The sequence below is a fragment of the Glycine max genome, chromosome 5, assembly GCF_000004515.6.
Source record: "Glycine max cultivar Williams 82 chromosome 5, Glycine_max_v4.0, whole genome shotgun sequence".
Classification (NCBI taxonomy): domain Eukaryota; kingdom Viridiplantae; phylum Streptophyta; class Magnoliopsida; order Fabales; family Fabaceae; genus Glycine; species Glycine max.
In genome coordinates, this window is record NC_038241.2 from 12,890,853 (window position 1) to 12,962,941 (window position 72,089).

Genomic DNA, 72,089 nt, shown 5'->3' on the forward strand with positions numbered 1-72,089 from the left:
ATTTAATCCTTAAATATATTTCTAATTCTTATATTGTAAATAATTTAATCTTTAAATATATTTCTAATTCTTCTATATAAGATTATACTTTTAGTTTCTATATGTTTTTTTTTCATTTTATTCTTTAGTGATATATTTTAAGTGTTTATAAAATTATAAAGTTTTTATATAAGTCTTTCTTATATTTTTTTATTTTATAATGATATATAAATCTTTCTTATATTAAAAATGTTTATTTTAGTCCTATTATTTATAAAGTATCATATATATTATTCAATACATATGGTTTAATGTTTATGTACTATAGTGTAATTTTTTTTTATACTATTAATCAATCACAAATCGTCATTTGAATTATTTTAAAATAATTATTTAAAAAATTAATAAACTTTTCATATATAATGAGTTGTAATCACATGATTTTTAGATTGTCAATATGATTTCTTTTTTCGATGCATATTCCTCACATTATCATTAAACATCGAAAAATATGTACTAAAACCAAAATCAAATTTTTAAATAATTAAAATTCACCAAAGAGATGCATGCAGTAAAAAAATGAACAAAAAAAAATATTATAAAAACTAAAAATATAACAAGAACCCATGCTCCTCCTTGTGTGATCGGCATACAAGGCTTCCTGCAGTCCGTTCTCAAAGCAACAATGCTCCCTTACTCATCTCTGATGCAAGCTCCCATCCTAGTTACGTTGAAATGCTCCCGAAAACTAGCATTTGCACTTTAAAGCTCCTTTCATGGGAGGAACCTATCTATTATGGTCGTTGAAGTTATATCCTCACTGCCGTGATTGCCTTGCAATCCTTTAACCCGAGAACGATCTTGATAAAACTCACACTACTAAAAAAAAGGCCTTCTACATCGGTTCTAATGGCCTTTCTACATCGGTTATGACGCGTGGTGGTAACCCAGGGTTGTTGAATCACAACATCGGTTTTATAACCGTCTTTGAATGCCGGATTTTCTACATCGGTTGTCTAGCTACAACCGATGTAGAATGGGTAGCTTTCTACAGCGGTTGTAAGGCCGAAACGATGTTGAATGGGTAGATTTCTACATCGGTTATCAGGCAACCGATGTAAAAAATGAAAGGTTTCTACATCGGTTATAGTTCAACCGATGTAAAATGACTAGATATGGTAACGTTGCTACATCGGTTATCAATCAACCAATGTAGAAAATGAAAGCTTTTTACATCGTTTATCGTAAAACCGATGTAGTATGAGGAGATTTTCTACATCGTTTATCATGAAAACCGATGTAGAATGAGCACGAATGGAAAGGTTTCTACATCGGTCTACAATCAACCGATGTAGAATTTGAAGAGTTTTTACATCGTTTATCGCGTAACCGATGTAGAATGAGGATATTTTCTATATCGTTTATAATTGATTTGATGTAGAATATGCTGATTTTTTTTTTAATTTTTGGAAATTTATAAACTCAGGTTAAATTAGTACAAGAAAAGCTATGAATAGAAATACAGTACAAATAATGAAATTCAACAAAATATTGAAAAGCTATGAATTGATCTATCTTGCTCACTCCTTTTAAGAATGTTTGTACTAATGATGTAAAAAAATAAAAATAAACCAATCAACTTTAAAAACTTTGTTTGTTAATTGCACCATGATCAATCAACGAGTCCACGACTATCATGACATTCTTTCTTAGGCAGCCAGAGACAAACCAATTGCAAGACAAAAGATTATACATTCATGAAAACAATTAATCATTATAACATTATAAATATTTTAAGAATGTTTGTACCAATGATGTAAAAAAAATAAAATAAAAAAGACTGAATTTCTTTTTGACAAGGCTCTAATTTAAATCATGCTCCAAAGTTCAGACAAAAGTTTGATCTGCTCAAACCTATTTCTCATGGAGATCTTTGATTTGTCTTTCCAAATCACCATCAAGAACAAGTTTCTTCCTTCTCCTTAGAGCAATTTGAGATTCATCTTCCATCAATTGCTCCCCACTGTTATGTCCAAGTAAACCAAGTATCAGAAACTATAAAATCTCAAGTAAAATTTGATGTCAAGTTGTAAACGTACTTATGATCATCTTTGTCACTGTTACTGCCAAAGGTAGGTGCAAAGCCTTTAATAACATCAAGCTTGTCTCTACAGAAGAAAGAAACAAAAATAAGAGTAGATTCATTGCAGATAATTCTTTGCAGTGATCAAGAATAATTATGAACCAATCAATCAAGAAGCATAAATTGAAAATTGATCCCACATTCTAAAAATGGTCATCTCAGTGCTTCAAAAAAATTTCCCAAAAGAAATAGAAAGTACAAAATCATACATAAAAGCTTAGAAGCAAAGTTTGAGGGTTTTATCTTACTTTTGATATCCTGTGTCCACACCTTTGCTGGGGATGAACCAATTTCTTCATCTCCCAGAGTGTTATTCCAATTGGCACTTTCTTTCTTCAAATGACCAAGCTCGCTCAACAAATATTCAGCATTGATGTAATGGCATTCCCTCCGAGTTTTCCAGAAAAGGAGTTCCACAAACAAGAGGGGTTGCTTTTTCATTTTCTTTAGCATCTTTATGACCAAACAAGTAGAGAAAAGGATCAAAATGTAGGGACATCAATGCTGAATTTATAGACACCTTGAATTTATAAGATATAAAGTAGAGAAAAGGATCAAAATGTAGTAAAATCTTAGTTGGTATGCTCATATTTACATCTGAATAACTATACATGCATAGTCCTTGCAGGGACATCAATGCCGATTGTTGTGTTAGTTAAGGAGAAGCACCCCTTAGGCAGTAGTGAATTTACCATCCTTGGGCAGAAGTGAATTTACCATCCTTGGGCAGAGGAAGATACAAACCAAGCTGCTTAAGTTTTCGAGAGACTTGGGCAGTAGTGAATTTACCATCCTTATCCAGTGCATTGGCTATCATGTAACTACATCTTCTGTGGTCCTTGAATCTGCAGAAATAACAACCCAGCTATTAACAGCAAAATCAAAAGCTAAATTGAAATGCTATTTGTCATCCTGAGCAAAATAATATAGAAAATTCAGAAAACATTGAATTTTCATATTTAACTATCCATTCAGCAATCATCAAGCAAAGAGCAGAAAGAGATCAAATGCAAGGCAACCAAGTGGTACTCACTGCTCATATAGAACTTTGGTTAGAGCTTCCTAATCTTTATTGAAAGCCTGGACTCTTTTTTTTTTTTTTTGCCTATAAATATGAAATTGAACACAAACTTAGAGAAGATTTAAACACATTCGATGCATCAAAATGTATATAAAAAAATTGTCAAATTAAGATGAACAATAATGACAACATTTCATTTCGTAGAGGAAACATAAATTTAATAGAAGAAAAAATACCAGTAATAATTAATAAGCATAAGAGTTCAGTATAAACTTACAGGTGCTGAACCAACAGGCTTCCCTCAAAATTCACGGATTTATGATTGGTAGCTCCTGTTATTTTGTCACCGTCTAACTGATTAGGGCTAGTAGACAAAGGTCCTTCAGCATCAGCATCAAAGTAAATTTGTGAACATCATTATTGATCCTATCGTTGATCAGTAAAGTGGTGATCCTATAAACGGGAAGGTAAAGGAACATTACTTGAGAACAGAGCTGAGCATTTCATCATCAGAATCGCCTTTTGACAATTTATCCTCACTGGTTTGCCCATGTAACTGTCCCCTTGATAATTTGCCACTACTTCTATCTACTTTAAAATATTATCCAAATGAACTATAGGCCACACAGAATTAATTCCAAATAGCAGTAACTTCACCTTCTCATATGTGTGTGCCATTTTCAGTGAGCTTGGCATTTTCATCAAGTAGGACTTTTTCCTGAATTAAATTACAAACACAATAGTCAGAATCTTTTATATGTAATCCTTATAGGGAACTTTTCAACTTTCAGAACTGATAGAAAAGGAATTGAACCTTGAAGCATTTTTTTCATGGCATCACAAACTCAGAATTATACAGAAGTATATATTTAGAATTTTTATATTTTGTCCCTCTTATTTTTAGATATTTGAACTTTACTGTCCATAATTTCTCATTCTGTTGTCAAGAGTCAAATTTTAAACAGGTTTAAGAAGTAAAAGGTTTGTCTTTAAGTAAAAGGTTTTGTAACTAAAGAAACTTTTTTTCAGATGTAACTATATATAGAGACTAAAGGTCTTAAATCTGTTAGTGCCTTAAGCACTAGGAAAAAGTTGTTTTTGAAGAAACCTAAGACCAATGTCAAATTTGAATCATGTTTAACATTCTATGCACATCAAACTTCTCCAACTTGAATATGACTCCACTCATTTCCAGTAACTAAAAAGCATTGCATTTTCATGTAGGGAGATTCGTGAAGTGTCTAAGTTAATGAAACAGATAAAATGGAATGCACTATTGCTGGGGACTGCTTTTTTATCATTTGGCTAGTACCCACAAAGTATGTGTCTGCCGGATATTTTATCACATGGACGCGTTAACTGTATAGTTGCTTTCAATCTTTTTTTATTATTTACTTATGTTATTATATAGTTGTATAGATGCAAAATATTTATTAAGTTTGTTGAAGATTAATTTTTGTAAAAAAAAACTTAATTAATCACTTTTACTAGGATGTGTTTGTCCAGTTACGTTTTTTTATTTATACACAATTCAAAATTGAGATCTGTTAAGAGATACAAAACTCAGTTTTACTCAAACCCCGTAATATTAGTATTGTTGGCTTGTTGCTTTCAATCATTGAGAAAAGAAATCCCAGAGTCTTCAATGACAAATATAGTGATCTCTACCCTCCTCACTGACTCACAATTATGTTATAACCATTTTGATGAAATGTAAACAACTTACCTTTTCTTTTAGTTGCTCGATTTGTTCTTTGAAAACCTGGATCTGAAGAAATGAAAGTTGAGATACAAATATATATTAACTTCAAAATTTTAATAATAAAATGATGGATTTGGCTCCTCTAAAGTGAAGGTACACTTCAAAAGAAAAAAAATACAATAATAACCATTAATTAAAAAATGTGAGATTTGTGATACAATAAAATATACATGTAATAAAATCTAAAATTAATTATAATATTTTGAACTTCGAATTAACATTATTATTGTATTTTATCCTCTGAAGTACACTCCCTTCACTTTGAAGAGTCAAATCCTAAAATGATACATGCATGTTAATTAGTCATTCTAACCTTTCTGGCTCTAACATTACTTAAACTCCTCTCCAACTGTTGTTGTATCCATTGCAGTTCCTCAATGGAGCAAGCCCCCAACCCTTCCCCCAAGAACTTCCTGAGGGACTGAAATTACAAATGCAACCATGTTCTTCCATTATGAGTGAGTGGAATTAAACATTGAATGTACAAAATTAATTAGTCAACATGAATAGAAATTAAAAAAATTTAACCGTTTTGCAGCTTAAAGAAGGCCAATCTTCTTCATCATGTTTGCTGCCTCTTGCTTCAAATGCTGTAACATAATAAACAATTTATTCAAACTTCAGGACTCAAGTGTCTATGATATGCAAATACAGTAAGCAAAAGTAGAAATTAACAAACTCCAATTAGCCAATTCCCCTAACATTAACTTTTAAAATGTGCATATTTACAGGGATTGATAAAGATGAAAACTGCGTGGCCACAATATGACATTTAAAGATCAGCTTAAAGTCTGTTACTACTTGTGTCGCAACCTACCCTTCGGCGGGAGGGCGACGCGTGACTCGCGGGATGCGTGTTCCACGAAAGGAATACGCGCGGAGTCGCCACCAACGTTTATTTGAGGAAAACGTCGGAAAAACCGGAAAAGACGCGATCTACGAACTTTTAAGTGAAAGGTTCGGGAGTTGTATTTACGCACGGGGAAGGTATTAGCACCCCACACGTCCGTCCCAAGGGACGGCAGCCTTTAATCAAATGTGCAAACATGACCTTGATTTTTTATGTTCCCCTTTTATGTCTTTATATCCTTTATACCCTTTTTATATTTTTTCTCTTTTTGTGGTCGACAAGGGTGTTTCCCTTTGCTCCTACGTATTCCTCAATTGCGATGAGGAAATCAGACCTACATAGTTCTTTCTTCATCAAGTGATTCTTTTTTACTTAAAAGGTGGTCATTTTAAGGCGTTGGACCTTGAAAAATGATTCATTTTTACTTAGTGAGAAATTGAAATGATAAACTTCAAAAACCTATTTTTATGGACGAGCTTGACTAGGCGAGTTGATTTTAGCCTTAGTTTCACCTTAGTTATTAGTCAATTCGATTAAGAATGAGAAATCCCAAAGAGAAAAACGTCCGATTGATTTTCCGCTTTATTTTACTAAAAGATATTTTTTTATTATTATATTATTATTTTACCTCTTTTTTTTATTTCCAACGTGGTTACGGCACGACCGAACGGTCGAAATTCATTTTAACCGAAGTTAACGGATAATACAATTCAAACGATCGGTGGAAATTTATTTTATTTTTAGTTCAAGCGAGAAATGACTTAAATAAAATGGCTTAAGCACGTCAAAAGGGGGTATAAAAAGTAAATAAAATGAGAATAAAAATACACGAAACACAATGTGGACTACCATGGGTACATAGAATGAATCGAAAAGCTTGGTTCGAGGTACTTACCCGTTGAAGATCGAAGAACGATGAAGAACGGATGAAGAACGCCGAAGAACGGTCGAAACCTTCGCGAAATTCCTTACGGAAACGTTTCGGAAGCGCCTCGGCTTAGATTTTCTTCACGGAAACAATTTTTCCAAGCAAATTCGAAAGAGAGAGAAGTGCCTAAGGGGCTGAACCCTTTTCCTTCTCACTTCCTCCCCTATTTATGGCAAAATAGGGGAGATGCTTGCCGCCCAGCTCGCCCAGGCGAGCAGGGTTGCTTCCTCCAGAAGCAACAGCCTTCTGGAGGAATCTTCTGGAGGGCCCAAGTGGGCCTGGTTGCTATTTGCACCCCCATTTTTACTAAGTACACCCCTTTCTGCTTTTTTGGTGATTCTTTTTTCGTAAAGTTACGGAAACTTACGAATTTCGTAACGATACTTGTTTTCTTTCCGTAATGTTACGGAACCTTGCGGATTACATAATCATCCCCTTTTTGACCTACGAAATGTTACGGAACCTCACTAATTGTGCAACGATGCTTCTATTTGATTTCCGGTGTGTCACGGAACCTTACGGATTGTGCACCAATATTTTCTTTTGTTTTTCGGCACGTCCCGGAATTTCACAAATTGCCTAATGATGGGTGCCAAGCACCTTACAAGGACCTAAACAAAGGTTGCATGTCATCAAGCAAAGGTCCCCGGACGAAATTAGGGTATGACAGTTGCCCCTCTTTACTTGTCTTTTATTGGAGATAAAAGGAAAGTAAAGATAAGACACTAATTTCGTTCCTCTCGGTTGACGAGAGTCGCGGGTGACCATAAAATTTCCGCGTGCAAATGACTTGTCGTTCCCGGGGGAACAAAAGGTGCAGAAGACGATGTTAGTCTCTGCCTGCTATCAAGCGTTCTGTCTTACAGATAGCAAAAGAATGTTTATACGGATAACCACTCGGGTATTTCCGCCCGTCAGCGTGACTCAAAAGTCAGTATGACAGATCTTGTGAGTGCGGAAGATGATGTAAATCTCCGCGTGTCAACGGGCTTGTCGGCCGCGATTGACGAAGGGTGCAGAATGACCATAATTTGTCTCTGCGTGCCATCGGACACGACTGTGTCTGAATGGAAAAGGGGTGCGGAATGACCAAATTTTGTCTCCGCATGTCATCGGGTCCGCCGCCTCTGGATGACAAAAGGGTGCAGAATGACCATAATTTGTCTCTGTGTGCCATCGGACACGACTGTGTCTGAATGGCAAAGGGGTGCGGAATGACCAAATTTTGTCTCCGCATGTCATCGGGCCCGCCGCCTCTGGATGACAAAAGGGTGCAGAATGACCATAATTTGTCTCTGCGTGCCATCTGACACGACTGTGTCTAAATGGCAAAGGGGTGCGGAATGACCAAATTTTGTCTCCGCATGTCATCGGGTCCGCCGCCTCTGGATGACAAAAGGGTGCAGAATGACCATAATTTGTCTCTGCGTGCCATCGGACACGACTGTGTCTGAATGGCAAAGGGGTGCGGAATGACCAAATTTTGTCTCCGCATGTCATCGGGCCCGCCGCCTCTGGATGACAAAAGGGTGCAGAATGACCATAATTTGTCTCTGCGTGCCATCGGACACGACTGTGTCTGAATGGCAAAGGGGTGCGGAATGACCATAATTTGTCTCCGCATGTCACATGACCTCAGGGTCAGCATGACAGAGCTTGTGGGGCGGCCGACAAAAGCAAGGCTCTTGCTCCTACGTATCCTCCAATGAGGAACTCAGACCTACGTAGTTCTGGATAACTTGTGAGACTTGAAAAAAAGTCTCGGTGTTTTCTCCACTAAAAAATGCAAACATGCTTTAGCAAAGAGACAAATATTCCAATTGATTTAGAGCAGCATATGCTTTTTTGAGTGAAAAACAATGCGTCTACCGGGGAAGGAGAGTATGCTGATGAAATTTTCTCATAACCATAAATGAGATTTTGGATGTTAGCATTTCGTTTCTAAATGACCATTTAGAGGAAACACTGGGTTCGACAAAAATAGAAGAAATCCACTCAAAGTGTATTAATCTCACACAGGTAAGTGTTTCATCCTAATTCCGAACCATAGATATGTCATGACTTGACTTTGCAAATTATTTCCTATCAAATCAAAAATTACATGCGTGATCATGGATCAATAGGGCTTCCCTTGGGAATGGGTTCTTTTGGTGGTTTTTTTTTTCGGCTTTTGTGTGTTTTTGGCCTTTTCCTTTTCTGTTTCTGTTTTGCACGAGGCGAACAAGTCATCGACGCACAGGATTTTGGTTGGTAATCAAAGGGAGAAGACCACTTTCAGGTCGTGGTTTCCTTTCCCCCTTTTTTTTTGTTCATTTGGTGACAATTTTGTATTGTACAGATATTGTTCGGTCCAAAGACCTTTCTGCACATTTCTTCTGATTTCTTTCGATCCTTGATCAGGAGCTTTCTTTCCTTCCTTTTACTTTCTCCCACTCTTTGGTTGGGAATTTTCTTTCTTTTCTTTTTGCTTTCTCCCACTCTTTGATTGGGAATTTCCTTTCCTCTTTTTTTTCTTTGATTGGAAATTTTCCTTCTCTCCCTTTTTTTTTGCTTTCTCTTTGATTGGAAATTTTCCTTCCCTTCTTTTTTCGCTTCCGAGGGTAGGGATTGACATTTTCACCCTGGGTCAAGGTTTATGGTGAGTCAGGATTTTGGCTCAAGACTTGTAGAATGGCTAGACATGATACATGTCAGGGTTTGGTTTGGTTCAAGGAAAAAAAGGGATGCCCCACATTATTTCCATGACACAAATGCAAAAATGATGATTTGGAAATTTTATGCAAAACTGGTCATGCATGCACCTATGTGAACACTCAAGTGTCAAATTTTTATGGTCATGTGATGCTAGGGCTCAGGATTCATTCCCTCTATTTTAGTCAACCCAATGTTTCCAAAATATGTTCTTTTATCCATTTGTGCATTCATCTGAGTCCATTTTGGGCGTCCGGGGAAATTTCACAGCGTTCACCCTTCGGGTGTACACACACATTTTCCAAAAACTAGTTATGATCAGCGAATTTTTTCAAAGAAAAGTTGGAAGTCATCTCTTTTCAAAAGCATGTTGGTTTTTCAGCTAGACAACTTATTTTCCTTTTCCCCATCTTTTTTCTTACTTGCTTTTTTTTCTTATTTGCTCTCTTTTTCTTATTTGCTCTCTTTTTCCTTTTTTTTTATTTTTATTTTTATTTTTATCATGATTTTTGTTTGTTTTATTATATATATTTTTTGGACGATGTTCCTAAACGAAGAACTCTACACGGTTCCAGAATTTCAAACATCATTGACAGTGATGATATAAACACTAACGCAACAATCCAAACAAAAATGTACGCGTTGTACAAATGACAATCGAAACAACAAAAACAAACATTAGTCTCTCAAGTCAAAACAATAACAAAACATAAAAATGATAAACGAAAAATGAAAGAAAACATGAATCTGGGGATCTCCCAGTCATGTAGCTCCACTCCCTCCCAAGAAGTCAAGCAAATCGGCCATCTCCTCATCCTCGTGGGCCTCTTCTCCATCGCCAGGAGCTTCTGGGGGCGCCTCTCCTGCTTGGGCCTCGGGCCAATCTCCGGGCCATGCGACCTCTGCCCTGAACTGGTATGGAGTAGGGCATGAAAAAGAAGCGAAGTCCTGGCTCTGCATGCTGAGGCTCATCTGGTACAGACAATCATGGGTCTGTACATGTGCCCGGTGGTTGGCCGCCTGCTGGCGAACCAAATGCCGTAAATACTGCTCCATGTCAAATGACCCAGCCTAGCCAGCCTGATGAGGTGGTGGGGGCGCGCCTGCGGCCTGTGGAGCATCACCCTGAGCCTGTCTCTGGGTACAGTACTTCTCAATAAAAGCCCGGGTGATGGGCGGCCGAATTACCTTGGTAGGTGCAACGGGGACTCCGAACGACTGGCAGAGTCCTGTGATCAGTGCGGGAAATCCCAGGGCCCTGTTGGACTTATCTGGGTCCAAAGGGTACCTAGTAGGCGCCATACCTGCAAAAATATAGATGGCATCAGCGATTAACTGAGCCACATGGATGCTTATCCACGTCAGGATGGCGTACACCAGCTGACACTTCGGCATGGGAAGGTCGGAATTATGATCGGTGGGCAGGATGTTGCTGAGCAGCAGAGTCATCCATATCTGAGTCAGGGTGGTCATGTTGGTGCGCATGATCCGCACCCGTCTTCCGGCAGCAGTCCGGGAAAAATCCTGCCCTGGTATACATAGCAACTGAGCGATAGCCTCCTCATCGAACCCATCAGACCGGTTCCTCCTCTGGCCATACTCACACTCCTGGCCCTCTTCCAGCACTAACGGATATCCCAGGAGCTGGCCAATAGCATCGGCATCAAACGGGATCCACTGACCCCTTACCCAAGACCTCATGTCACGCACGCCCTCCTCTGTTGGCCAAGCATTGGCATAAAACTCAAGGACTATTTCTGGATTGAACTTGGCCATGGGGGTAACCGGTGATGTCCACCGCCGGCGCCCTATCTCCTCCTGGAAATCAGTATACTCGTCGTCCCTGAGCTGGACGCGTCGCTCCCGGAGAAACGACCATCCCTTGATGGCCTCGAAGCGCTGCTGGTGTACAGCGCTCCTAAAGCGGTGACTATCATACTCAGGAGCGGAACTAGTCCCTTCGGCCGCCTTATCCTTCCTGGACCTCTTTGAGGCAAGCTTCCTCGGGGCCATTTCCTGCGAAGGCAAACATTTGGAAAGTTAGTTTCACCAAGAAATGCTACTCTTAAAACAAAAATGGCATACAACCCCCTCCAATAAACACAAACATCAATGTAAATTTAGAGCAAACTTATGCACATACTTCTTTACGAACGTTCACTTGCACAAGACATTCTTATAACTAAGAAAAATGCACCCATGTACAATCAAGGCACCTTCGTTACCTAGATTATTTATATGTACTTCCAAGGTGTATTTGCTACCTACATCACATGCACTTCCTTGGCTAAATTTACATACATGCATACTCAAAGCATTTGGGGTACCAAAAATTGCACATGTGCACATTCCGGTATTCCTAATACTTATGCATATACAAACTTTGTGATGAATCTTGGCTATCTACATAATAAGGTGCTACATTTCATGCTTTATTCAAGTGTTTTTACTACCTAAAGCCGCATGCAAATTCAAGTATATTTCCTTTTGTTGACTAAAATTGTATTCAAATTAAAAGGTATTTTTTTTGTAATGTATTTTCTTTACATAACATGCAATATGTATATTTTTTTTTGTGAGACATTTTGACTACCAAAAATTACATGTACATACATCCAAGTATTTTGCTACCACACCCAAAGTGTAAATTGCCAAAGGTATTTTGCTACCTATCCTAAACCTATACATTTATGATGAGCAAAATTCCTAAACATCTAGGGGTAGGGAAATTATCGTAGCGTGGCTCATAGCTGATTGCTGGCCAAAAAGGGTAACTTTACCCAATATGCACCCACTCTTGTGTTCTTTTGCATAAAAACTTTGGTTCCTAGGCCTAGGATATATGTGGGGCAATTACTCTAGCCTTTTCGGGAATGAATGCATGTCCCAAAAAATAGAAAATATGTGCAAACCAAAGTGCCCCACGGGTTGTTTCCCTACGAAAACCACGCGCTAATGCCATTGAGGCATTTCACCGAACACTTGGTGGGCGCGCGTTTAGGCATTAATAGCAAGAGAACGGGGACAATGTGGCATGTCCCATTGCTTCAAAATGCATTATAGGCCTAGGGCCATCCCATACAAACCCCTAATTCAATCCAATCAAGCAAGAAAACAAACCAAAATTGCCCCACATATTTGAGCATATTCCCACAATTTAGAGCACCAAAAGGAGATCAAAATACACCAATGAAAAGCTAGAAAGCTTAAGGATGGAACACTTACTTGTTGGTGATGAATAAAAGCGCAAAATGGAATCGAAAAATGCGAAAAGTAGAGACCCTAGGGGTGCAAACTCGTAAATTCTGTGGGTATGGCTTTTGAAAGGGGGGAAAAGAAGTTTTTGAATGCAAAAACGTCCCCCCTTTCATAACTCTTATATTTTGGTGCAGGGGTTGCTCGCCCAGGCGAGCTAACTTGCATTTTTTTTTTTTGAGAGGAACATTAACCATGTCCCCTCCTTCCTTATGGGTTAGCGTTTTGCCTAACTTGAACTTACTTAAGTTAGAATTAGGCATTGATTACTTATTTTTAAAACAAACAAATAGCAAAAGAAAACTGTGAATACAAAGGATACGGGGCTGCCTTGTAGCGACGTTCTCTGTTTGTTTAGCGCAGAGAAGGGGCGACGATCAGTCGGTCGTGACCCCATCCCCAATTGCATCCGTTCCTAAGTACCTGCAAGTAATAAACAACCAGGTATGGCCAATCCTGACCGCGTCGTTGTCTTACCTTGGGTTGGTTTCTGCTGTTCATGTTTTGTCCCCACCCCAGAAGGTAGCTCAAGATGATCCTGCCCCTGTTTTATCACAACAATATGCATGCGTATGCGTATGCATGAATGTTTTCAAATGCAGCAAATTTTAGCAAAAGTTGGTTTAGGTTTAATTTTAATTAAGCGCTTGGGGCATCCCATGAACTGAGCGGAAGGGCTCAGGTGATCACAAATCAACGCAAGGTTTGAAACCAACGTGAGGACTAAAGCCTCGAATCCACGTTCATTTCTTTGAAAGATTGTAACGAGAGATACAACAGACGGGAAATCCCTGGGGGAAATCCAGAAAATGCATAAAGATAAAGAACATGCAGCGACATCCTTAATTGCCCCAGATTCTAAGCATAATATCGCTTGACGACATCAGAATTCACGGGTGAAGGTAACTCTTCCCCATCCATGTTGGTAAGCACCAGGGCTCCTTCGGAAAAAGCCCTCTTCACAACAAAAGGCCCTTCGTAGTTCGGGGCCCATTTCCCTCGATTGTCCTTGACAGCATGGGACATTTTCTTTAGGACAAGGTCTCCCTCATGGAACTTGCGCAAGCGTACTTTCTTGTCGAATGCACTCTTCATTCTTTGCTGGTACAAACGCCCATGACTCATGGCCGTTAAGCGCTTACCCTCAATGAGGTTGAGCTGGTCATAGCACGTTTGAGCCCACTCTGATTCCTTTAATCCGGATTCTGCCAAGATCCTTAATGACGGGACTTCTACCTCAAACGATAACACAGCCTCCATCCCATATACCAATGAGAACGGCGTTGCCCCAGTTGACGTCCGCACTGAAGTTCGGTAACCGTGTAACGCGAATGGGAGCATTTCGTGCCAATCTCTGTATGACACAGTCATCTTTTGGATAATCTTTTTGATATTCTTATTGGCCGCTTCCACGGCTCCATTCATCTTTGGCCGGTAGGGTGTGGAATTGTGATGCTGGATTTTAAACTCCTCGCACATTTCCCCCATCATCTTGTTATTCAGGTTGGTGCTGTTGTCTGTGATAATCTTCCTTGGCAAACCATATCAGCAGATGATCTCTTTCTTAATGAACCTGACCACCACACCCCTCGTGACGTTGGTATAGGAAGCTGCCTCGACCCACTTGGTGAAATAATCTATCGCCACGAGGATGAAGCGATGACCATTCGAGGCCTTGGGCTTAATGGCCCCGATGACATCTATTCCCCACATGGAGAAAGGCCAAGGGGCGGACATGACATTCAGAGGATGTGGTGGGGCATTGACATTATCTGCGAACGCTTGACATTTGTGGCATTTCCTCACATGGACACAACAATCACTTTCCATGGTAAGCCAGTAATAACCTGCTCTTAGGATCTTCCTTGCCATAGCATGCCTGTTGGCATGCGTTCCAAACGAGCCCTCATGGACTTCCTCGATCATGTGATTTGCCTCCCTGGCATCCACACACCGCAGGAGTGTCATGTCGTGATTTCTCTTATACAGTATACTTCCACTCATGAAGAAGCCGGCTGCCAACCTTCTCAATGTCCTCTTATCATTGTCGGCAATCTCTGGCGGGTATTCTTTGCTTACGACATATCGCTTGATGTCGAAATACCAAGGCTTTCCATCCCATTCCTCTTCTACTTGGCAACAATGCGCGGGTTTGCCACGACACCAAAATTCAATGTAGGGTAGATCCCCGTGCGGCGTTAGCTGGAACATAGATGCCAAAGTAGCAAGCGCATCCGCCATTTGATTTTCCTTGCGGGGAATATGATGGAAGGAGATCTCATCAAAGGTTTTAGCCAATTCCTTGATATAGGCTTTGTAGGGTATCAGCTTGGGATCTCTAGTTTCCCATTCCCCTCTCAGCTGATGGATTACCAACGCTGAGTCGCCGTACACCTTGAGTAGTTTGACATTGGAGTCAATTGCTGCCTGGACGGCTAGGGCACATGCTTCATATTCGGCCATGTTGTTGGTGCAGTCGAATCCTAGCCTGGCTGTGAAAGGTACACATTGATTGTCCGGAGAGACCAATACTGCCCCAACGCCATGGCCTAGAATGTTTGACGCTCCGTCAAACCATACGGTCCATTTGTCCCGATCTTCGTCCAATTTTTCCTTAAACAAGGCCATGATGTCCTCATCCGGGAATTCAGGATGCATGGGCTGATAGTCGTTAAGAGGCTGTTGAGCCAAATAATCTGCTAAGGCGCTTCCTTTTATCGCCATTTGGGTGATGTAAACTATATCAAACTCGGATAGCAGGACTTGCCACTGGGCGATTCGTCCTGTGAGAGCTGGCTTTTCAAAGATGTACTTAACTAGGTCCATCTTGGATATCAACCAGGTAGTATGGCTCAGCATGTACTGCCTTAGGCGATGGGATGCCTATACTAAAGCACAACACGTTCTTTCGAGCAAGGAATAGTTCATTTCACAGGTCGTGAACTTCTTACTCAGGTAGTAAATAGCGTGCTCTTTCTTTCCGGATTCGTCATGTTGCCCCAGCATACACCCCATTGACTCATCTAAGATTGTCATGTACAAGATGAGAGGCCTTCCAGGTACTGGTGGCATAAGCACAGGGGGATTCATAAGACACTTCTTGATCCTTCCAAAAGCCTCTTGGCAATCCTCATTCCAACAATCAGTTTGGTTTTTGCGTAAGAGCTTGAACAACGGCTCACAAATGGCGGTGAGCTGCGATATGAATCTGGCAATATAATTTAAGCATCCCAGGAAGCCTCGGACTTGCCTCTCAGTACGTGGTTCCGGCACCTCAAGGATAGCCTTCACCTTTTCGGGGTCTACCTCTATCCCTTTCTGGCTTACAATGAAACCAAGCAATTTCCCTGATTTGACCCCAAAAGTACACTTGGCGGGGTTCAACCTTAATTGATATTTCTTAAGCCTTTCGAACAACTTCCGCAGGTTGACTAGGTGTTCTTCCTCGGATTTAGATTTAGCAATTATGTCGTCCACGTAGACCTCGATCTCTTGATGCATCATATCATGGAACAAAGCTACCATGGCCCGTTGATAAGTTGCCCCGGCATTCTTGAGTCCAAAGGACATCACCATGTAACAGAACGTCCCCCACAGGGTGACGAAGGTAGTCTTTTCCATATCCTCTGGCGCCATCTTTATCTGATTGTAGCCGGAGAAACCGTCCATGAAGGAAAATAAAGCGAAATTGGCCGTGTTATCCACGAGGATATCGATGTGTGGCAAAGGAAAATTGTCCTTGGGACTGGCCCGATTCAGGTCCCAATAATCCACACACATTCGTACTTTCCCATCTTTCTTAGGGACCGGTACGATGTTGGCAACCCATTCTGGATACCGAGCGACGGCCAGAAAACCAGCGTCAAATTGCTTCTTCACTTCTTCTTTTATCTTCAAGGATGTTTCGGGCTTCATCCTTCTCAGTTTCTGCTTTACCGGGGGACACTCGGGATTTAGAGGTAATCGGTGCTGTACAATGTCAGAACTCAAACCGGGCATATCTTGGTATGACCAAGCAAAGATGTCTTGGTAGTCTTTTAGCAGAATTATTAATTCTTCACGGATAGGCGCGGTAATACCTGTGCCTATCTTCACTTCCCTTTTTCCACTGCCAATTCCTAAGTCTACTAGCTCTGTTTCTTCTTGATGAGGCCCCATTTCTTGGTCCTCATGGGCGACCATTCTTTCTATTTCTGGGGGAAGTCCCACATCCTCGTTTCCTTCATCTTCCGTTTGATTCATTTCTTGCTCGAAGTCGATAGGCGGGTCCCAGGTATTAGTACCTTCGGGGGACTCGTCATCGAATCTGCCGTTTCAGAAAAATGGGTAGAGACATAGGAACAGATGAAGAAAGGTCCTTGTATTATAAATTCAAAAACAAAAGACACAAAGCCTTAATGAGGTGCTTGGCATACACTGATTTTCGGGGACTTTTGCTTGATGACAAGCGACCATTCTTTGGTCCTTGTGAGGTGCTTGGCACCCATCATTAGGCAATTTGTGGAATTTTGGGAACAACAAGTCATTTGCATGTGGAGATTTTATGGTCACCTGCGACTCTCGTCAAATCGAGAGGAACGAAATTAGTGTCTTATCTTTACTTTCCTTTTATCTCCAATAAAAGACAAGTAAAGAGGGGCAACTGTCATACCCTAATTTCGTCCGGGGACCTTTGCTCGATGACGTGCGACCATTCTTTGGTCCTCGTGAGGTGCTTGGCACCCATCATTAGGCAATTTGTGAAATTCCAGGACATACCGAAAAACCAAAAAAATATTGATGCACAATCCGTAAGTTTCCGTGACACACCGGAAATCAAATGGAAGCATCGTTGCATAATTGAGTGAGGTTCCGTAACATTCCGTAAGTCAAAAAGGGAATGATTATGTAATCCGCAAGGTTCCGTAACATTACGGAAAGAAAACAAGTATCGTTACGAAATTCGTAAGTTTCCGTAACTTTACGAAAAAAGAATCACCAAAAAACAGCAGAGGGGGGTGTACTTAGTAAAAATGGGGGTGCAAATAGCACCCAGGCCCATTTGGGCCCTCCAGAAGATTCCTCCAGAAGGCGGTTGCTTCTGGAGGAAGCAACCCTGCTCGCCTGGGCGAGCTGGGCGGCAACCACCTCCCCTATTTTGCTATAAATAGGGGAGGAAGGCAAGAAGGAAGGGGTTCAGCCCCTTAGGCACTTCTCTCTCTTTCGAATTTGCTTGGAAAAATTGTTTCCGTGAAGAAAATCTAAGCCGAGGCGCTTCCGAAACGTTTCCGTAACGTTTTCCGTGAGGAATCTCGCAAAGGTTTCAACCGTTCTTCGACGTTCTTCATTCGTTCTTCATCGTTCTTCGATCTTCAACGGGTAAGTACCTCGAACCAAGCTTTTCGATTCATTCTATGTACCCGTAGTGGTCCACATTGTGTTTCGTGCATTTTTATTCTCGTTTTGTTTACTTTTTATACCCCCTGTTGACGTGCTTAAGCCATTTTACTTACGTCATTTCTTGCTTAACTTAAAAATAAAATAAATTTCCACCGAACGTTTGAATTGTATTATCCATTAACTTCGGTTAAAATAAATTCCGACCGTTCGGTCGTGCGTAACCACGTTGGAAATCAAAAAGAGGTAAAAAATAATATAATAATCAAAAAGACATCTTTTAGTAAAATAAAGCGGAAAATCAATCGGACGTTTTCTCTTTGGGATTTCTCATTCTTAATCGAATTGATTAATAACTAAAGTGAAACTAAAGGCTAAAATCAATTCGCCTAGTCAAGCTCGTCCATAAAAATAGGCTTTTGAAGTTTGTCATTTCATTTTCTCACTAAGTAAAATGGATCATTTTTAAGGTCCAACGCCTTAAAATGATCACCTCTTAAAGTAAAAAAGAATCACTTGATAAGAAAGAACTACGTAGGTCTGATTTCCTCATCACAAATTGAGGAATACGTAGGAGCAAAGGGAAACACCCTTGTCGACCACAAAAAGAGAAAAATATAAAAAGGGTATAAGGGACATAGAAATGTAAAAAGGAACATAAAAAATCAAAGTCATGTTTGCACATTCGATTAAAGGCTGCCGTCCCTTGGGACGGACGTGTGGGGTGCTAATACCTTCCCCGTGCGTAAATACAACTCCCGAACCTTTCACTTAAAAGTTCGTAGATCGCGTCTTTTCCGGTTTTTCCGACGTTTTCCTCAAATAAACGTTGGTGGCGACTCCGCGCGTATTCCTTTCGTGGAACACGCATCCCGCGAGTCACGCGTCGCCCTCCCGCCGAAGGGTAGGTTGCGACAGTTGGCGACTCCACTGGGGACTTTTTTTTAGAGAGTTAGGCCATTTAATCTTGTGCAAATGCTTTACCATGACTTACTCCTTTGTTGGTTTCCCTACATTATGTTCTTGTGTATATAAACTCTTTGTTGCTTCTAGTGCGTTTTAAAATGTATGCATGAGGTAAATATTTATTCATTTGATGCACACAAACACCAACACTATTTGCACACACTGTGAGTGAAAAAAGGGCCCTATACCCGGGTTCGTGGGAACATAAGGAGTGGAGGTGAATCTGTGATCATGCTAGGTCTCCGACTTGCTTGATTACAGTGAACCCTCATCTAGAGCTTTTCTCTTTGAAAACCTATTGTTGCTAGTAGTCCCTACTGCTACAATATGTTCTTCAAAGGGGATGATACCTCTAGAAACCATCAAAAGAGATATGACTACCTTGGGGGTTATCACTAAATGCCTAGTTAGTTCTCTCCCTTATAGGTCCCTTAAATAGGGGCACGAGCAGACACGCTGCGTGCCATTTTTCACACTGCCATGCATAAGTATCATATACCCTTTTGCTTATGTTCAGTAAATATCGTCATACTGTGTACATTCCCGCATTGTGTCTTTTGCATAGGCATCGCATATGGGTTCTGTCTTGATCCCTTCTGTAAACAAACCAACGGAGGGTCCGTGTCGCCTTCTTAAAAACGTGCGTTGGGGCATTCTGTTACCCCTAGACGTCGTATCTAAGAAGGGGACAAATTCCCCGAACCCCCGCATTCCTAGATTGCATCTGTGTCATATGCATTCCATCATGCATGCATCCATCCCACCCATGAGATATCGGAGTTTTGATTTGCACCAGCTTTTGTCTCACTTTAGTAAGCATGGGAACAAATCAAACCGGCAAGAGGTTCTACCAAGTCAAGGTCAAAAGCCTAGATACCACCAGCATCAAGGAATTAGGGCGGTTGATGGAACCCCTCCAAATGCAAGCCTTCCGCAAGACTTACGGAAAGATCTTAGAGTTGACCATAGCAGAGGTGTCCATAGAAGTCGTTGCATCACTTACCCAATACTACGACCAGCCTTTGAGGTGCTTCACATTCGGAGACTTCCAATTAGTACCAACCATTGAAGAATTTGAGGAAATTCTAGGATGTCCTCTCGGGGGAAGAAAACCATATCTTTCCTCCGGGTGTCTCCCCTCTTTGAGCAGAATTGCAACTGTGGTCAAGGATTCAGCAAGAGGTTTGGACCGCATAAAACAGACTCGGAACGGCATAGCGGGCCTACCACGGAAGTACCTAGAAGACAAGGCAAGGGGTATGGCCAATCAAGGAGACTGGGTCCCGTTTATGGATGTGTTAGCTTTGCTAATTTTCGGGGTTGTCCTCTTTCCAAATGTGGATGGTTTGGTAGACCTAGCAGCAATCGACGCTTTCCTTGCCTACCACCATAGCAAGGAAAGTCCGGTGGTAGCTGTCTTGGCAGATCTGTTTGACACATTTGACCGAAGGTGCGAAAAGAGTAGCGCACGGATCATCTGTTGCTTACCCGCCCTCTGTGTTTGGTTGGTTTCGCACTTGTTCCGACAAGACACAAGACATCCATGTCCGCACCTGAGCCATCGCTCGTGTACTGAAAAGAGGAGAATAGATTGGGACCGGCTCTTGGCCGGGATAGGAGGTAGAACAATCAGTTGGTTCCCCCGATGGAAGGAAGGAAAAGAAGGAGTCCTTTTCTCATGTGGAAGATACCCAAACATTCCGCTGGTAGGAACGAGGGGTTGTATTAACTACAATCCCGCGCTCGCTATAAGACAACTAGGGTACCCCATGAGGGGAGCACCGACGGAAGAAAGCATGTCTCCTTTCCTTGTGAGGGATTTCGGCGCACAAAATTCCAAGACTATACAAAGAATCCATAAGGCATGGGAAACCCCGTTAAGGAAAGATCAAGAGCTTAGAGGCATTCGTAATGGCATCATTGGTGGGTACCACGAATGGCTGAAAGTTCATATACGAGGTTTAGATTGGCTCGCCAAGTTAAAAGTCGTCGGCGAAGAGAATTTTGAAGCACCGGAAGAAGACAAAGAAGTCCAAGCTCTCAAAAGCGAGTTAGGAAAGGCAAAACTTGCCAAGGAGAAGTTCAAGTTGGCCGCTACACACGTTCGGAAGGAGTGTGCCGGGTTACGGGAAGAGAATGCAATTACCGCAAGAGCCCTTGAACAAGAGACCAAGAGGGCTCGCAAGGAAGAGTATGGCCGGAACAAATTTCGCGGAGCTCTATGGGGTAGCAATAGTGAACTCAAGTTGCGAAGGGAAGAAAGGGACCAGTCGCGAGCACATGGCATGGTTTTGAAAGAGGAGTTAGTTGCCTGTTCAAGGTCCAAAAGAAGCTTGTCTCAGCGTTTATGCGAGACGGAGACCAACATGCTAGCTATCATCGCCAAGTACCAAGAAGAGTTAGGTCTAGCCGCGGCCCACGAGCATAGGATTGCGGACGAATATGCCCAAGTATACGCGGAAAAAGAGGCTAGAGGAAGGGTGATCGACTCTTTACACCAAGAGGCAACCATGTGGATGGATCGGTTTGCTCTTACCTTGAACGGGAGTCAAGAACTTCCCCGATTGTTAGCCAAGGCCAAGGCGATGGCAGACACCTACTCCGCCCCCGAAGAGATTCATGGGCTTCTCGGCTATTGTCAGCATATGATAGACTTAATGGCCCACATAATTAGAAATCGTTAGGAAACTTGTATGGTCTCTCAGACCTTGACTAGATACGACTTCCTTTTTGAAATAAAATGAGTTGGTCCCATGTTTCTACTCCAAAAAGCTTGTGCAAATCAAGTCACTCCCGCATTTTATCTCTAGCATGCATTGTATGTTGGTCTCGTCCTTTGTCACGGGAAGCCGGAAGGTCCATATCACCTTCTTAATTGTACACATGGGGCACTGCGCCCCCAAATGCGCAAGTAAGAAGAGATAATTTTCCGGGCTCTCGTGTCCGTAAAATGCATTCATATCATGCATCGCATAAGCATCTCTTCATAACATCATAATGGACATATCCTGCATTTGTCCGTTATCATATTCCAGCCTCACATTTTGCATGAGTCATGGCATCATCATGCATATGCGTTCAACAAACTTTTTGATCTGCAAAATTGCATACCATTTGTTTTCATGTTTGCTCATCCTTGCGTTTTCCTCTACAAAACAAAAACAAAAAAGGGGAAGCGTGAAAACTTCACACTACATTCTTAGTTGCATGAGCCAACCATGTTGGGATCATAAACCCATTTCTAAAAAAAAATGCACACAACAACAAAACAAAATAATTGAACATGGTACCTAATGCATGGTTAACTAGGAAATGGTGTTTCTTCGGGCATCTCAATTTCATAATTACATTTTCCGTGCATAAGCTTAAAGTATGCCCGAGTCATTCATCCCTATGAGATGTTGTTGAAGTATTGGCGACCAGAATTGCCATTCGTTGGATTATAGGGTTGAACCAAGCTCATGCTTTTACAAAAAAGTTCATCAAGTCAAGTTGAAATATGGAAGTAACCGTCTTGCAAAATTGAGGCAAAAGATGAATCGAGTCACATCACTGCTTCGTCTACTGCCAAACATATTTAGGATTATTGATGTCCTTGTTACTTCCAGTTTCACCTTGACAAAGATGTCATGGACCATGTTGAAAATCTAAATTGATTCAACCCCATATCTTGCGTAAAAATTCGCAATACTTCAACTGTACATCATTCGCATGCATCCATGCTTTTCATTGGTTGCATTGCTTGTTGCATTCTTTCCTTGAAAAATAAAATAAAATGAACTTAATCATTGTTATAAAAAAGAAAGGGACACGCTTTACGACGCCCTTACCGAACTCGTGCTAGAGTTAGAGTAATGAGTGAAGTAGAGGAGATACAAGAGAAGATGAAGGCCGACATGGAGGCCATAAAAGAGCAAATGGCCACAATGATGAAGGCCATGATGAGCATGAAGAAGATAATGGAAGCCAATGCGGTTATAGTTGCCGCTATTAGCGCTGTCGCTAAGGTGAACCCGATGCTCCCATCTGGCCTCAAGCAAATGAATCATCCAACCTCAAATATGGTAGGCAAAGATTTGGGAAGTACGGATGACCCCATGATGTGCAAATTCAAAACGAGCACGCCTTCCCATCATATGGCTTGCCTCCCAACTATACACCACCCAATGTGGCATACACTCTCAATGAAAATCTCAATGACTCCACTCCGATACTCATTGAGAACCAATAACCTCATCAGGCACATATCTCTCAAACCATGGGGGAGACACAAGAAATTCCCCACCACGATCTAGCCAACTTCGAGCCTTGCCTCGGATATGCTGCTGAAGGGCAAGCAGTTGGTGGTATACCCCTGCAAAACACTTTGGAGGGCCCTCAATATCATCCACAACCACAACCCTCACGTTCCACAGCGGTTAAAAACCCTCATGACTATGGCAGGAATGGGAAAGTTGGATCATCTAGAGGAAAGGCTCAGGGCCATTGAAGGAGGTGAAGATTATGCCTTTGCTAACCTAAAAGAGTTGTTCCTAGTACCCAATATCATCACCCCTCCCAAGTTCAAGGTGCTGGACTTTGACAAGTACAAGGGGACTACTTGTCCCAAGAACCATCTAAAGATGTATTGTCAGAAGATGGAGGAATACGCAAAAGATGAGGAATTTCTGATACATTCCTTCCATGAAAGTCTTACTGGGGTAGCTGTTACCTGGTACACTAACTTGGGACCTTCCCGAGTCCATTCGTGGAAGGACCTAATGGTTGGCTTCGTTAGGCGATGTCAGTACAATTCTGATATGGCTTCGGATAGGATGCAACTACAAAAAGTGTGCAAAAAGGGGGCACGAATCTTTCAAAGAATACGCCCAAAGATGGAGAGACTTGGCAACTCAAGTAGCACCCCCAAAAACAGAGAAAGAGATTATCACAATGATAGTAGACACGTGACCGGTGTTCTACTATGGAAAAATGGTGGGTTACACACCTTCAAGTTTTACAGATTTGGTCTTCGCCAGCAAAAAGATCGAAGTGGATCCGAAAAGAGGCAAATTTGATCATCCTACTAGGACGACTGAGAAAACTGGGGCAAATGAAGAGGGTGAGAAAGAGGGAGAAACTCATGCTGTGACTGCCATTCCTATACGGCCAAGTTTCCCACCAACCCAACAATGTCATTACTCAGCCAATAACAAACCTCCTCCTTACCCACCACCCAGTTATCCACAAAGGCCATCCCTAAATCAACCACAAAGCCTGTCTACCGCACTTCCAATGACGAAGACCACCTTTAGCACAAACCAAAAAAAAAAAAAAACACCAACAAAAAGGAATTTTGCAGCAAAAAGCCTGTAGGGTTCACCCCAAATTCCGTTGTCATATGCTAAACTTGATCCCATATCTACTTGATGGTAGCCATAACCCCAACCAAGGTTCATCAACCTTCATTTCTCTGAGAATACGACTCGAACGCAACGTGTGCTTGTCACGGAGAAGCCTCGGGGCATTCCATTGAGCATTGTAGGGCTCTGAAGCGTAAGGTGCAAGGTCTAATTGATACGGGCTGGCTGAAATTTGAGGAGAATCGCTTGTTGAATCCTAACATTGACAAGCAACACCATACATGGGGCAATTCTGGAAGCTGTTGTTATGACTCATCAGGATTTTCAAGTTTATGCCATAAACCACAGTTACAATGTTAAATGATATAGACATCCTCTCACGAACACATCTTTGCTTATTCAACTTCCACCGGAATGTGAGTGTAAGCCATTGGTCTGTTTGCTCAAGCAACCTGCGCTCCTGAGTGTTGACTTCCAAGACCATTCAATCAGAGATTACTCATCTTGCACGTTGGTGGGGGTGCCGTAAAACAACGAGCAAAGTTCAAAACAAATAAGTTTCAAAATAAAGAATAAGTTTCAAAATAAAAAATAAAAAGGCATTTGATTGACTGTGTTTTCAAGTAAAAATATAGACATTCATGTGACCTCATTTTGTCTTTTTAGAGAGAAGTGAGTTATCAAGAATAGGATGTTGGACAAATGGCCTCAGTTACCTTAAGAAAAAGGGGGGTTTAATTAAGATGCAAAGACTATTCCCCAATTGAACTATCAATCTCTCTTTTCGAATTAACAATGCACACAGGGATAACCCTTCCCTTGTGTTCAGGAATCCTCTACAACAAGAGACCCACGGTCTCTTAATCCCTTTTCAGAAATAAGAAGAAGAGAAGAAGAAATCTCTCTTAAAGGGGATAGATTGTACAATGAAGACTAATCAAAATTCCTTATTGAATAAGCAAGTGGTTGACCAAGGAATCTTTTTGAGAGGATAAGACATTTCAGTTCAGAAAAACTCTTGATCTTTCGAGAGGATAAAACTGTTTGGGCAATGAAAACTCTCTTAAAAACATTTGAATGGCCATTCATAAAACATTTGAATAGATATGTCTCTTGGAAATTATTTTCTGAAAATCCCCTCTGGTAATCAATTACAAGACTTATGTAATCGATTACAGGTTTTAAAAATTTGAATTAAAACATTTTCAAACTGCTAGTAATCGATTACCGGAGAGCAAATCTCAATTTGAAATGATAGAATTCTTTGGTCAAACCTTTTGTTTTTTCAATTTGGAAACTTCTTCCAAAAGATTCTAGAAATCAACTTGATCATATATCTTGACTTTCTTGGATTCTTGTCTTGAATAAAACTTAGAAGCACTTGATCCTTTAGCATCATCAAGACATCAAAACATCTTGCTTCTACATAGGAGTCATTTGACTTAATCCATCAACTGAAAAATCCTTCAACTATTTCTCGTCCTTGGAAAATTCTTTTTGCAAGAATCAATTGCGTCTTTCATTCTTCCTCACTACGAGGTTGTGAAGGCAAGACAACAATTAGTACCTCTAAGCCCTACACTGGGGCAATGAAAGGCCCCATGCATAAACCTTGAAATTCTGATACCAGGGGACAGATGTCGTACCGGATGTCACGACATCACGCTTCAGAACATGCAGATTATATGTGTCCGTATGAACAGATTAAACAAGTAAATAACACAAGAGAATTGTTAACCCAGTTCGGTGCAACCTCACCTACATCTGGGGGCTACCAAGCCAGGGAGGAAATCCACTCTCAATAGTGTTAGTTCAAGGTCTAACAGCCCCTGTTTACAACCTTCTCACCTAACCACTACCCGTGCGATCTCTACCTAAGACCCAATCTTAGATATGAGAACCTCCGCTCACTCCCTCTCACTCACACTCCCGTGTTTACAATTAAGTCAAAGACACACCAGAGATCAACTCTGAACAAAAGAGATCAACTCTACACACTAGAGATCAACTCTAGACACAAGAGATCAACTCTACACACATAGGTCCAACACTTGATGCTAGGGTACCATCAAGGTGGCTCACAAAAGACTCAAGTCCCAAAACTCACAAAATAACTCTTCAATCCCGGACTTGGTACAGAACTCGTGCAGCCTCCATGATTATATAGCAATTTGCGTTTCTGGGCTGCAACGGCTTGAGCTGGAGGAGATCTATCTTCTTCTGAAAAATCTGCAGTTAAAGAACTAAAAGATAACTTTTGATCTTTTAGTTTGAATCTTTAATCTTTAATCTTTAATCCCTGAACGAACTCTTCTACTTTGAAATTCGAACTTTAATTATCTTTTAATTCGTTCCTAAAGATAGATCTTCTTATCTCTTGCTAACTGCACAATAATCTGTTAAAGATATAACAGAATTATATGTCCAGTATTATCGGGCCGGATGTCAGGACATCGTGTCCGACATCGTGGATCCTGCAGCTTCACTTCTGCACTTGACTTTTATCTTGCATTGTACAGCAACTCCAGTATTCTCGAGCAGGATGTCAGGACATTGTATCCGACATCGTGGATCCTGCAACTTCAATTCTTCATTTGACATTTTATCTTGCCTTGTGCATTGTGCAGCCCGATCTTATTCCTTGACATAACGTTGGACATCATGTGCAGCAACTCCAGCTTTCCTTCATTGTCTAAGTGCTTATGTTTTAACAAAATCTTAGCCAATCTTTTAAAGCTCAGTAGAGCTAAACACTAACAATCTCCCCCTTTGGCAAATTTTGTCTAAAACATACTTAGACACTTCCTGAGCAGGTACGAGCAGTTATGCAAGTAGGATCAGCAACTTCCATTATCAGAGTAATCAAGCACAGCGGAAATTCTTCAAGTTGCAAATCTACAAGTCTTCTCCAGGATGTCAAGACATCTCTCGTGACATCAGCTTTCTGCTTCTGCTCCCCCTGTCTTCATGCTTACTGCAGCATCTTCTATCAGCTACTAGTCTTCTCCAGGATGTCAAGACATCTCATGTGACATCCGCTTTCTGCTCCCCCTGTCTTCATGCTCTTACTGCAGCATCTTCTATCAGCTTCTAGTAGCTTACATCAGTCATCCTCAGCAGCAGTCTCCCCCTCAAAATCGTGTACATACAACTCCCCCTCAAGGTCATGAATCATGCATACATCGTATCCTACTGCCATACATCTACTATTGCATACATAGTATCCTATTACTCAAAATCATGCATAATAGCAAGCATAATACTATTACTCCCCCTTTTTAGACATAAATTTGGCAAAAGTAGGATGCATGAAATTAAAGTGCAAATATTACAGACCAATAGTAATCAACTGTTCAAAGGGACATGCCCCTTTAGCTAGTAAAAGTAAAAATAAAGGTCTGATGATCATGGGGTGGCTTCAGAATCATCATCTGATTCTGTCTCTTCTGCTGCATCTTCCTCTTCCTCAGCAGCTTCTTCTTCTTCTTCAGCTGCTTCTTTGTCTTCCTCAGCTGCCTCTTCATCATCAATGCCACTCTCTGAGAGCCTTTCGATCAGCCATTCCAGCTCCATTTTCTTCTCTGTGGTGGCTTTGATGGTTGCTTCCAGCACCTTGCATGTGTCCTTGAGTTCAGCAATCAAGGCATCCTTGGACACAGCACCTGAAGCAGCTTTCCCTGATGTCGAGACAATGTCTGGGACATGTGTCCCCTCAAACAATTTGTAATGCAGGGATAGAGGAGATTCTCTCTTTATCACAGAGTCAGTGTAGTTTAACATATTGGGATGCTGACTCAACATAATGCCACACAATACAGTAGGGAAGGCAATGGGTAATTTGACAGCAAATGATTCTGAATGCTTAACAGTTTGATCAAAAATATAGTTTCCAAATTTAAATTTGGACTTGGTTCCAACAGCATACAGAAATTTACCCAAACCTGTGGCAATAGTGGAAGTATGATTTGTGGGTACCCAGTTTGCAGCACCAATCCTGTGTAGAATTGCATACTTCACACTTAGCTTCCCTGCTGAAAGCTTCCCTTTCTTTGGCCAATGCTGGACTCGTTTGGCAGTGATTTCCTTGGCAATTTGATGTTCAGAAACATCAATATCTATCACTCCATCAGTAGGTCTGCCCAGATATTTGTTGATCACAGCAGGGGAGAATCTAACACACTTTCCTCTGACAAACACTCTTTGATAATCATCACTTTTTCTGTTTGATATGTCAGAGGGAATGTTGACAATGAATTCCCTGACTAAGCCTTCATAGCAATCTCCCAACTTGCTGACAGTCTTCAGCAGTCCAGCAGCCTTGATGAGGTCCATGATCTCCTTGCAATCTATGGCAGCTCTTCCCAGTTCTCTTTCCAAGGCAAGTCTACGTTGATACACATATTTCCACTTTTCAACATTGCCAATGGAGTGGAAAGAGATGTTGTCCAATGGTGCATCAGGGACATTACCAGGCACCTTTCTTCCAGATTTCTTGGCCCTCTTAGATGTCGAGACATCTAGTTCGACATCATCATCAGAATCGGATGAGGAAATTTCTTTCCTTTTCTTGGAGGGGATAGCAACCTTGCTTCTTCTGGATGTGGCAGGAGTGATTGGAGTACTCTTCTTCTGTGCCATAGTCTTGATTCGTCCAGACCTCTTAAGAGGGGTTTTTCCCTTTCTGTTTTGAAGTCTTTCCGCAATGCCAGGTGCCAACCTGTTGGCAATGGGTTCTTCATCGGATTCGACTTCTTCTAAGTCAATGAGGTCACCTGGAGCAGGTTCTGGTGCCTGTGGTGTAGGAGTCTCCTCTGCGGCTTGATCATCTTCCTCTGTTGATCTCTCTTTGCTGGGGGAAGAGAGCACTTCAGCATTTGGGCCGGAAGATGTTGGAACATCTTTCTCAACATCAGGCACAGAAACATTCGGGGTGGAAGATGTTGTGACATCTTCATCAGCTTCAGGAACAGAGGCGTCTTTCAAAATGCTACTCACAATACCGCGGATTTTCTTGTCCATCTCCGTGTCTACTTCCCTAGGACTTGTTGCAGGGCTAGGGTTTTCAGCAATCTTCACTCCCTGTTGTCTTCTGGGAATCAGTTTCTCAGGGACTGAAGCTTGACCAGGAATTATTTGTATGGGTTGGATGTTGAATTCTGGTTGTTCCTGGTGCGGAGATGATGGTACAGCTGGTGAACCAGAAGCGGAAGTTTCTTTTGGTGAGGTAGCCATGGAAAAGCAAAGCGTTTGGAATGATTTCGTAAATCTCAGAAAACTATTGGGAAATGCTGGTGAAAACACGAATGCCAAGCAGATATAAATTTGAATGAAGAATGTAGAGGGGCGTGTGAAGCAACGGTCGAATTCGTTTTGGCTTAATAGTGAACGTGCTATTAATGTTAAGTGATTCGTTTGGGCACGTTCAGATTGCTGTAGTTGCTATAATTCTTCTAGCAAACAAATGCCCAGCTTGCCCCTCAGTTTTTCAAACTGATTTGCATCCAAAGCCTTTGTGAAAATATCTGCTATTTGTTCCTCAGTGTCAACATGCTTCAGTGTGATCACTTTATCATCAACAAGATCTCTGATATAGTGATGTCTAATGTCAATGTGCTTGGTTCTGCTGTGTTGAACAGGATTTTTAGAAATATTAATAGCACTCATGTTGTCACAGTACAATGTCATGACATCTTGTTCGACATTGTACTCCTTCAGCATCTGCTTCATCCAAACTAGCTGTGAACAGCTGCTTCCTGCTGCAATATACTCGGCTTCTGCAGTAGATAGGGACACACAGTTCTGCTTCTTGCTGAACCATGAAATAAGGTTGTTGCCCAGATAGAAGCATCCACCAGAAGTGCTTTTTCTGTCATCTGCACTTCCAGCCCAATCAGCATCACAATACCCAACCAGCATTGAATTTGAACAATGACAGTACATAATCCCATAGTCACTGGTGCCATTTACATATTTCAGAATTCTCTTTACTTGAGTCAAGTGACTTATCTTAGGATTGGCTTGATATCTTGCACAAACACCTACTGCATAGGTGATGTCGGGTCTGCTAGCTGTTAAATATAGTAAGCTCCCTATCATGCTTCTGTACAGACTTTGATCAACACTGGTGCCTGCTTCATCCTTTGACAGCTTCAAGTGAGTAGGTGCAGGTGTCTTTTTATGACTGGCATTCTCCATCCCAAACTTCTTGACAATGTTCTTTGCATACTTGCTTTGAGAGAGGAATATGGAGTCTTCCATCTGCTTCACTTGGAGTCCCAGAAAATAAGTCAGCTCTCCAACAAGACTCATCTCAAATTCAGATTGCATCTGTTGGACAAAATGTCGAAGCATCTCATTCGACATCCCTCCAAACACAATGTCATCAACATATATCTGTGCAATCATCAAATTTTCAGCATCTTGTTTGACAAAGAGAGTCTTGTCAATTCCTCCCTTCCTATACCCTTGCTGAGTAAGGAATTCTGTTAGCCTTTCATACCAAGCTCTTGGAGCTTGCTTCAATCCATAGAGAGCCTTCTTGAGCCTGTATACATGATCTGGATGAGTCGGGTCTACAAATCCCTTTGGCTGCTCCACATAGACTTCTTCATTCAGGTATCCATTCAGAAATGCGCTCTTCACATCCATCTGGTACAGCTTGAATTTGAGGATGCAAGCTACACCAAGTAATAATCTGATGGACTCAAGTCTAGCAACTGGGGCAAAAGTCTCATCAAAGTCTACACCTTCAATCTGAGTGTAGCCTTGAGCAACCAGTCTGGCCTTGTTTCTGGTTATGACACCTTCTTCATTGGTTTTGTTCTTGAAGATCCACTTGGTGCCAATCACATTAGTTCCCTCGGGCCTAGGAACTAGCTCCCAGACTTCATTCCTTTTGAATTGCTCCAATTCTTCTTGCATAGCATTGATCCAGAACTCATCTGTCAGTGCCTCTTTCACATTCTTGGGCTCAATTTTGGAGACAAAACATGAGTTTGAGACAATCTCAATCTCCCTTGATCTTGTAGTGACTCCTCTGTTTGGATCTCCTATAATCAGCTCCTTGGGGTGCATCTTCTGGATTCTAATGGAGGGTCTCTTGTCAGGTTGGTTGATGTCTGGTTCATCTGTAGCAGGATCAGAGTTTTCTGTATTTTCTCCACTGTTAGCTGTATCTGCTACATTGTCTCCCGATGTTCTGACATCTTCTTCGACATCCTTCTTTCTTGCTGGAGTTAGATCATCAACAACCACATTGATGGATTCCATCACAGTTCTGGTTCTGGAATTGAATACTCTATATGCTCTGCTGTTTGTAGAGTATCCCAGGAATATTCCTGCATCACTCTTGGGATCCATCTTTCTCCTTTGCTCTCTTTCTGCCAAAATGTAACATGGACTTCCAAAGATGTGGAAGTGCTTGACAGTTGCAAAGGTGTCTGATTTCTCTCTGATAAAGTTGACCCAGGTAAATCTGGAGAAATCAACCACACCCACATAGGCATACCTCTTTCCTCCAAGGCTTTCAACTTGCATAGGCCCCATCAAGTCCATGTGAAGTAGTTCCAGCACCCTGGAAGTGGTCTGATGTTGAAGCTTCTGGTGGGACATCTTGACTTGCTTTCCAATCTGACATTCACCACAGATTCTGCCTTCTTCTATTTTCAGATTGGGGATGCTTCTAACAGCACCTTTGTCAATGATTTTCTTCATGCCTCTTAAGTGCAGATGTCCAAATCTTTGATGCCATATTCTGACTTCATCTTCTTTGGAGGATAGACATGTGGAGGAGTAGCTGGTTTCTTGGGGTGTCCATAGGTAACAATTGTCCTTTGATCTGCTGCCCTTCATTAGAACTTCACTCTTCTCATTTGTCACCAAGCATTCTGACTTAGTGAAGTTTACATTGAATCCTTCATCACACAGCTGACTGATGCTGATCAAGTTTGCAGTCAGTCCCTTCACCAGCAGTACTTTGTTCAGACTAGGAAGTCCATCATGAACTAGCTTTCCCATTCCAATGATCTTTCCTTTAGAGCCATCTCCAAATGTCACATAACTAGTGGAGCAGGGCTCAATGTTCAGCAGGAATTCTTTGACTCCTGTCATGTGTCGGGAACAGCCGCTATCTAGGTACCAATCTTCCTTAGCTGATGCTCTAAGTGAAGTATGAACAACAAGACTGACAGCCTCGTGTTTTGGAACCCACATCATCTTCTTTCTGCTGTTGCTACTTTGAGTTCCATGATGTGGATGGCCATGTAGATGATAGCAAAAGGGCTTTATGTGACCATACTTGCCACAGTAGTGACACCTCCACTTCTTTCTTTTGCTCTTTTTCTGCTGCGTTCCATGATGTCGAGACCGATGTTGTGACATCGTGGCTCCAGTCCTGTTTTTGGCAGGAACAAATTCTGTCATGGTCGTTCTGCCAGCAGACTTAGGATTAAATCCAAGTCCTCTCTGGTTTCCAGCATTTTTTCCAAGCAGCAGCACCTCATCAAGCGTATCTGAGCCTTTATTCAGCATCTTTACTGATTTTGTCATGTTTTCCAGCTTAGAGTTCAGAAAACCAACTTCTTCTTTAAGCTCAGAGATCTCCTCTTCATGTGCCTCCTTCTCAGCCTTCAGATCTGCAATGACCTTCTTCAGTTGTGCTTCTTGCTGAAGAATCTTCTCACTTCTGATGCATAGTTCTCTATAGGATGTAGCAAGCTCATCAAAAGTGATTTCACTGTCTGTATCACTTGAATCTTCAGCAGTCTCAAATCTCCCAGTGAGTGCATTCACATCTCTGTCAGAGTCACTTTCTTGTTCACTCTCTGTATCAGATCGACATACAGAAAGTCCTTTCCTCTGCTTCTTGAGATGAGTGGGACATCCAGCTATGATGTGTCCATAGCCTTCACACCCATGGCATTGAATTCCTTTGCTGTGAATGGGCTTTACATCTGATCTTTTCTGGTTTTTACTGCCTTTCCTGATGTCGAAAGGGATGTTCTGGACATGTGGTTTCTGCCTCTTGTCCATTCTGTTCAGCACTTTGTTGAACTGCTTTCCAAGGAGCACAACTGCCTTAGTCAGACCTTCATCAGTATCCAGGTCATACTCACCTTCTTCTCCTTCATCATTTGACACGAATGCCAGATTCTTGCTCTTCTTTTCAGCCCTATCCGAGAGTCCTAGCTCAAAGGTTTGAAGGGAACCAATGAGTTCATCCACTCTCATGTTGCAAATGTCTTGGGCCTCCTCTATTGCAGTGACTTTCATGTCAAATCTCTTAGGCAAGGATCTGAGGATCTTTCTCGCCAGCTTTTCATCTGTCATTCTTTCTCCCAAGGCAGTGCAAGCATTGGCAATTTCAAGAATGTTCATGTGGAAGTCATGAATACACTCTTCCTCCTTCATCTTCAGATTTTCGAATTTTGTGGCCAATAGTTGCAATCTGGACATCTTCACTTTAGAGGTTCCTTCATGAGTGGTTTTCAGGATCTCCCATGCAGCCTTGGCCACTGTGCAAGTGTTGATCAGTCTGAAGATATTCTTGTCAACTCCATTGAATAGAGCATTCAAAGCTTTGGAGTTTCCAAGTGCCAATTCGTCTTCTTCTTTAGTCCAGTCTTCTTCTGGCTTCAATTCTTCAGTGGGCTTTCCTTCTGTGTCCAGCATCTTGGGATGTTCCCAGCCTTTGATGACAGCTTTCCAGGTCCTGCTATCCAGTGATTTGAGGAAGGCCACCATCCTTGCTTTCCAGTATTCATAGTTGGTTCCATCTAGGATTGGTGGTCTGTTCACTGGTCCTCCTTCTTTCTCCATGTTCATCAGAATTTATCTCCCTAGATCTCACTCTGTGATTTCGAGTGTTGGCTCTGATACCAATTGAAATTCTGATACCAGGGGACAGATGTCGTACCGGATGTCACGACATCACGCTTCAGAACATGCAGATTATATGTGTCCGTATGAACAGATTAAACAAGTAAATAACACAAGAGAATTGTTAACCCAGTTCGGTGCAACCTCACCTACATCTGGGGGCTACCAAGCCAGGGAGGAAATCCACTCTCAATAGTGTTAGTTCAAGGTCTAACAGCCCCTGTTTACAACCTTCTCACCTAACCACTACCCGTGCGATCTCTACCTAAGACCCAATCTTAGATATGAGAACCTCCGCTCACTCCCTCTCACTCACACTCCCGTGTTTACAATTAAGTCAAAGACACACCAGAGATCAACTCTGAACAAAAGAGATCAACTCTACACACTAGAGATCAACTCTAGACACAAGAGATCAACTCTACACACATAGGTCCAACACTTGATGCTAGGGTACCATCAAGGTGGCTCACAAAAGACTCAAGTCCCAAAACTCACAAAATAACTCTTCAATCCCGGACTTGGTACAGAACTCGTGCAGCCTCCATGATTATATAGCAGTGTGCGTTTCTGGGCTGCAACGGCTTGAGCTGGAGGAGATCTATCTTCTTCTGAAAAATCTGCAGTTAAAGAACTAAAAGATAACTTTTGATCTTTTAGTTTGAATCTTTAATCTTTAATCTTTAATCCCTGAACGAACTCTTCTACTTTGAAATTCGAACTTTAATTATCTTTTAATTCGTTCCTAAAGATAGATCTTCTTATCTCTTGCTAACTGCACAATAATCTGTTAAAGATATAACAGAATTATATGTCCAGTATTATCGGGCCGGATGTCAGGACATCGTGTCCGACATCGTGGATCCTGCAGCTTCACTTCTGCACTTGACTTTTATCTTGCATTGTACAGCAACTCCAGTATTCTCGAGCAGGATGTCAGGACATTGTATCCGACATCGTGGATCCTGCAACTTCAATTCTTCATTTGACATTTTATCTTGCCTTGTGCATTGTGCAGCCCGATCTTATTCCTTGACATAACGTTGGACATCATGTGCAGCAACTCCAGCTTTCCTTCATTGTCTAAGTGCTTATGTTTTAACAAAATCTTAGCCAATCTTTTAAAGCTCAGTAGAGCTAAACACTAACAAACCTCAAACGAACCTAGGGGCAGATTAGAAGTTCTCACTCAATAGGTTCCCAGCTACAAGGTCATGACGAAAGACAACGATTGGTACCTCAAAGCCTTACACTGGGGCAATGAGGGGCACCGTGCATGAGCCTCAAGTGAACATAGGGGCCGATCAAAAGTTCACACCCGTTGATGTTTTTAAACAAGAAAAAAAGGGAGACAAGCCCTGGAATTTCAATAGATTGATTAATTATCAAACGACTCCATTCCCGTCACTCCAAAACAGTCAAGTGACTAAATCAAAAAAGAACATACACTCTGAGGGAGTTCCCGGAGAGATTTGCAAAAAGATAGGATGAGGTTGCATGAATTATCACCTCTTTCAAAAGGACAGTCAATCTGTGTTTTCCAAAAAAAAAAATCAAATCAAAATCAAAATCACAAAATTGGGAAAGAATGCCATGAACATTGTACAACTTTCCATTACATTGCATTGTTTCATATAAAGTCCGCATTTACCCAAATTTCACAACAAAGGTTGCATGCATTTGCATCCCTCAAAATCATGTTAACTACATAGATTCCCTACATCTAAATGTCCAAATCTTTTGAATTTGGGATGACCGGCTCTCTCGATGAGTCGATCTCTTGCTTTCTCATAAGGATGGACCCTCGGGTACTAGTACCCTGGTCTTCAGAGGACTACACTCCTTGCCAACAGAGGGCTGCACGCCCTCACCTTAAGAGGACTGTGTGTCCTCACTTTCAGAGGACTGCATGTCCTTACCTTCAGAGGGCTACACGCCCTCGCCATCAGAGGACTGCGTGTCCTCACCTTCAGAGGGCTACACGCCCTCGCCATCAGAGGACTGCATGTCCTCACCTTCAGAGGGTTACACGCCCTCGCCATCAGAGGACTGCATGTCCTCACCTTCGTAGGGCTACACGCCCTCACCTTTAGAGGACTACACGTCCTCGCCAACAGAGGGTTGCACGCCCTCACCTTGAGAGGACTACACGTCCTCGCCAACGTAGGGCTACACGCCCTCACCTTTAGAGGACTACACGTCCTCGCCAACAGAGGGTTGCACGCCCTCACCTTTAGAGGACTACACATCCTCGCCTTCAGAGGACTCCACGTCCTCACCTTGAGAGGACTACACGTCCTCGCCTTGAGAGGACTACACGTCCTCGCCTTGAGAGGACTACATGTCCTCACCATCAGAGGGCTGCACGCCCTCACCTCCAGAGGACTACACGTCCTCGCCTTGAGAGGGCTACCCGCCCTTGCCTTGGGTACTAGTTACCCTCACCTTCAGAGGACTACATGTCCTCGCCTTGAGAGGGCTACACGCCCTCACCTTGGGTACTAGTTACCCTCACCGTTGAGAGGACTACACGTCCTCGCCTTGAGAGGACTACACGTCCTCACCATCAGAGGGCTGCACGCCCTCACCTCCAGAGGACTACATGTCCTCGCCTTGAGAGGGCTACACGCCCTCACCTTGGGTACTAGTTACCCTCACCGTTGAGAGGACTACACGTCCTCGCCTTGAGAGGACTACACGTCCTCACCATCAGAGGGCTGCACGCCCTCACCTCCAGAGGACTACATGTCCTCGCCTTGAGAGGGCTACACGCCCTCACCTTGGGTACTAGTTACCCTCACCGTTGAGAGGACTACACGTCCTCGCCTTGAGAGGACTACACGTCCTCACCATCAGAGGGCTGCACGCCCTTACCTCCAGAGGACTACATGTCCTCGCCTTGAGAGGGCTACACGCCCTCACCTTGGGTACTAGTTACCCTCACCGTCAGAGGACTACACGTCCTCGCCTTGAGAGGACTACACGTCCTCACCACCAGAGGGCTGCACGCCCTCACCTCCAGAGGATTGCACGTCCTCGCCTTGAGAGGGCTACCCGCCCTCACCTTGGGTACTAGTTACCCTCACCGTTGAGAGGACTACACGTCCTCGCTTTTAGAGGACTACACATCCTCGCCAATAGAGGGCTGCACGCCCTCACCTTCAGAGGACCACATGTCCTCGCCTTGAGAGGGCTACACGCCCTCACCTTGGGTACTAGTTACCCTCACCGTTGAGAGGACTACACGTCCTCGCCTTGAGAGGACTACACGTCCTCACCATCAGAGGGCTGCACGCCCTCACCTCCAGAGGACTACATGTCCTCGCCTTGAGAGGGCTACACGCCCTCACCTTGGGTACTAGTTACCCTCACCGTTGAGAGGACTACACGTCCTCGCCTTGAGAGGACTACCCGTCCTCACCATCAGAGGGCTGCATGCCCTCACCTCCAGAGGACTACATGTCCTCGCCTTGAGAGGGCTACACGCCCTCACCTTGGGTACTCGTTACCCTCACCGTTGAGAGGACTACACGTCCTCGCCTTGAGAGGACTACACGTCCTCACCATCAGAGCGCTACACGTCCTCACCTTTAGAGGACTACACGTCCTCGCCATCAGAGGACTACATGTTCCCCATTTTCAAAGGGGGGCATGCCCTCACCTTCAAAGGATTGCACATCCTTGCCGTCATAGGACTACACTCCCTCGCCTTCGAAAGGCGACACGTCCTGAACTTCAGAGGGCTACACGCCCTCGCCTTTAGAGGACTACGCGTCCTCACTTTCAGTGGGCTCCATATCCACACCTTAAGATAATTTAAGGTCCTCTGTCCTTAAATGCTTAACCGAGACTTGCACTCCCGGTTAAGGGACCAGTAGTTTCCTTTTAAACGGTTCCTGGGCCACCCCCTGATATTGGAGGAGGGCCAACTGTGCGAGCACAACTAGAGAGGGAGGCTATCACACAGCTACTATGCATACTGGGGCAAGATTTCACCCGTGCCGCTGCAAAGAGACGAGTGCGGATCATGCGCACCAACATGACCACTCTTACATAGATATAGATGACGTTGCTACTTAGCAACATTCTGCCCAGTGACCGCAATGCCAATCTCCCCCTGCAAAAGTATCAGTTGGTCTGTGTCGTCCCGACATGGGTAAGTATGCATATAGTTCAACTGATTTCTGATACCATCTATTGTTTGCAGGGATCGCACCCACAAGACACCCAGTGGACCCGGAAAAGTCCAACAGGGCCCTGGGGTTTCCAGCTCTGGTTACGGGCCTCTATCAGTCCTACAGGGTGCCCGTACCCCCCCCGGCAAGGTCACGTCATCATAGGTAAGTATGCACATCGCTCAACTGATTTCTGATTTCATCTATTGTTTGCAGGGATCGCGCCTGCAAGACACCCAGTGGACCCGAAGAAGTCCAACAGGGTCTTGGAGTTGTCAAGCTCTAATTACGGGTCTCTGTCAGTTCTACGGAGTACCTGTCACCTCCAGCAAGGGCATCAGGCCCCCTACTAATCGAGCTTTCATCAAGAAGTGCTGCGCCCCCAGGCAGGCGCAGGGCGAAACACCACAGCAGCATTGGGATGGTCGGTAGCGGGCAATAGACACACCACCACCACCTCTAGAGTTCACCTCAGCTCATCCGCAAAAAGGTTAGAGCGTTGCCTACGACACATGGCCGACCAGCAGGCGACCAAGTCCAAAGCCAAAGGTAAGCAAAGTACTAGGTCAGTGACCGACAAGTCATAAGGCGTCCAGCTAAAGACGTTAAAGAAGCGCTACTAGGAGGCAACCTAGGAGGCAACCTAGTACCTTTTGAATCTATGCTTGTTATTTGATCACTTTTTATAGTAGGACGCACCTAGTTGCTCATGATCCTGGGGATTTAAATAAAACAAGCGCAAGCTCGGAAGGTAGTCATACCTCACAAAATATATATATGTATGTTTAGGTAGTGAAAATACCTTAGATATGCATGTATGTAAACAAAAAAATACTTCACAAAATATATATATGTATGTTTAGGTAGAAAGATACCTTAGATATGCATGTATGTAAACAAAAAATACTTCACAAAATATATATTTGTATGTTTAGGTAGAGAGATACCATAGATGTGCGTGTATGTAGCAAAAAAATACCTCACAAAACATATATATGTATGTTTAGGTGGCAAGATACCTTGGATATGCATGTATATAGCAAAAATACCTCACAAAAATATACACATGTTTAGGTAGCAAAATACCTCATGAAAAAAAAAACAAAAAAACAAACAAGAAAAAGAAATAAACAAATAAAAAAAAAAGAAAAAAAAGAGAGAAAAAAGAAAAATAAGTTGTCTAGCTGAAAAACCAACATGCTTTTGAAAAGAGATGACTTCCAACTTTTCTTTGAAGAAAAATTCGCTGATCATAGCTAGTTTTTGGAAAAAAAAATGTGTGTACACCTGAAGGGTGAATGCTGTGAAATTTTCCCAAACGCCCGAAATGGACTTGGATGAATGCACAAATGGATAAAAGAACATATTTTGGAAACATTGGGTTGACTAAAATAGAGGAAATGAATCCTGAGCCCTAGCATCACATGACCATAAAAATTTGACACTTGAGTGTCCACATAGGTGCATGCGTGGCCAGTTTTGCATAAAATTTCCAAATCATCATTTTTGCATTTGTGTCATGGAAATAGTGTGGGGCATCCCTTTTATCCTTGAACCAAACCAAACCCCGACATGTATCATGTCTAGCCATTCTACAAACCTTGAGCCAAAATCCTGACTCACCATAAACCTTGACCTAGGGTGAGAATGTCAATCCTTACCCTCGGAAGCAAAAAAGAAAAGAAGGAAAATTTCCAATCAAAGAGAAAGCAAAAAAAGAAAAGAAAGGAAATTCCCAATCAAAGAGTGGGAGAAAGCAAAAAGAAAAGAAAGAAAATTCCCAATCAAAGAATGGGAGAAAGTAAAAAAAAAAAAAAAAAAAAAAAAAAAAAAAAAAGAAGAAGAAGGAGGAAAGAAAGCCCCTGATCGGGGATCTAAGGAAAAACAGAAGGAATGTGCAGAAAGGTCTTTGGACCGGACAATATCTGAACAATACAGAATTGTCACCAAATGAACAAAAAGAAGGAAGGGAAACCACGACCTAAAGTGGTCTTCTCCCTTTAATTGCCAACCAAAATCAGTGCGCTAGCGACTTTTTCGCCCCACACTAAACAAAAACAGAAAAGGAAAAGCCAACAAAAAGTCAAAAGCCAAAAACACACAAAAGCCGAAAAACCCACCAAAAGAACCCATTCCCAAGGGAAGTCCTATTGATCCATGATCACACATGTAATTTTTGATTTGATAGGAAATAATTTGCAAAGTCAAGTCATGATATATCTATGGTTCGGAATTAGGATGAAACACTTACCTGTGCGAGATTGATACACTTTGAGTAGATTTCTTCTATTTTTGTCGAACCCAGTGTTTCCTCTAAATGGTCATTTAGAAACGAAATGCTAACATCCAAAATCTCATTTATGGTTATGGGAGATTTCATCAGCAGACTCTCCTTCCCCAGTAGACGCATTGTTTTTCACTCAAAAAAGCATATGCTGCTCTAAATCAGTTGGAATATTTGTCTCTTTGCTAAAGCATGTTTGCATTTTAGTGGAGAAAACAACGAGACTTTTTCAAGTCTCACAAGTTATCCAGAACTACGTAGGTCTGAGTTCCTCATTGGAGGATACATAGGAGCAAGAGCTTTGCTTTTGTCGGCCGCCCCATAATCTTTGTCATACTGACCCTGAGGTCATGTGACGTGCACCCTTGTATCATCCAGAGGCGGCGGGCCCGATGATACGCGGAGATACCTTACGGTTATCCGCACCCTTTTGTCATCCAGAGGCGGCGGGCCCGATGACAAGCAGAGACCAAGTTTGGTCATTCTGCACCCTTGTATCATCCAGAGGCGGCGGGCCCGATGATACGCGGAGATACCTTACGGTTATTCGCACCCTTTTGTCATCCAGAGGCGGCGGGCCCGATGACAAGCAGAGACCAAATTTGGTCATTCTGCACCCTTGTATCATCCAGAGGCGGCGGGCCCGATGATACGCGGAGAGACCAAGTTTGGTCATTCTGCACCCTTGTATCATCCAGAGGCGGCGGGCCCGATGATACGCGGAGATACCTTACGGTTATCCGCACCCTTTTGTCATCCAGAGGCGGCGGGCCCGATGACAAGCAGAGACCAAGTTTGGTCATTCTGCACCCTTGTATCATCCAGAGGCGGCGGGCCCGATGATACGCGGAGATACCTTACGGTTATTCGCACCCTTTTGTCATCCAGAGGCGGCGGGCCCGATGACAAGCAGAGACCAAGTTTGGTCATTCTGCACCCTTGTATCATCCAGAGGCGGCGGGCCCGATGATACGCGGAGATACCTTACGGTTATTCGCACCCTTTTGTCATCCAGAGGCGGCGGGCCCGATGACAAGCAGAGACCAAGTTTGGTCATTCTGCACCCTTGTATCATCCAGAGGCGGCGGGCCCGATGATACGCGGAGATACCTTATGGTTATTCGCACCCTTTTGTCATCCAGAGGCGGCGGGCCCGATGATACGCGGAAATACCCGAGTGGTTATCCGTATAAACATTCTTTTGCTATCTGTAAGACAGAACGCTTGATAGCATGCAGAGACTGACATAGTCTTCTGCACCTTTTGTTCCTCCGGGAACAACAAGTCATTTACATGCGGAAATTTCATGGTCGCCCGCGACTCTCGTCAACCGAGAGGAGCCAAATTAGTGTCATACACTAATTTTCGGGGACCTTTGCTTGATGACATGCGACCATTCTTTGGTCCTTGTGAGATGCTTGGCATCCATCATTAGGCAATTTGTGAAATTCTAGGAGCGACCAGTCATGGTCACCCGTGACTCTCGTCAACCGAGAGGAACGAAATTAGTGTCATACACTGATTTTCGGGGACTTTTGCTTGATGACAAGCGACCATTCTTTGGTCCTTGTAAGGTGCTTGGCACCCATCATTAGGCAATTTGTGGAATTTTGGGAACAACAAGTCATTTGCATGTGGAGATTTTATGGTCACCTGCGACTCTCGTCAAATCGAGAGGAACGAAATTAGTGTCTTATCTTTACTTTCCTTTTATCTCCAATAAAAGACAAGTAAAGAGGGGCAACTGTCATACCCTAATTTCGTCTGGGGACCTTTGCTCGATGACGTGCGACCATTCTTTGGTCCTCGTGAGGTGCTTGGCACCCATCATTAGGCAATTTGTGAAATTCCAGGACATACCGAAAAACCAAAAAAATATTGATGCACAATCCGTAAGTTTCCGTGACACACCGGAAATCAAATGGAAGCATCGTTGCATAATTAAGTGAGGTTCCGTAACATTCCGTAAGTCAAAAAGGGAATGATTATGTAATCCGCAAGGTTCCGTAACATTACGGAAAGAAAACAAGTATCGTTACGAAATTCGTAAGTTTCCGTAACTTTACGAAAAAAGAATCACCAAAAAACAGCAGAGGGGGGTGTACTTAGTAAAAATGGGGGTGCAAATAGCACCCAGGCCCATTTGGGCCCTCCAGAAGATTCCTCCAGAAGGCGGTTGCTTCTGGAGGAAGCAACCCTGCTCGCCTGGGCGAGCTGGGCGGCAACCACCTCCCCTATTTTGCTATAAATAGGGGAGGAAGGCAAGAAGGAAGGGGTTCAGCCCCTTAGGCACTTCTCTCTCTTTCGAATTTGCTTGGAAAAATTGTTTCCGTGAAGAAAATCTAAGCCGAGGCGCTTCCGAAACGTTTCCGTAACGTTTTCCGTGAGGAATCTCGCAAAGGTTTCAACCGTTCTTCGACGTTCTTCATTCGTTCTTCATCGTTCTTCGATCTTCAACGGGTAAGTACCTCGAACCAAGCTTTTCGATTCATTCTATGTACCCGTAGTGGTCCACATTGTGTTTCGTGCATTTTTATTCTCGTTTTGTTTACTTTTTATACCCCTTGTTGACGTGCTTAAGCCATTTTACTTACGTCATTTCTTGCTTAACTTAAAAATAAAATAAATTTCCACCGAACGTTTGAATTGTATTATCCATTAACTTCGGTTAAAATAAATTCCGACCGTTCGGTCGTGCCGTAACCACGTTGGAAATCAAAAAGAGGTAAAAAATAATATAATAATCAAAAAGACATCTTTTAGTAAAATAAAGCGGAAAATCAATCGGACGTTTTCTCTTTGGGATTTCTCATTCTTAATCGAATTGATTAATAACTAAAGTGAAACTAAAGGCTAAAATCAATTCGCCTAGTCAAGCTCGTCCATAAAAATAGGCTTTTGAAGTTTGTCATTTCATTTTCTCACTAAGTAAAATGGATCATTTTTAAGGTCCAACGCCTTAAAATGATCACCTCTTAAAGTAAAAAAGAATCACTTGATAAGAAAGAACTACGTAGGTCTGATTTCCTCATCACAAATTGAGGAATACGTAGGAGCAAAGGGAAACACCCTTGTCGACCACAAAAAGAGAAAAATATAAAAAGGGTATAAGGGACATAGAAATGTAAAAAGGAACATAAAAAATCAAAGTCATGTTTGCACATTCGATTAAAGGCTGCCGTCCCTTGGGACGGACGTGTGGGGTGCTAATACCTTCCCCGTGCGTAAATACAACTCCCGAACCTTTCACTTAAAAGTTCGTAGATCGCGTCTTTTCCGGTTTTTCCGACGTTTTCCTCAAATAAACGTTGGTGGCGACTCCGCGCGTATTCCTTTCGTGGAACACGCATCCCGCGAGTCACGCGTCGCCCTCCCGCCGAAGGGTAGGTTGCGACAGCGACCACTTGACCTTCGTCTCCCAGACCCGCGCTTATAAAGCTTCTACTTATGTGGCAGGGCGGGCTTCCTTCACTTTCTTGCCTCAACTGCGAGCTTTGACCACCGCTCTTTCTTCCCGCGATGCTTCTCTTTATATCCGCCTGAGTGGGTTTATAGCCTAAACCATACTTCCCACGATTTCCTTTGGCATTTATCAAGCTAGTTATGTCGTCGTTGTCTTTGCCTAAACCCATTTCGGGTTCGTAACCGTTCCCCAACATAACACGGGCCATCATTACTGCTGCATCGGACAGGCAAGCTTGCCCAGAGAAGGAGTCCACGGAGGAAATGCTTACCACCTCAAAAGACTGGAAAGCGGTTTCTAATGACTCCTCTGCGGCTTCCACATAAGGCATAGAGGATGGGCAGCTCACCAAGATGTCTTCTTCGCCTGATATGATGACCAGATGCCCTTCCACTACGAATTTCAACTTTTGGTGGAGTGTAGAGGGAACAACCCCCACTGAGTGGATCCACGGGCGCCCCAACAGATAGCTGTAGGGGGGGTTAATATCCATTATTTGGAAGGTGACTTGACAGGTGTGAGGGCCTATCTGTACTGGGAGATCGATCTCTCCCCTAACCTCTCGGCGGGTGTCGTCGAAGGCACGAACCACCATTGAACTCGGCTTTAAGTGGGAAGCATCGAATGGTAATTTCTCCAAAGTGCTCTTAGGCATCACGTTTAAACTGGAACCATTATCGATGAGCACTTTGGCTACGACATGGTCCATACACTTGACTGATACGTGCAAAGCTTTATTATGCCCTCTCCCCTCGGCGGGGATTTCTTCTTCGGCGAAGGCAAGATAGTTATTGGCAGTGATATTATTGACCAGCCCTCCGAAACCTTCTACCGAGATATCTTGGGCCACGTGGGCCTCGTTCAAAACCTTCACTAGCAGAGCCCGATGAGGCTCAGAGCTCATGAGTAACTCCAACAGCGAGACCCTGGCCGGGGTTTTGTTGAGCTGTTCGATAACCTTGAATTCGCTCTGCTGAATTATACGGAGGAACTCGCTGGCTTCCTCTAGCGACACCTCCTTTTTACCATCCTTTTTCTCCGGAAGACCTTTTGCCGGAATATCTTTATTCGAAACGTGGGGTGCTTCGCCATCTTGTTCCTCCACCACTTTTCCTTTTCCCTTGACGTTCGCGGATTGGACTGGTAGGTCCGGAGGCGCGAACACACGACCGCTACGGGTCACACCACTCAGCCCCGTGATATTTGTCACGTTAGCCGACAATGAGCTGACGTCGGTGGCTTCTTCTTCCTCCCCACTCGGAGGTGCATGTCTCCATGGGACTGCGTGGCTATTTTGGTACGGGAAAGGAACAGGTTTAGCTGCTAAGGGGTGTCCGGGCTTTTGCGAAGCTGTGCCCTTAGTGAAGTATATCACCAAGGGTTTGGGCCTCGCGACACCGCTCCCATCCGTGGACTGCATGCATATATGCTGCTCTTCTCTTCCTTCACTGCCAACTTCCAGTCGACCTTGATCTATCATTTGTTGTAACAATTCCTCTACTCTCAAACACGTTTCCATGTCATGCAGCTCGCCGGAATGCAGCAAACAGGAATCCTCCTTACGCCCACTATGGGGAATCACACCTCCCTCTTGTAGGGCCTCAAAGATAAACCTCCTAGGGGTTGCCACATCCTTTAAAGGTTTAGACCTGCGCGGCCTATCGGACTCAACGGCGTTAATCGCTCCCCCTCCATGATTGGCGAGCGGGTTGGTTCTCACATTGGGCCGATCCTCTTGGAAGGTCAGCATCCAGCATCCATTAAATGTTGGACCTTGTATTTAAGGGCCAAGCATTTTTCAACGGAATGCCCCGGGACACCCCCATGGTACTTGCAAGTTGCGTTAGGGTCATACCACTTTGGGAAAGGGGGTTGGAGGACCTTTCCGGGAGTTACCATGGCCAAATGATTGGCGATGAGGGATGGCAAGAGGTCTTCGTACGTCATTGGGAGTGGGGTGAATTCTTGAAATGGCCTCGGAGGGAAGTTCCTTGTTGCGTTGGAATTACCGGCCGGGCGAGTTGTGCTCGGAGTTGGAACTTGGGGAGCTTCCCTCTGGGTGGGTGCCTTAGGCTGCACAGGTGCTGAACTAGAGGCGTTCCCGATATGAGCCGAGAAGCTCGGGTGATGTTGCGCGTACTAATGGGTACCATGAGGTGTCTGCGGGGGCTTGACCTATGCGGGCGTTGAAGAGACGGCATGGGCATCTCCTTCCTTCCTTTTTGCCCCCGTAGTCCCAATTCTTTTGGCATTCGCACTTGTGGAGGAAACGTAATCGAACTTTCCTCTTTTCAACCCTACCTCGATTCTTTCCCCGGCGAACACTTGGTCCGTGAAACTGGACGGCATGTAACCTACTAGCTTCTCATAGTAGAATACTGGTAGAGTGTCTACCATCATGGTGATCATCTCTCTCTCAACCATGGGAGGAGCTACTTGTGCCGCTAGGTCTTTCCACCACTGTGCGTATTCTTTAAAGGTTTCGCCCTCTTTCTTGAACATATTCTGCAGCTGAGTGCGATCGGGAGCCATATCGGAATTGTACTGATATTGCCTTAGGAAGGCAGTAATCAGATCCTTCCAAGTACGAATACGGGAAGCTTCCAAATTAGTGTACCAGACTACCGCGGCTCCGGCCAAGCTATCTTGAAAAAAGTGTATTAATAGCTTTTCATCCCTAGAGTGTGCGCCCATCTTGCGACAGTACATCTTGAGATTGTTTTTGGGACAAGTCGTCCCTTGATACTTGTCGAAGTCCGGCACTTGAACTTCGGGGGAATAACAACATCGGGTACCAAGCAAAGATCCGTCATGTCTGCGAACGGATAGTCCCCAAATCCTTCCACGGCTCTCAATCTTTCCTCGAGGAGATCGAGCTTCCTCCTTTCTTCAGTTGTCGGGGGCGGTCCTTCCGTGGACAAAACTATTGGTTGTGTCGCGATGTTGGGTTGAGACAATGTGCTGGGTGCCGGCCATTCGGGGATCGGGGGGTAGAACTCGACATCCCTTCGAGCATAGTCTTGAGGGTCTTTGTGGACCTCGTCTGGCTGTTGAGGAGGCTTTCTTTCAAGGACGGGAGAAGCAATATGGCCCGCATCGTCTTGCAAGACGGGTGGTGAGTAGTTGGGCGGCAATCCATAAGGGTAAGCCGCTCGGTTGTATCCCAGGTGAGGGTTGCCATCGTGCCCCAGTGTGTCCCTTCCCCGTCCTACTATGTTTGAGGGAGGATGGTGCGCAGTTGCCAAGAGAGTTGGGTCTGCTTCGACAGCCGAACTGACAGCGGCAGCGGTGGCCGCGTTTTTCTCCATGAGCTGCCTCATTCCTAACATGGCCTCCATCATGGAGGCCATCTGTTCTTTCAGAGCCGACATGTCGGCTTTCATCTATTCCTGTGTCTCCTCTTGATCACCCATCGTTCTAGATTTGGATCTGGTGCGATAGGGATGCCTTGTGGCGCGTTTAGTTATAGTGTTTTTCCCTAAAAAACCAAACGTGAGGAGTGGGTAAAGAAAGAAAGAATGCATGCTAGAGATAAAATGTAGGAGTGATTTGATTCACACAAGCTTTTTGGAGTAGAAACATGGGACCAACTCATTTTATTTCAAAAAAGCTGTATCTAGTCAAGGTCTGAGAGACCATACAAGTTTCCTAGCGATTTCTAATTATGTGGGCCATTAAGTCTATCATATGCTGACAATAGCCGAGAAGCCCATGAATTTCTTCGGGGGCGGAGTAGGTGTCTGCCATCGCCTTGGCCTTGGCTAACAATCGGGGAAGTTCCTGACTCCCGTTCAAGGTAAGAGCAAACCGATCCATCCACATGGTTGCCTCTTGGTGTAAAGAGTCGATCACCCTTCCTCTAGCTTCTTTTTCCGCGTATACTTGGGCATACTCGTCCGCGATCCTATGCTCGTGGGCCGTGGCTAGACCTAACTCTTCTTGGTACTTGGCGATGATAGCTAGCATGTTGGTCTCCGTCTCGCATAAACGCTGAGACAAGCTTCTTTTGGACCTTGAACAGGCAACTAACTCCTCTTTCAAAACCATGCTATGTGCTCGCGATTGGTCCCTCTCTTCCCTTCGCAGCTTGAGTTCATTGTTGCTACCCCACAGAGCTCCGCGAAATTTGTTCCGGCCATACTCTTCCTTGCGAGCCCTCTTGGTCTCTTGTTCAAGGGCTCGTGTGGTAGTTGCATTCTCTTCCCGTAATCCGGCACACTCCTTCCGGATGTGTGTAGCGGCCAACCTGAACTTCTCTTTGGCAAGTTTCGCCTTTCCTAACTCGCTTTTGAGAGCTTGGACTTCTTCGTCCTCTTCCGGTGCTTCAAAACTCTCTTCGCTGACGACTTTTAACTTGGCGAGCCAATCTAAACCTCGTATATGAACTTTCAGCCATTCATGGTACCCACCAATGATGCCATTACGAATGCCCCTAAGTTCTTGATCTTTCCTTAACGGGGTTTCCCATGCCTTATGGATTCTTTGTATAGCCTTGAAATTTTGTGCGCCGAAATCCCTCACAAGGAAAGGAGACATGCTTTCTTCCATCGGTGCTCCCCTCATGGGGTACCCTAGTTGTCTTATAGCGAGCGCGGGATTGTAGTTAATACAACCCCTCGTTCCTATCAGCGGAATGCTTGGGTACCCTCCACATGAGAAAAGGACTCCCTCCTTTCCTTCCTTCCATCGGGGAAACCAATTGATTGTTCTACCTCCTATCCCAGCCAAGAGCTGGTCCCAATCTATTCCTCTCTTTTCAGTACATGAGCGATGGCTCTGGAGCGGACATGGATGTCTCGTGTCTTGCTGGAACAGGTGTGAAACCAACCAAACACAGAGGGCGGGCAAGCAACAGATGATCCGTGCGCTACTTTTTTCGCACCTTCGGTCAAATGTGTCAAATAAATCTACCAAGACAGCTACCACCGGACTTTCCTTGCTATGGTGGTATGCAAGGAAAGCGTCGATTGCTGCTAGGTCCACCAAACCATCTACATTTGGAAAGAGGACAACCCCAAAAATTAGCAAAGCTAACACATCCATAAACGGGACCCAATCTCCTCGATTGGCCATACCCCTCGCCTTGTCTTCTAGGTACCTCCGTGGTAGGCCCGCTATGCCGTTCCGAGTCTGTTTTATGCGGTCCAAACCTCTTGCTGAATCCTTGACCACAGTTGCAATTCTGCTCAAAGAGGGGAGACACCCGGAGGAAAGATATGGTTTTCTTCCCCCGAGAGGACATCCTAGAATTTCCTCAAATGGTTGGTACTAATTGGAAGTCTCCGAACGTGAAGCATCTCAAAGGCTGGTCGTAGTATTGGGTGAGTGATGCAATGGCTTCTATGGATATCTCTGCTATGGACAACTCTAAGATCTTTCCGTAAATCTTGCGGAAAGCTTGCATTTGGAGAGGTTCCATCAACCGCCCTAATTCCTTGATGCTGGTGGTATCTAGGCCTTTAACCTTGACTTGGTAAAACCTCTTGCCGGTTTGATTTGTCCCCATGCTTACTAAAGTGAGACAAAAAGCTGGTGCAAATCAAAACTCCGATATCTCATGGGTGGGATGGATGAATGCATGAAGGAATGCATAGGACACAGCTGTATTTTAAGAATGCGGGTGCCCGGGACATTGTCTCCTTTTTAGACACAACGTCTAGGGGTAGCAAAGTGCCCCAACGTATGTATTTAAAATGGTGACCCGGACCCTCCATTGATTTGTCTATAGAGGGGATCAAGACAGCACCCGCTATGCCTATGCAAAAGGCGCAATAGCATGACAATATCCACTGAACATAAGCAAAAGGGTATATGATATTTATGCATGGCAGTGTGAAAAATGGCACGCAGCGTGTTTGCTCCGTGCCCCTATTTAAGGGACCTATAAGGGAGAGAACTAACTAGGCATTTAGTGATAACCCCCAAGGTAGTCATATCTCTTTTGATAGTTTCTAGAGGTATCATTCTCTTCGAAGAACATATTGCAGCAGTAGGGACTACTAGCAACAATAAGTTTTCAAAGGGAAAAGCTCTAGATGAGGGTTCACTGTAATCAAGCAAGTTGGAGACCTAGCATGATCACAGATTCACCTCCACTCCTTATGTTCCCATGAACCCGGGTATAGGGCCCTTTTTCACTCACAGTGTGTGCAAATAGTGTTGGTGTTTGTGTGCATCAAATGAATAAATATCTACCTCATGCATATATTTTAAAATGCACTAAAAGCAACAAAGAGTTTATATACACAAGAACATAATGAAGGGAAACCAACAAAGGAGTAAGTCACGGTAAAGCATTGCACAAGATCAAATGGCCTAACTCTCTAAAAAACAGTCCCCAGTGGAGTCGCCAACTGTCGCAACCTACCCTTCGGCGGGAGGGCGACGCGTGACTCGCGGGATGCGTGTTCCACGAAAGGAATACGCGCGGAGTCGCAACCAACGTTTATTTGAGGAAAACGTCGGAAAAACCGGAAAAGACGCGATCTACGAACTTTTAAGTGAAAGGTTCGGGAGTTGTATTTACGCACGGGGAAGGTATTAGCACCCCACACGTCCGTCCCAAGGGACGGCAGCCTTTAATCGAATGTGCAAACATGACCTTGATTTTTTATGTTCCCCTTTTATGTCTTTATATCCTTTATACCCTTTTTATATTTTTTCTCTTTTTGTGGTCGACAAGGGTGTTTCCCTTTGCTCCTACGTATTCCTCAATTGCGATGAGGAAATCAGACCTACATAGTTCTTTCTTCATCAAGTGATTCTTTTTTACTTAAAAGGTGGTCATTTTAAGGCGTTGGACCTTGAAAAATGATTCATTTTTACTTAGTGAGAAATTGAAATGATAAACTTCAAAAACCTATTTTTATGGACGAGCTTGACTAGGCGAGTTGATTTTAGCCTTAGTTTCACCTTAGTTATTAGTCAATTCGATTAAGAATGAGAAATCCCAAAGAGAAAAACGTCCGATTGATTTTCCGCTTTATTTTACTAAAAGATATTTTTTTATTATTATATTATTATTTTACCTCTTTTTTTTATTTCCAACGTGGTTACGGCACGACCGAACGGTCGAAATTCATTTTAACCGAAGTTAACGGATAATACAATTCAAACGATCGGTGGAAATTTATTTTATTTTTAGTTCAAGCGAGAAATGACTTAAATAAAATGGCTTAAGCACGTCAAAAGGGGGTATAAAAAGTAAATAAAACGAGAATAAAAATACACGAAACACAATGTGGACCACCATGGGTACATAGAATGAATCGAAAAGCTTGGTTCGAGGTACTTACCCGTTGAAGATCGAAGAACGATGAAGAACGGATGAAGAACGTCGAAGAACGGTCGAAACCTTCGCGAAATTCCTTACGGAAACGTTTCGGAAGCGCCTCGGCTTAGATTTTCTTCACGGAAACAATTTTTCCAAGCAAATTCGAAAGAGAGAGAAGTGTCTAAGGGGTTGAACCCTTTTCCTTCTCACTTCCTCCCCTATTTATGGCAAAATGGGGGAGAAGCTTGCCGCCCAGCTCGCCCAGGCGAGCAGGGTTGCTTCCTCCAGAAGCAACAGCCTTCTGGAGGAATCTTCTGGAGGGCCAAGTGGGCCTGGTTGCTATTTGCACCCCCATTTTTACTAAGTACACCCCCTCTGCTTTTTTTGGTGATTCTTTTTTCGTAAAGTTACGGAAACTTACGAATTTCGTAACGATACTTGTTTTCTTTCCGTAATGTTACGAAACCTTGCGGATTACATAATCATCCCCTTTTTGACCTACGGAATGTTACGGAACCTCACTAATTGTGCAACGATGCTTCTATTTGATTTCCGGTGTGTCACGGAACCTTACGGATTGTGCACCAATATTTTCTTTTGTTTTTCGGCACGTCCTGGAATTTCACAAATTGCCTAATGATGGGTGCCAAGCACCTTACAAGGACCTAAACAAAGGTCGCATGTCATCAACCAAAGGTCCCCGGACGAAATTAGGGTATGACAACTTGCATCATGAATCTATGCAAAATTAATTTAGAAATGCAGGCATGAAGGGCTAGAATTTATGTAATTTACAACATAGGTCAAAAAGTTTTCCCAAAGTTTACCGTTTTCTAACAAAGAAGCAATGGTGATGTTTCATGTGTGTGAGAGAAAGGGGATTTCAGGTATTATACTATCAGTATTATGACTCCTTGATGCAAATATATGTTGGCAAAAACCTTTTTATTAACTAGCTAATTAATCTACTAATGGTTATCATGATATGTGCTTCATAGTGACTCACCTACCTGTGCATCTGGCAAAAGAATTCATCAAATACAAACAATAAACACAACATAGACTTCTGTATCATTTGTAAGGGCAAAGAAAGTAAGAAACACCCTTGAAAATGAGGTTACTCGGCTTCAACTGACACTATTCTTTTGCATTTTTATACTTGCTAAAACATTTGACATTTGTAACTAGAAATTATATTTATGTAAAAAAAAAACATTATTCTGTATCTAACCAAAACAGGATTCCCTGCAGGTGGCTATATGACTGGTTTTTTTTTTATCAGTGGCTATATGACTGTGTAGGGTCCTGCATTCAACATCTAATGGTTCTGATATTTTTGAGCTTATATTTTATTATTAAATTTCTAATGTACAAAAAAATTAAGGCTAGAGATTTTTTTACTTTCTCTCTCTGACTGTACAGAAAGAGAGAAAGAGTGGGGTGGTTTTGTAATTATATTTAAACAAAATGTTAAAAAATTAGAGAGAAAAAATACTAAGTTTTTTTTTTAAGGAAACCCAGCCACCCCCTCTCATTCTCTCCTCCCTCTGTTGCAAATTCCCCCTTCCTTGTTTTTTGTACTTTCTTCTTGTTCCTTATTTTTCTTCAACTTCCTCGTGGCAACTATTGGTAATCAAGTTTAAGGTAAGTTCTTATTCTTTGATTCATGCTTCCTTTATTCAAATCCCATAATCTCTCAAGCTTTTCTACCTCCAAAATGATTGGTCGGTAAGTGTTTTGGGTGCAAAAAGAAAGAGATTTTTAGTAGTGGGTGTTAGTAAATGATAATGAGAAGAGTGAATTTCTTTGTTTTTCTCACTGGTTCCTTACAGATTCTAACCTTTATAATTTGGGGATTTTATTTAATTCAATCATTTCTTCTTTTTACTGTTTAGAGTCACTTGTAGGCATCGCAGTTGCTTCTCCTACAAAAAGTAGTGAAATTGGTTCTCCATAGTTGTAAGTGAATAATTTAATTAGTGAACTTTTTATTTAATTATTTCTTTTACAGGAAGAACGAACTTTTTAAAAAATATGAATCTCTATTACTCCAAAAGATATTAATGTAGAAAGGATAACTTAATATTAATATGGATAATTATGCTACTATCACTTGTTTATATTTTCTATCGAATTTGGAGTTTTATAGCTTTTATCTATTTTCAATGTGCTGAATAATTTTACCATGAAGAAGGATATTGTGTTTCAGATATTCTATTGGTATGAGTTATACAATTTCTCGGCTGATTTCTATCAGAACTTGTGATAGTTGGATTGTGTTTTTGAACAACATGATTAAGACTTCAGAAATATTTTGAGATCGATGGATTCAACTTGATGGTTGTTTTTTCCATCTAAAGGTTATGTTTTAAGGTTCATGATGGTTCTATATGTTAGAATAATGTTTGCCATTAGCGAATGATTTAACAGCTTATGTACATAGAGCTTATCTATTTACACTATTGGATGAACAGATCTTTTGGCTTTCTTGCCAAAGGTCCTTCAGCATCAGCATCACACATCTTTCTCCTAGGTGCAACTGCTAGTCCTAACCTTTTTAACATATTGGAAATTTGAGCTGGTGAAATTTTACCATCTGGATCTAGCACTTCAGCTATACGGTGACTGCAATGTTGGTCATCTTTGAATCTAGAATGTTTGAAGTGAGGAAGAACCATTGGTGAAAACAAAGGCCAAATCTTATATGCTAGAGAGAAACAAAAAAATGAAATGCTATGAATCAATCTATCATGCTGACTCTTTAAGTATGCTTGTACCAATGATGTAAAAATATAAAAGAAAAAAGGATAAATCTTATATGGAAGACAAAAGAAAAATTGAAAAGCTATGAATTGATCTATCTTGCTGACTCCTTTTAAGAATGTTTGTGGCTGGAGTCTCAATTTTTTAGGAAAACAGGATGAAGAAGGGATTACGGGACTGTAACCCGCCGGGGAAAACCCTATACCATTCATCCTCTCCTGCATCAATCAACTCAAACCTATTACTACTTTTTTATTTGCTTCCTTCACTCACCAACTAGGCCTTCCTCGGCCTAATCTTTTCCAAGCCCAGCCCGAACTCGGTACAAAAACTAAGAGATTTATGACAAATAATATACTAAGCTCTACTGTCTTTTTTAAAATTCTTTACACTCTTCTCACACATACTATGGGAGAAATTGTTTGCTGCAGGTTGTCTTCTTGGAATTGTGTTCGAGTCGAGTGGCAGTGCTTACCCTTCAAAATCTTAAGGTTTGTATCCTTTTTCTTTTTTTTTATGTGCACAAGTGTGCAAAATGTGGGAAAATATTCTACAGTTACAAAATATCGGCATTCTTCAGTTCCATATTAGATGAGTTGAGGGTTTGAAAGATAAAGTATCAAATGGCTGAATATTTTTCTGGCTTACTGGTTTTCACTGAAGGATGAACATCACAGACACAAGCTCATATACCTTGATGATTTAAACCTTTTAGCTTTCAACTTATGAATAGTTTTTTTTTCCTTTTGCATAAAGGAGAAAACAATCATCTCTTTAGGTAATAAAATGATAATTGTAATTATTGTTGTCTAAATGTTTAATCCAAACTTAGCATCAACTAATTTTCTTGAATCCATCATTACTTTGGTTTTCATTCAGTTATCTGGTTGTTTGTATGTTTATTTATTTTTTGCTTCTTCCAGGTACCCACTATGGGAGAAATGGTTACAATGTTGAAGATGCCAGTAGGCCTTCCTTTTACTACTTTTTCATTAATATAGAAGCAATAAATAAATTACCTGGATAACAATTGTGATCATCCCAGGTCCACCCTGCAGTTACTCGAGTTGACAAAATCATTAAAAACAAAAGTGAAGAAAGGAACTTCTAATTAAAATATGAACAAGGGAAGAAAGGAACATGAACATAATTAGGTGGCTGTAAAAAAAATGGTGACTAAATGTGACTATTTTTCTTTCATTCAATTGCCTTTTAAATGATATTAAAAATAATCTAGGTAATAACCTTGTAAGACTTTGACAAGGTTAAAACATGGGTGAGTGGCCTATATGTAAAAAAGCAATAATACTATATTTAATTATTTAGTCAACAAATAAAAGATAGTGCTTGTAAAAGAACTAAGGGTCCTCAAAACAAGTCAAACTAAAGTATGTTTGCACATTACTGATGAAAGTTGGCTTAATTATGCCATTAGTGACAGGAAACATGGAGCAGAATTTATGCTCTTATACAATTTACTAAAAATATTGAAGTCAGTATTTTTGTGTGTTGATACTCAATTCAGATGGTCAAACAGTGTTTTTAAACAGCTACAACATAGATGATACTCTATGGTGGGAAATGCTAGCAATGAAGGTAAATAGTAGACATATATGAATACTGACTCAATATTTGTCAAGAATGAAAGCCTTAACTCACTAGGTGTGACTGGCTACATGGATATAGCAGGTGCAGGCAAACATATACAACTTTACATGTATACAATTACAATATACCAAAAAAAAAACCCTGAGACAATCAAGTTTCAGAATGTCACCAAAACAAGTGGACACTTATATTATATTAATAATTCATGGCAAAAGAACATGTAAGTGAAAATAAAAAAGCAGGAAATAACCTCTGTTCTTTTTTCTAAAAAGTGGAAACCAAGCCGCATCTCTTCTTGAAAACCTGCAAACATTTCGCATAAAATATGAGAAATATGTATCTCACTTCCACATATGCCTAGTAAGTAAATAGTAAAAACTTACCATAAACCATCCTCGCTACATAATTTCAGTTCCCACTAGATCAACAGAGAAATGAAGAGAAAAAGATTTGTGGACAATAGTCTGGAACTTAGAATGCCATACCTATTTTTCAAATTCAAAGATAACTTAGAATCTAGCTGGGCATGTTCCCAAGTTATGGTTACAGTGTTAATATTTTAGTTTTGTAAAGATAATATCTACTAAATTATATTTAAATTTTGCTCATTAAAAGTTCATCTTAATAAGTTGATATGATCAAAAAGGAAAATCTCAAATGGGTATGTTTGGGAGTGGGGTTTTGGAAGGAAAAGGAGAGAAAAAAAATCATTTTAAATTAAGTATATAATGTTTATTAAAATAAACAAAAGATTAGGACATTACATTTATACTAATCTATCATTTTATGTCTTTTTTTTTAAATATTAAATTAGAGAATATTTATTAGAAATTAAAGGTTTACCCTCTCAAACATACCTAAAAATGACTGTGTCAAACAACAAATTAGAATTGTAATTTACCGAGAGAAAATGACAGCATGAACCCAAACAAAATTTAGAATAATATTGTTTACTAAAGGGATACATTCAGAAACATTTTCCATTTAAAACGTGGCATGAAGATGAAATTAGAATCGGTTGCTAAAGTACAATTGACACTACTTTAGACCAATATCTGGATGGCATATAACAGCCCAAGTGCAGAAATCTAAATATGTAAGAAACAATAAAAGGTTTCTTACATTTTTGTACTCTTTGCTGTTTATAAATATCTCAAATGCCTCAACTGCAAAAGAAATGCCATCATGAACCAGTATCAGTCAACAAGACCTTGGTGAAAGAAAATCAAATGCTATAGATCATGAGACTGAGATAACCGGATTGAAATCGAATCACAACTCCATGAGTATATTCCTTAGAGCTTAGACTCAAATTCAAACCTGGCAATATAGTAATAACCCAGTTAGGCAGTTACAAAATCAAAATTCAGTGAAAAGGATATTCTTCATACTATTATAAAGGGCAACCCAGTGCATGAGACTCCCACCTAGTGGGGTCAAGCACAGATGCTGTTTTCAAGATTTGAACTCGTGACCTCCTAGACTCCTAGTTATAGGCAGCAACCTTTCCATTGTGCCAAAGCTCACACTCATTTTTATACTTTTCTTTTGTGAAAATTTTGAACTTTTGATGAGCCAACAAACTAAGTTAAGTAACAAGGGAACAATTGTATAAGTGATGGTGGAACTGTAAGCATACCATGTGTAAATTGGACTATGAAGGAAGGAGATTCCAACATCATCGATGCCAGAGAGGCTAATGCATGCTCTGCTTGGTTACCCAGTGCATCCTCATTAAATGATATCAGAAGCAAATTTTTAAAATATAGACCATAGTAAATCACTAGTGTCTCTTAAAAAAAAAATCAAATCAGATCATCTGAGAAGCCAAGTCATCAGGCAATTTGTAATTATAAACTTATAAAATTTGAAATTAAAAAAAAGGAGAGAGGTCATTATTGCAGCACCTGGGTAGCTTTTCCGATGATTTCTTGGACCAATGTATGAAAAGGTTGTGGCAGACTGAACGATCCAAGCAGGAACATGTCAAACGCTGACCTGCATACAATTAGAGTTGCACAACAAAAAAACTGATCCTATATTGGGACCAATACAAAATGCAACCCAAAAGCAGTGCACACTAATAACGTAAACAAGTCCCATAATCATGTAACGATGCCGAATTAAAAGTCATGACCAGACATAATGATGTGTCTTGTGCAATGAAAATTTTACGTTACAAAGGTGATTAATGTTCCTATGTCATCTAAATTTGTCTAATTTACATCCATTTTCCAACTTCTAGCAAATAGGCTGCCCATTTCTTGTGTATTGTCGTCATGGTGTCAGTGTCTAATGCTGTTCCATCTGAAAAATACTACCAAGGGGAAGAAAATAAAATTTAGTTAGTACATCAACCATTTAAGTACGATTTCATACTACACAAATTGATTTGTTAGTCTAATAGAGGACATACGTTGTGGAGTTCATTTTTCAAACCGGCACTAACGATGCACCACATCCAATGCATCACATAATATCCACACTCATATGCTCCTTGTTGTACATGGCTCTACATGCAATATAAGCGCTCAATAAATGCTGGATCATTCCAATTGAAACATCAGACTTATTTCAAATTTTAAAAAAAAAACAGGGATTACAACATACCTTAGCCTCAATCCATTGAGGTGGAGGTGGAGGTGCATTGTCCTTGCCTTGGAGATTACTGCATATTTTCTTCATTGCACTAAATTTGACAATAACAAAAGCCGAAGTTAACATGTAATGTTTTGAGTAGTAAACTACAAGTAATGACCAATGCTAAATTGAATAAGGTTGCGAAGTACTTGTTCACTGCAAACTTAATGTGAACATCAGGCTTTCTTCGTACAGAACAGAACCATACTATAATGTTCTCTCGTGAACACAACACAAGAAGTTGCCAATGTGCCCTGAAGTCAACAACATGAAATTCACCATCAAACTGATGCAAACAAATTGATAACATGCACATGAATAGACTTACTGATTGAAGTAAGGTCCTAAGTAGATTTATCGATGTGACTCCTTGACCCACGTTTCTATGTACTTTTGACATTCTTCACGCGTGTCCTTTGTGCAGCGTATAGACTGGGGCTCAAGGAAACTGTACACTGGAGAAAAACCAATGCTTGTACTCCAATCATTCATAAACCTGTTTTAAACACAATCAACAATATTCTTAGACAAATATGGAGTGGACAATAAGATATGACAACCAGTCAAATAATATGATTTACTTACATCATCCACAGCTGCAGTACAGATATGTTTAAACATTTGTCACCTAAAATTATTTCAGTCACATCTGCATGTGTGATGAAAAAACCATTTGAGACATTCGGTAACCCAAATTTCGCCCCGTCCCATGCCAACTCCATTGGCTTTGTGTAAACCACATATGACTTCTTAACCAATTCTCCCAGTGGGTAATCTGTGGCCACAGATGTTAACTTGTTCGGCTCTCCAACAGACTTTGATGGAGGCTTATCGGGTCCTACAACCACCTATAATAATTGAAGTTAGTGTACAGCATGAAGAAGCATGTCAACAAATAGAACAGATTCATAGGAGAAAAAAAACTAACCTCATTAGTTACTTCCCTAACAAGATGGGTCAGCCATGCGACGAATGTGCCAACGACCTGCTCAAGATAATGAACCTCTGATGTAGGAATAGGGACCTCAGCGTAAGGCATGTATGTTCTAACAACCTGAACCTTAACAACATCATTTTCATAACGAACATTATGTATGGTATATGAATTCTCAAACACTTTTCCCAAGCCCGCAAGCACAGTATTTTCCCCAACAACTACGAACAAGCCCATCAGATCGTCACCACCACTCAAAAGCTCTTTCAGTAATCCGCTTCCTTCAGGTCCAGTGCAGCTACCCTTTGTGCTAACACGCGCAAGTAGAGCTTGTATTTCTGGCGCCTCAATGGGGGCTGACTGATGTGATGCAATATGAGATAGCTCTACTTTCAATGATTTTTTTAACTCTTGCTTCATCATCTCCAAATTTTGCCACTATTTTTCTTCAACCGCCCTCATCCAAGCCTCTTGTTGCTGCTTTTGTTCTTGTTGTACCTCCTTTCTTATCTCATCCTGTACCTCCTTTCTTATCTCATCTTGTAGCTGCTTTCTTATGTCATCCTTAATTACACCGATGATATCAGCCAATTGTTGTTGGTTGATCGATGGTGACGATGTGCTAGAAGCACGTGAGGCTTGGCCAAAGTATTGGCTTATTGTGACACCTGTCCCTGCGACGCGAACACGGCCTGGATGCTCAGGTCGGTCAAGGGCCGTGTTGAGTATGTCCTGTCGCCCATGCAGAACAAAACTCCCCTGTGTTGCTTGTTCCTGTAATGAATCCTGCATGCATATACAATTGTTGAATTTGAATAAAACAAATTTGACTAGGTTAGCTAACCATTATTTGCCAATGATAGTAACCAAAAAAATATATGAACTGACAATTTTGTCTGCAATTTCTTGTGCCACTTCAGACGTCATTTGGCCATGCCGCTTAGTGCGGGCGATCTTCCACTTCAAGTGTCTTGCAACTAGGGATGGTGGGTCGACGTTGAGTGTTGGGCTTTCAGTACACGAATGTTCCTCATGTCCACGCTTGCTCTTCTCCTCCATAAGTTTCTTGTCAAGCAGTTCATACCCCCCACGAGACAGTACGTGAGGGCAGTCATTAAATTTTTGAATTTCCTGGGCCTTCTTTCGTATACCCTGAAAAAGACAAGCTTGTACTAGTCATATATATGTTACAAAACAACGAAAGCAAAAATTGAATCGATTATTGCAGATACAAAAATACTTAAACAAACCTGCCAATTAGGAGTTTTGCGGCTTTTTGCAAATTCCGCCCATGTTTCTGGATCAAGGCCATACTTGACTGTAGGATCAGATATTTGCTGACCTTCATTGTCAGCAAAGACAAATTTTGAAGTCAATGAAGACTTAAATTGCCTCCATCTTGCTGCAATTGTTGACATCACCTTTTTTTTTGCATTTTCACCTTCAGGGATATCAAATTTGCGCTGCACAACAAAAGGAGTTATGTAACAGTATGTAAATGAATCCTTTAAAAGTAACTTAACAACAAAATCATGAATACAAGTGTATTTAGATTTACTTACCAAAATATCTTTCCATATTAAGCTCTTTAGATCGTCGGGGACAACATTCCAATTCGCGTGTACAATAGGAACTTTTTCCCTTGCGACAACCCCTAAATAACTATGAAATTTATCTTTATGAGGCCCTGACCCTCTACCTGTAGCCGGATTCACGTTCACAACTGGCCGTGGGCCATCTAAGCATCTAGACGTCAAACTTCTGAGCCTCGTGGATTGTCTTGTCCTTTTCGAAGTAACCTCAGGAGGGTTTTCTGATTGTGGCGGGGATGGTGGTGGTGTTGCCGTGGCCCTGCGAAACAAAACAAGTGTTATAAATATGTCAAAATATGTCAAATTCAATGATGTAATAGGGTGCATGATTTTCAAAACAACTTATCAATTTATGCATGACTAATGTTAGAAATGTTAAGTAATACTTATATGGTTGTGCTTACATAGTTACGTAGGAATGTTCTCCCATAAACCCTCGTCATGATCAGTACGATTTGCATATACATCATCCTCTTCTTGTTCAATAGTACTTGAAGGCATATCTTTGGAGAAAGATGGCATGTCAATGACATCAAGTGTTGATCCATCAACATGGAGACCAATACAAATTGTTCTCCCTTGCAAAACCACTGCCCATCTAGAGTTGCATGGATCTTCTACATAAAACACCTGTCGAGCTTGCGCTGCCATTATGAATGGGTCGTCCTTGTAACCAACTTTTTTAAGGTCTACTAAAGTGAATCCCATTTTGTCTTTACGCACACCTGTGTTTCCATTGACCCACTTACATTTGAAAAGAGGTACTCTAAATTCACCGTAATCAACCTCCCAAATCTCTTCAATGACTCCATAGTAAGGCATGCAAGCTTCAATGGGATTATTGTCAGCAGCACTACAAAAGTGCTCTGATTGACCATCAACACTGACCCCGCTATTCTGCACACTACTTTTATCATCCTGGGACTTTGTGTAGAAAGAATACTGATTAATATCATATCCCTTCCAAGTTGGAACATTCATATTTGGACCCACGGCTAGCAATCTTAATGTGTCTGAAGCACTGTCATCGGCGAAGATTGTTTGTCTAAACCACGATATGAAAGTTCTATTGTGCTCTTGCAACAACCTCATCATGTTCATTTTTGGGTGAATACGACACAGATGTTGTTTGTGAGCATCTATGTAAGGGATTACCTCAGCTGTGTTGTGTAATACATATAGATGAGCTTGTGCCAGCTGTTGGCGATCCATGGTTACAACATTGAACCCCCGTGTGCCCCTACCTTCCATGGTGGAGCCATGACGACTTTGAGGAAGTCCCACTGGTGTAGCCATTTCTATATATTGTGAACAAAACTCAATAGCTTCCTCAGCAACGTATCGTTCAACGATGCTAGCCTCTGGTCGATATGGATTTTTTGTATATCCTTTCAACACCTTCATGTAACGTTCAACTGGATACATCCATCGTAAAAAGGCGGGCCCACACAACCGAATCTCACGTACAAGATGAACAATTAAGTGAACCATGATGTCAAAAAACGATGGAGGAAAGTACATTTCTAATTGACATAGGATAATGGCTGCCTCGTTCTCCAAATCATCCAATTGTTTTGGGTCAATGACCTTACGACAGATTGCATTAAAGAAAAAGCACAAGCGGCTGATTGCAACCCTTACCTTTTCAGGCAATATACCACGCACAGCCACTGGCAACAATTGTTGCATTAACACGTGACAATCATGAGATTTCAAGCCAACAAACTTCAAATCATTAATTGACACAAGGCTCTTGATATTGGAAAAGTATCCTTGTGGGACTTTCACATTTTTAAGACAATGACAAAATTGTTTTTTCTCCTTAGTTGACATTGTGTAACATGCTGGGGGCAAATAAGTTCGCTGACCTTGTGATTGCGGATGTAACTGTTCTCGTATACCCATATTGACCAAATCCTGTCGACATTTCAGACCATCCTTTGTCTTTCCTTTGATGTTAAGAAGGGTGCCAAGTAAACTATCACAAACATTTTTCTCCACATGCATAACGTCGAGACAATGCCGAACATGTAGATTGGTCCAATAAGGAAGATCAAAGAACACTGACCTTTTCTTCCAAATGTTCTTGTTAGCATGATCCTTCCGCTGTGTCTTACCAAAAACAGTTACGATGTCTTTCACCCGATCATACACTTCATGGGGAGCTAACGGTTCTGGGGGTTCTTCAGTCTCTTGGCTACCATTAAATGCTTTCTTCAATCGTCGATAGGGGTGATAATGTTTTAAAAACCTACAATGCCGTGTATAAACTGTCTTCTTCCCATGTTTAAGTTGGATGAAACTTGTGTTTTGCTCACAAATAGGACAAGCCTGGTGACCTTTCACACTATATCCACTCAAATTCCCATAAGCTGGAAAGTCATTGATGGTGCAAAATATCATCGCATGCAACCTAAAAGTCTCACCCTGATTTGCATCATACACATCAACCCCGTCTACCCACAACTTACGCATGTCTTCAATCAAAGGAGTAAGGTACACATCAATATTGTTTCCTGGCTGTCTTGGACCCGATATCATCATAGACAACATAATGTATTTGCGCTTCATGCATAACGAAGGAGGAAGGTTGTAAATCATTAGCAACACAGGCCATGAACTGTGATTAGTGGACAAGTTACCAAATGGATTCATGCCATCCGAAGCAAGACCAAGTCGAAGGTTTCTTGGTTCGGCTCCAAATTCAGGATACAAGTGATCAATTGTCTTTCACTGTGGAGAATCAGCAGGATGTCGGAGAAACCCATCATTTATTCTGTCAACTGCATGCCATTTAAGGTTAGAAGCATCGTGTGCAGTAGCAAACAATCGCTTAAACCTTGGTATAATTGGAAGGTACCAACAAACCTTTGCTGGACAAGGGTTGGATGTGGCTACATCATCAGTGTATTCCCCGTCATTTTGTTTGTATCGTGATACCCCACATGTTAGGCAATTCCGCAATTCGGCAAACTCTTTTCTGTACAACACACAATCATTACGGCAAGCATGAATCTTCTTGTACTCCAGACCCACAGGACATAATATCTTCTTAGCCTCGTAGTGACTATTTGGTAACTTGTTATCATTGGGAAGCATATTCTTCAATAAGACAAGCAACTCAGTCAGACTTTTGTCACTCCACCCAAATCTAGCCTTCAAGTTGACCAAAGCTAGCACTGCAGATAACCGAGTGAAGGTTGTGCACCCCAAGTACAACGGTAACTTGGAATCTGTTTCCAAATCTTCATAATAGGGTGCATGAGCTTCCAAAATCCCTCTTGCCCAAGATCACGTATCATGTCTTCCATTCGATCTCCGGTTTCTAACGGTACCGCCTCATTGTCGGCAGGTAATGAGACCTCTGGCAATTCACCATGCCATATCCAATTTGTATAACTCTGAATGAAGCCATCACAAATTAGATGTGATCTAATGACAACTAATGCCTGACGTCTTCCATTCACACAGTTTACGCACGGGCAGAAATACTTTCCACCCACAGCTGGTGCATGTTGTTGTGCAAACTTCAAGAAATCTTGAACCCCCTTTTCATACTCATCGCTTATGCAGGGTGCTTGAATCCAACTTCTATTCATGTTTCTTGTTCTACAAGAGGGCGTCTGTTATGGCATATGCATGACAGTCTCACTTTTTTTATATGAAGGTCGGGTCCTATCCCATTCAGGAACAAACTTTTTTTGCTTCATTCATATGTACAAGTTAAGTATGTTATGCTAAATTTGATGAAATTTTGGCAGCATTTCGCATTGGTCTCCAAATACACAAAATGAAAGCGGTCACCTAAATTGACCACAATCAAGTATGCAATCGGAGAACAAAGCAATACGCAATAAACCAAAATCAAATCAAATATACCACAACATACTTAACCTATAACTATGTGAAATTCTGATACCAGGGGACAGATGTCGTACCGGATGTCACGACATCACGCTTCAGAACATGCAGATTATATGTGTCCGTATGAACAGATTAAACAAGTAAATAACACAAGAGAATTGTTTACCCAGTTCGGTGCAACCTCACCTACATCTGGGGGCTACCAAGCCAGGGAGGAAATCCACTCTCAATAGTGTTAGTTCAAGGTCTAACAGCCCCTGTTTACAACCTTCTCACCTAACCACTACCCGTGCGATCTCTACCTAAGACCCAATCTTAGATATGAGAACCTCCGCTCACTCCCTCTCACCCACACTCCTGTGTTTACAATTAAGTCAAAGACACACCAGAGATCAACTCTGAACAAAAGAGATCAACTCTACACACTAGAGATCAACTCTAGACACAAGAGATCAACTCTACACACACACATAGGTCCAACACTTGATGCTAGGGTACCATCAAGGTGGCTCACAAAAGACTCAAGTCCCAAAAACTCACAAACTAACTCTTCAATCCCGGACTTGGTACAGAACTCGTGCAGCCTCCATGATTATATAGCCGTGTACGATTCTGGGCTGCAACTCCTTGATGCTGGAGGAGATCTATCTTCTTCTAAAAAATCTGCAGTTAAAGAACTAAAAGATAACTTTTGATCTTTTAGTTTGAATCTTTAATCTTTAATCTTTAATCCCTGAACGAACTCTTCTACTTTGAAATTCGAACTATAATGATCTTTTAGTTCGTTCCTAAAGATAGATCTTTTTATCTCTTGCTAACTGCACAATAATCTGTTAAAGATATAACAGATTTATGTGTCCAGTATTTTCGGGCCGGATGTCAGGACATCGTGTCCGACATCGTGGATCCTGCAGCTTCACTTCTGCACTTGACTTTTATCTTGCATTGTACAGCAACTCCAGTATTCTCGGGCAGGATGTCAGGACATTGTATCCGACATCGTGGATCCTGCAACTTCAATTCTTCATTTGACATTTTATCTTGCCTTGTACATTGTGCAGCCCGATCTCATTCCTTGACATAACGTTGGACATCATGTGCAGCAACTCCAGCTTTCCTTCATTGTCTAAGTGCTTATGTTTTAACAAAATCTTAGCCAATCTTTTAAAGCTCAGTAGAGCTAAACACTAACAATCTCCCCCTTTGGCAAATTTTGTCTAAAACATACTTAGACACTTCCTGAGCAGGTACGAGCAGTTATGCAAGTGGGATCAGCAACTTCCATTATCAGAGTAATCAAGCACAGCGGAAATTCTTCAAGTTGCAAATCTACAAGTCTTCTCCAGGATGTCAGGACATCTCGCGTGACATCAGCTTTCTGCTTCTGCTCCCCCTGTCTTCATGCTTACTGCAGCATCTTCTATCAGCTACTAGTCTTTTCAAGGATGTCGAGACATCTCATGTGACATCCGCTATCTGCTCCCCCTGTCTTCATGCTCTTACTGCAGCATCTTCTAGTAGCTTACATCATTCATCCTCAGCAGCAGTCTCCCCCTCAAGATCATATTCATACAACTCCCCCTCAAGGTCATGAATCATGCATACATCGTATCCTACTGCCATACATCATACATTTAACATAATCATGCATAATAGCAAGCATAATACTATTACTCCCCCTTTTTAGACATAAATTTGGCAAAAGTAGGATGCATGAAATTAATGTGCGAATATTACAGACCAATAACTAGTAATTGTTCAAGGGACATGCCCCTTTAGCTAATAAAAGTGAAAAGCAAACATAAAGGTCTGATGATCATGGGGTGGCTTCAGAATCATCATCTGATTCTGTCTCTTCTGCTGCATCTTCCTCTTCCTCAGCAGCTTCTTCTTCTTCTTCAGCTGCTTCTCCTTCTTCCTCAGCTGCCTCTTCTACTTCAGCTGCTTCACCATCTTCCTCAGCTGCTTCACCATCAATGCCACTTTCTGAGAGCCTTTTGATCAGTCGTTCCAGCTCCATCTTCTTCTCTGTGTTGGCTTTGATGGTTGCTTCCAGCACCTTGCATGTGTCCTTGAGTTCAGCAATCAAGGCATCCTTGGACACAGCACCTGAAGCAGCAGCTTTCCCTGATGTCGAGACAATGTCTGGGACATGTGTCCCCTCAAACAGTTTATAGTGCAGGGATAGAGGAGATTCTCTTTTCATCACAGAGTCAGTGTAGTTTAACATATTGGGATGCTGACTCAACATAATGCCACACAATACAGTAGGGAAGGCAATGGGTAATTTGATAGCAAAAGATTCTGAATGCTTAACAGTTTGATCAAAGATATAGTTTCCAAAATTAAATTTGGATTTGGTTCCAACAGCATACAGAAATTTACCCAAACCTGTGGCAACAGTGGAAGTATGATTGGTGGGTACCCAGTTTGCAGCACCAATCCTGTGTAGAATTGCATACTTCACACTTAGCTTCCCTGCTGAAAGCTTCCCTTTCTTCGGCCAGTGCTGGACTCGTTTTGCAGTGATTTCCTTGGCAATTTGATGCTCAGAAACATCAATATCTATTACTCCATCAGTGGGTCTGCCCAGATATTTGTTGATCACAGCAGGGGAGAATCTAATACACTTTCCTCTGACAAACACTCTTTGATAATCATCACTTTTTCTGTTTGATATGTCAGAGGGAATGTTGACAATGAATTCCCTGACTAAGCCTTCATAGCACTCTCCCAACTTGCTGACAGTCTTCAGCAGTCCAGCAGCCTTGATGAGATCCACGATCTCCTTGCAATCCATGGCAGCTCTTCCCAGTTCTCTTTCCAAGGCAAGTCTACGTTGATATACATATTTCCACTTTTCAACATTGCCAATGGAGTGGAAAGAGATGTTGTCCAATGGTGCATCAGGAACATTTCCAGGCACCTTTCTTCCAGATTTCTTGGCCCTCTTAGATGTCGAGACATCTAGTTCGACATCATCATCAGAATCGGATGAGGAAATTTCTTTCCTTTTCTTGGAGGGGATAGCAACCTTGCTTCTTCTGGATGTGGCAGGAGTGACTGGAGTGCTCTTCTTCTGGGCCATAGTCTTGATTCGTCCAGACCTCTTGATGGGAGTTTTTCCCTTTCGGCTTTGTAACCTTTCTGCAATGCCAGGTGCCAACCTGTTGGCAATGGGTTCTTCATCAGATTCGACTTCTTCTAAGTCAATGAGGTCACCTGGAGCAGGTTCTGGTGCCCTTGGTGCAGGGGTCTCCTCTGCGGCTTGATCATCTTCCTCTGTTGATCTCTCTTTGCTGGGGGAAGAGAGTACTTCATCATTTGGGCCGGAAGATGTTGGAACATCTTTCTCAACATCAGGCATAGAAACATTCGGGGTGGAAGATGTTGGAACATCTTCATCAGCTTCAGGCACAGAGGCTTCTTTCAAAATGCTACTCACCATACTGCGGATTTTCTTGTCCATCTCCGTGTCTACTTCCCTAGGACTTGTTGCAAGGCTAGGGTTTTCAGCAATCTTCACTCCCTGTTGTCTTCTGGGAACCAGTTTCTCAGGGACAGAAGCTTGACCAGGAATTACTTGTATGGGTTGGATGTTGAATTCTGGTTGTTCCTGGTGCGGAGATGATGGTACAGCGGGTGAACCAGAAGCGGAAGTTTCTTTTGGTGAGGTAGCCATGGAAAAGCAGAGCGTTTGGAATGATTTCGTAAATTTCAGAAGGCTATTGGGAAATGCTGGTAAAAACACGAATGCCAAGCAGATATAAATTTGAATGAGGAATGTAGAGGGTCGTGTGAAGCAACGGTCGAATTTTCCTTGGTTCAGTAGTGAACGTGCTATTAATGTTAAGTGATTCGTTTGGGCACGTTCAGATTGCTGTAGTTGCTATAATTCCTCTAGCACACAAATGCCCAGCTTGCCCCTCAGTTTTTCAAACTGATTTGCATCCAAAGCCTTTGTGAAAATATCTGCTATTTGTTCCTCAGTGTCAACATGCTTCAGTGTGATCACTTTATCATCAACAAGATCTCTGATATAGTGATGTCTAATGTCAATGTGCTTGGTTCTGCTGTGTTGAACAGGATTTTTAGAAATATTAATAGCACTCATGTTGTCACAGTACAATGTCATGACATCTTGTTCGACATTGTACTCCTTCAGCATCTGCTTCATCCAAACTAGCTGTGAACAGCTGCTTCCTGCTGCAATATACTCGGCTTCTGCTGTAGATAGGGACACACAGTTCTGCTTCTTGCTGAACCATGAAATAAGGTTGTTGCCCAGACAGAAGCATCCACCAGAAGTGCTTTTTCTGTCATCTGCACTTCCAGCCCAATCAGCATCACAATACCCAACCAGCATTGAATCTGAACACTGACAGTACATAATCCCATAGTCACTGGTGCCATTTACATATTTCAGAATTCTCTTTACTTGAGTCAAGTGACTTATCTTAGGATTGGCTTGATATCTTGCACAAACACCTACTGCATAGGTGATGTCGGGTCTGCTAGCCGTTAAATATAATAAGCTCCCAATCATGCTTCTGTACAAACTTTGATCAACACTGGTGCCTGCTTCATCCTTTGACAGCTTCAAGTGAGTAGGTGCAGGTGTCCTTTTATGACCGGCATTCTCCATCCCAAACTTCTTGACAATGTTCTTTGTATACTTGCTCTGTGAGAGGAATATGGAGTCTTCCATCTGCTTCACTTGAAGTCCCAGAAAATAAGTCAGCTCTCCAACAAGACTCATCTCAAATTCAGATTGCATCTGTTGAACAAAATGTCGAAGCATCTCATTCGACATCTCTCCAAACACAATGTCATCAACATATATCTGTGCAATCATCAAGTTTTCAGCATCTTGCTTGACAAAGAGAGTCTTGTCAATTCCTCCCTTCCTATACCCTTGCTGAGTAAGGAATTCTGTTAGCCTTTTATACCAAGCTCTTGGAGCTTGCTTCAATCCATAGAGAGCCTTCTTGAGCCTGTATACATGATCTGGATGAGTTGGATCTGCAAATCCCTTTGGCTGCTCCACATAGACTTCTTCATGCATAGCATTGATCCAGAACTCATCAGTCAGTGCCTCTTTCACTCATTCGACATCTCTCCAAACACAATGTCATCAACATATATCTGTGCAATCATCAAGTTTTCAGCATCTTGCTTGACAAAGAGAGTCTTGTCAATTCCTCCCTTCCTATACCCTTGCTGAGTAAGGAATTCTGTTAGCCTTTTATACCAAGCTCTTGGAGCTTGCTTCAATCCATAGAGAGCCTTCTTGAGCCTGTATACATGATCTGGATGAGTTGGATCTGCAAATCCCTTTGGCTGCTCCACATAGACTTCTTCATGCATAGCATTGATCCAGAACTCATCAGTCAGTGCCTCTTTCACATTCTTGGGCTCAATTCTGGAGACAAAGCATGAGTTGGAGACAATTTCAATCTCCCTTGATCTTGTAGTGACTCCTCTGTTTGGATCCCCTATAATCAGCTCCTTGGGGTGCATCTTCTGGATTCTAATGGAGGGTCTCTTGTCAGGTTGGTTGATGTTTGAATCATCTGTAGCAGGATCAGAGTTTTCTGCATTTTCTCCACTTTTAGCTGCATCTGCTACATTGTCTCCCGATGTTCTGACATCTTCTTCGACATCCTTCTTTCTTGCTGGAGACAGATCATCAACAACCACATTGATGGATTCCATCACTGTTCTGGTTCTGGAATTGAATACTCTATATGCTCTGCTGTTTGTAGAGTATCCCAGGAATATTCCTGCATCACTCTTGGGATCCATCTTTCTCCTTTGCTCTCTATCTGCCAAAATGTAACATGGACTTCCAAAGATGTGGAAGTGCTTGACAGTTGCAAAGGTGTCTGATTTCTCTCTGATAAAGTTGACCCAGGTAAATCTGGAGAAATCATCCACACCCACATAGGCATACCTCTTTCCTCCAAGGCTTTCAACTTGCATAGGCCCCATCAAGTCCATGTGAAGTAGTTCCAGCACCCTGGAGGTGGTCTGATGTTGAAGCTTCTGGTGGGACATCTTGACTTGCTTTCCAATCTGACATTCACCATAAATTCTGCCTTCTTCTATTTTCAGATTGGGAATGCCTCTAACAGCACTTTTGTCAAGGATTTTCTTCATGCCTCTTAAGTGCAGATGTCCAAACCTTTGATGCCATATTCTGACTTCATCTTCTTTGGAGGATAGACATGTGGAGGAGTAGCTGGTTTCTTGGGGTGTCCATAGGTAACGATTGTCCTTTGATCTGCTGCCCTTCATTAGAACTTCACTCTTCTCATTTGTCACCAAGCATTCTGACTTTGTGAAGTTTACATTGAATCCTTCATCACACAGCTGACTGATGCTGATTAAGTTTGCAGTCAGTCCCTTCACCAGCAGTACTTTGTCCAGACTAGGAAGTCCATCATGAACTAGCCTTCCCATTCCAATGATCTTTCCTTTAGAGCCATCTCCAAATGTCACATAGCTAGTGGAGCAGGGCTCAATGTTCACCAGGAATTCTTTAACTCCTGTCATGTGTCTGGAACAACCGCTATCTAGGTACCAATCTTCCTTAGCTGATGCTCTAAGTGAAGTATGAACAACAAGACTAACAGTCTTGTGTTTTGGAACCCACATCATCTTCTTTCTGCTGTTGCTACTTTGAGTTCCATGATGTGGTTGGCCATGTAGATGATAGCAAAAGGGCTTTATGTGACCATACTTGCCACAGTAGTGACACCTCCACTTCTTTCTTTTGCTCTTTTTCTGCTGCGTTCCATGATGTCGAGACCGATGTTGTGACATCGTGGCTCCAGTCCTGTTTTTGGCAGGAACAAATTCTGTCATGGTTGTTCTGCCAGCAGACTTAGGATTAAATCCAAGTCCTCTCTGGTTTCCAGCATTCTTTTCAAGCAGCAGCACCTCATCAAGTGTATCTGAGCCTTTGTTCAGCATCTTTATTGATTTTGTCATGTTTTCCAGCTTAGAGTTCAGAAAACCGACTTCACCTTTAAGCTCAGAATCTCCTCTTTATGTGCCTCCTTCTCAGCTTCCAGATCTGCAATGATCTTCTTCAGTTGTGCTTCCTGCTGAAGAATCTTCTCACTTTTGAAGCATAGTTCTCTATAGGATGTAGCAAGCTCATCAAAAGTGATTTCACTGTCTGTATCACTTGAATCTTCAGCAGTGTCAAATCTCCCAGTGAGTGCATTCACATCTCTGTCAGAGTCACTTTCTTGTTCACTCTCTGTATCAGAACGACATACAGAAAGTCCTTTCCTCTG

General features: G+C 42.1%; 1 long non-coding RNA gene across 1 annotated transcript; it reads left to right on the top strand.

Moving 5' to 3' along the window:
• The first annotated feature begins 3,416 nt into the window (after nt 1-3,416).
• LOC113001688 (uncharacterized) lies at nt 3,417-54,078 on the top strand. Its single transcript, XR_003267148.2, has 2 exons — nt 3,417-3,520; nt 53,882-54,078. It is a non-coding gene; the product is annotated as an uncharacterized lncRNA (long non-coding RNA).
• The last annotated feature ends 18,011 nt before the right edge of the window (nt 54,079-72,089 follow it).